Genomic DNA, 52,368 nt, shown 5'->3' with positions numbered 1-52,368 from the left:
GAGAATTGGAGGGAGTTTTTGGTCTTTTTGCGTGACCGGATTGCAAATGCTGTAGTGAACATTAAATTCAGAGGAAAGGTTTTGACACAGGAGCAAACCATTGGAGGAATTCAATACTGTAACCCAAAAATCATCCCTTTGCAAAGAAAAACAAGCAGACTAAAAGATAGAGAGCACAACACGCACAAATGAAAATAAAAAATTGTACCTTTTGCAGCAACTAAATCGAACTTGGACACAAACCGAGCAAATCCCTGAAGAATTAATCCAACTGAAGAAAGAGAGAGAGAGAGAAGTTGATTACCAAACCCTACGTAATTGAAAGGAGGAGGAAGGGGAAGGCATACTTACAAGCGGTGGCAGCAAACAACTTAAGAACGAAACAGATTTGAGAGAGATTGAAAGAAATTTGAGAGATATAAAGATGGTTTGTTTCCATAGTTAAAGAGTGTGATACGTGAAACTCAAAGAGAGCGCAAGTTTTTAGAAGTTTCCCTCTATTTCCCAAATTTCTAAATTTTTTTGTGTTTTTTTAATGTTCACGGTTTGGCAGCGCATAAGTTTCGTAAGAAAATTAAAACAAAACGTTATAAATTAATTCAATTTTAATGGAAAATCATTGTAACAGTTTTTTATAATTGCTCACGGTATTAAAGTGAGAGGAACTCTCTTGCGCTTAAAAAATGTTACTAATGAAAAAAAATGAACGTTACTAATATCCTGTTTTGGTGTAGTGGGGAGTACCCAGAAATCCAGGCCCGTGAGTTATAACATAAACTTGGATTATCAAAATTCAAAGTCAAAATGCACAGCAAGATAGATTAATAGCCGAAGCTAAACATAAGCAATTTTCAGTTGGCATCTCCCGAAGCCTCCAAGGGTAGTCGGTCCTCCTCCACCACCTCGGGAGTTTCATCCACGTCTATGGGAGAGGTTGACACGCCGGGCTGGACGGCGGCCTCAGGGTCCTTAGCAGGGGAGGGGGCCGCGGATTCAGAACGGGTAGAAGCTGGGGGCTGATCAGGAAGTAGACGTCCGATGGCGGTAAGGGCATCTAGCTGTTACTTCAGCTCCAGGGCTATCTTTTTGGAGGCCAAGGCTTTGAAGTGTTCCACTGCGTCCTTCAGCGATTGTTCAAGTTCAGCCTTGGCCGCGGCCCGATCCTCCTCCCTCTGACGCTCCAACTATGAAGTGATCCCAGCCACATAGTCCTGATGAGCTTGTTCTGCACTTTGGAGCTCCTTGTACTTTTTGAAGGCTGTGAGGCAGGCGTCGTCCCTCTCCGCTTCCAGCTAAGCGTACTTGGCCTTCCACCCCTCGGGTCCATGGATCTCCGTCTTCACCGTTTCAAGGGCATCCAGGGTGTTGGTGAGATCGTGGATAACATTGCCCACATCAAGGCTCAGCTGGAAAAAGAAACCAAGTTAGGAAGAATTAAGCGGTAACGAAGGAAAGGGAAAAAGGGGGAAGACGTACCCTCTCCCATCCAGTGTAGATCGCAGCTCGGTGGGAGGCAAAAGAGCCAGAGTCCCCATAAGCTTGGTCCCTGGGGAGATGGGAGCTGAAGAATATGGAGGCGGCCATCGCTGGATTGTCCAGCGCGGAGTCCCAAGTGGTGACATCCAGGTCCCTGGCCTTGAATTGGGGATGCCAGATTTCTATCGACCCCGCGGGCAGGGTACCGATGGGAACAGCCTATTTCCCAGAGCGGCGTAGGTGGGCTACAGGCTGTGGCGAGGTTAATCGTGAGGTGGTAGTGGTGGTAGTAGAGGCGGTGGTCTTGGCCTTCTTGGCAGGAGGGCCCTTGACCGCGGCATTAGAGGGGAGCTCACCATCTGAATCACTCTCCCAAAGCTTGAGTTTGGAGACATGGAAGAATAGGATCTGGGAACAAGATCAGGGATAGTCGTTGGAGAGTCAACGGGGACCTTACGAGCCTGGGAAGCAGCGGCCTTCCGTGCGAGAGCTTGACTATGAGAGATTTTGGTGGTAAACCTGAAGGACCGATGGATTGGGCGCTTCGCTCGCCGTCTTTTTAGGGGAGATGGCTTGGGCTTCCTCTCCTTGGGCAGCGGAAGAAGGTATAAAGGGCCGCGGTACTTTCCAATATCTTTGAGGGAAGAATCCAGAAGGAGCAGACTGCCTTTGTCATGGTCTATGCCGAAGATGTCACACTGGCTGTCTCCTAGGCCGCGGAGTCTGTTGAAGATCTCTGAGGAAACATCGGCAGATACTTGGGAGTGCGAATTCGGGGCCCAACTTGAAACATAGAAGAATGGATGTGTTAAGACAGGGATCAGCCGTAGGTCAAACAAAGCAACTAGTAGCACTCACCGCGATCAATAAAATGGGAGTGTCTCAAGGATAGTTCAAGGGGAATATCCGCTGAGAGGAAATTCCCAGACACATACAGAGGGTAATGGTACCACACTTTGTCAGAGGTGGTGACGCGGATGACGAAAAACTTCTTCCACGGTCGCACGCAGAATGACTGATACCCTACGCTCCCCAGTTTCGTACTCTTCTTTATGAAGTAATGAGTCGTGATGTCGTGTAGGCCGATCCGCGGGTTATTCGTTTTGTTGTAATAATTGGCGGCATATATGATACGCCAGAAGTTGCCAATGACTTGACACGGTGGGATGTTGAAGTGATTGCAGACCTCAACATCTAGTAGGGATAAGGGGAAGCGGAGTCTAGCGGCGATTTGCCCCACAATGGCCACTAAAAACCCGGGCCGCGGTGGGACAAGGTGAGGAAAGTGTGTGACACCGGGTACATATTCCAGGACCACATCCCCCGGGATGCCATACACAGCTTGAACAGCGGCCAAGTTAGGCCTACGATAATGAGAGGGCGGGGGAGGAAGCATAAAGGGTCTCCCCGAGGTGGAGGGGACAGCGGATGAGTGAGTAGGCCCCGAAGAAGGGGATTCCGTCCGGGCCGCGGTGGGTTCAGAGGATTCAAATTGGGCAGGGGAGCCAGCAGATCTAGAGGTCGAAGCCCAGATCTGGTGGATCCGGAGGAGCCACCAGAATGAGATTCAGACATGGTTCGAAGATAAAATGGGCCTTGGGTGGCAAAGAGCAGTCGAGGAAGAGGTAGATGAACTGACAGGAGCGAGATAAACATGTTCAATATATAGCACAATAAACGAAAAACAAAGGAAAATACAAACCTGTCCAAGAAGAAGTAAGAGCCCGACGATGATTTGTTGAAGAACGAGAGCAAGAGAGATGAAAGGGTTCACCGGAGAGAAAGGAAGGGAGGATATGTGAGCTGTGAGTGCTAGAAAGGGAAAGGGGGAGTTGGAAACTAGAGAGGCAAAGTTTGAAGTGAGGAAGACAAAGTGAACGAGAAAAGAGTTTTATTTTAGGCGGGATTCAAAGAGGCAGGGGTAAAAGCGTAAAAAGCAAAGAAAAAGACCACCCAGAAAGAGACACGTGGTTGCACAGAACTCGAAGAGGCAAAGGCGGTGACGTGTGCGGTGGGAGGCACGTGCTTCGTTACACATGTTCAAGAATGCGAAGTTCAAGACAGGCGTGGGAATAGGGGTGTCAGATGAACTGATGGTTCAGAATTGAACGAAAGACCCACGGATGTGACAACACCACCAGGGGTCAGCTGACGAGTCTCGGCCTGCGGACCCAAGCAGATCCAAGGGCCGAGAAGGGGCATCTGTATCAACCTATTCTATGACCACTGAGGTGGTAGGTCTGCTAGCCCAAAGTAGAATAAGAAAGTGGAGGCACAAAGCACCGGATCGAGACCGCAACACCATAGAAGGGACAAGGCAGTACAGTGGCAGGTGAGAAAAGAGGTGTCAGAGTCAAACGGAGGGCAAGTTAACATAGAAGGAACGGGGATTATGAGATAGGGGTCGCGGAACCCTATAATGACAGGTGTAAAAAGGTCAACCAAGGGATAGAAAGGAGATCAAGGGATGGGAATGAAAGAAGGAGGTATAAAAAGGAACAGTAGGTAAGAAAAAAATAGGAGGAAAAAAGAGAGGGAGAGAGGGAAAAAGAAAGGAGTATGAAAAGATTGATGAGTGAGATTGCTAGTGAGATTTGCGGTTAACACAGCTATCGTTCAAGGCTTTGTAAAAATCAGAGAGAGAAGTCTCTCTTTCTTCAGCCATTGTTGCAGGTGTAGTGTGTGGAATTCTAGATAGGCGTGTGCGTTAACGTTTACGATAAATTACGTTAGCCGATTTTTTTCTTGTCGGACCTTAATCTCATGCAAGGTTAAGTCTAATATTAGATAAACACAAAAAACAGTCAAAACACTCCTGATATGCTATAATTAAAAATTCCTCTGACAGAAGAGGCGAGGAGTGGAAGGAGTACCTGAATGTCTCCTTGCTACGCGTTTGAATAGCGTCTTGTATACACGATCTCAGTGTATTCAAGAAGATAGAAACACTGAATAACTTGAACAAACGAAAGTTTGAACTAACCTGTAAAATCGAGCTTATTCAAAAGAGGGCGCGGGCGCGCTTAGAATTAGCCTAATAAGGACGCGAGGCGCACTCTTGCCTAAGACGATGTCTAGATGGTTGAGCGCGGGGCGCACTTGGAATTTGGCCAAAAAGGGCGTCGGGCATGCTGTTGCCTGAGATGATGTCCAGATGGTTGAGCGCAGGGCGCGCTTCAAAGATAGGCTAATGTGGGTGCGGGCGCGCTCAAGGTATTTCTGCGAGAAAAAATAATTTCTGAACCAAATAAACACAGTTAGAACCAAACAAGGATGGGTGGGTTTAATGAGATTTTGGTGGGACTAAAAATACTAAAGGAAACTAATTTAAACAAAACTAAGATGACAGCGGCGCCATTTGATAAAACGTAAAAGTAGATTTTACTCCTACTTAACTAATTAAACTTAAACAGAAGTAAAACACAGCAATTTACTCGGTGATCAAAGTTATCTACTTTCGTTATCAATGCAATATGTGGAGTAGAGAATTCGTTCCACTCCTAGCTTGTTTAAATGTAAGGTTTCCTAGTTTAATCAATTCTACCTAAAATCAAATGAGAGTAATGAAATGAAATTATGCTAATATGGTGATTGAATACTAATTAAAATGTTCTAACTTATACTACGGCAAATTAATACTAAGATGTGAATATAAAGAGAGGAATTAGGGGAATTTGATTCCACCTTGATTTCAACTTAATAAATAGCATAGATTTGTTGTAATCATTCACATAAAGATTGGGTCTTTCTAATCCCTAATTATTCATGGCAATCTCTACCAACTAATAATTAGCATGTGAGCTAATTTAAACTCGTTCTCATGGTAAATTAACTACTTTCTAGAGTGGAATAGATTATTACAACTACTTCTACACTAACACATCATGTTTTCATCAAAGCTTCATCAAACCCCTCTAATGGAGGTTTAGCTTCGATTCATCAAACTATCATTAATATAGAAATAAGAAGAAAACGTAATGAAGAACAATAACTTAGATTTTATTAATCTAATGGAAAAGAGTCTAATGATTCAAAACTGTATTAAAAACTAAATACTAGCTAAATTAATTAAGTCCAATCTATACTATAAATCTAATCTAGGAGGAGTAAACTAAGTACTGAATTATAAACTAAGTCTAAGTATTAAAATCTAAGTCTAATCTATATATAAAGAAAGCTTATTTAGAATTAAACTAATGGGAAGGGAGAGACTGGCCTTAGTCTTCTTTATATAGGAGAGGGCTAGGTCTACAATTTCATACATGGGCTTTGGAGCCATGTTTTGGGCCATAAAATCAAACCCAAAACTTGATTATTTCGGTCTAAAAAGAGTTTCTCTGTTGGAAATTACTGCAACAGACTTTTCGTCCACTTGTGCTCTTCTGATTGGGTCAAAGCCTAGACCATTAGAAAGCTCTTTTCGAGCCGGTCGTTTTGACATATGATAGGCACAATTCTGAAGTATGAGTCCAAAGATACGGCCTGCGAAAGTTTTGCTGACTTTTATGCGTTATTTCTGCTCGCATTGACTTTGACTTTTCAGCTTTGACCGGGCTTTAAAAAAAAATTTCTTCTTGAATTTTGGCCTTTCATAATAGAACTTCTTAGTAACCAACATTTGCTCCTTATCTCGCAAAAAGAACATATTTCTTCATATATTCGACTCCAATACCTGAAATACACAAAAACACGTAAACAGCACTAACTCTTATTTATTAATCACATAATTAGTCTAAATGTAGTATTATTCAGGTCTTAAAACTACAGTTTTGAACTCTTATCACTCTCCTTATGGAAATATGAATCTAGACTATATCTTATGGGAGGTAAATTTCCTTGTTGATCATAATGTCCCATCGTATATGGAAAGATTATATCTAAAAGGTAACTCCCAAGATATGTCATCATGATTCCTTCCTTATCATCAGAGATCGCCATCTTCAGTTTCATTAAATTTCGGGGAACCTGTCTATATCGGTTCCTAACGATTCAGGATAAACTGTTATGTTTGAAGCGATCGATCCGCGTCTGCACATGTTCACTAAACACTCGTGCTAAGCACGAGATCACTTATTCATAGAACTGATCTGATAGTCCTCGTCTCATTCTAGAGATCTATAGTCTTAGGTTATTTCCCATACACGTGTCATCTGTTCAATGACAGAAAATCCCCCTTACACGCTACATGTTCACAGTACATAACCTTAAATACGTGTTTTTTAAGTCAGGATAAGCAAAAAACAATTAAAACTAACAAAATCTAAAAAACACATCATCCATTGATGAGCACGTACAGGTGATCTAAAGCTCATATTTCTTCACCTTCAACCTACTTTCCAATAGCTGCATAGCCTTGTCACCTTTAACAATAACAGTGGCTTATAGTCATTTACCATGGTACAAAACTCTTTTCTAGTTTTGGAACAAACAAATATGTAACGCCCCAAAACTCAAACAATTACAAACCTATGACACGTGATTTTATAGTAAAATTTTGGCAACATCTCTTCTGCATTTTCGATATTTCATAAATATAAACCTGTCATAATCTGAAAATCACAATCATATATTTCTCATTCGTTAACCTAGTTACTTAACCATCTCGACCGATGCCAGAGTAGTCAAATAACTGGCTTACAAAAATGAGATCACTTCAACATTAGCACTTAGTACGCCAAAGTACTTGAATGTCTCGACTAATGCCAGATCATCCAAGCACCTCATACAAAGTCATTACCAAAAACACAAGTAAAATACATACATCCGAGTCCCATAGCTATCGACAGGTTTACACCTTTAACAAATGATATTTACAATGTATACATACCATATTTCCTAAAGTTTTCGTTGATTATAAATTCAGTGTTTGCTTTATTGTTGAGTTGGTAACGACTAATCTTATATCCATACTTAAATTCAGAACGAGTTCATCTTGTACTCTTCTCATTTCTCCTAATACCAAAAGATTGAGCAATATACCTAATTATTGAAAAAATTGAAGATTAACAACTAAATTGTTCCAACATACATCTTAGAGGCTACTTAGACTCCTTAACAAACAAGCTAGCTAGCTACTCCATGGGTAGCTCAAAAAATAAATTAGAAAACAATTCTAATTAATATAAGCCCATAGAGCTCAGATAATACTTTATACAAATAGTCGTGATGATTTATAGGATATATTGGTCGATAAAGTCAATGAAGTCCTGACGAAGTACATCTATTTCCCTGGTCGTGTACTTGTTCCTTGTTAGCCAACTCCATCACCTACGTGAGTCAAGAAAAAAGTTGATGGATCATGAAATTTTTTCGATAACATACTTTTTTTGATATCATATTTTTTGTTTATATTGATGTGATGTATTAAAGAACATGACAATTTTATTCACCTTCTTTTTTATTGGTAGATCAGGATCCTCGGTCAAGTGTAGCATAAAAAGCAACACATAGTAACCACATAAGATAACCCCTTCTGTTGTGGGTACTTCACAAAAAAGTATATAAAACAATCAATTATATATATATGCAACCCATAACAAATATACACATTGCACTTTTAGTGGAAAATGAGGCATTACTTTCATATAAATGTTCATAAATAAAGTCTCAAAGATAACCAAATTAAAATAGTAACAAGTCTCTAAGACATTACATCAAACACAAAGATTGAGCTTAAACTCTCAAACATAGGAGCCCAGTTTAGCCTACGCAACTCAATATTTTCCGATTTTCCTAGTCGCACGAGGCTAATGGTTACAAATTGAAGATGTATCATAACACCAAGAACCACAGATTGGTTAAAAAAAATAAAAACAATTCAGATTGGTTAAAAAAAATAAAAACAATTCGAGCTGAACTTGTTCAAATAACAAAAACAAACAATAAAAAACATGGGCAAGGCTGATGTGCGCACGTAGATAAATCAACAAGAAATAATCCCGAGAGCCAAAAAGTAATTTAATGTGCTCTTGTTTAAACTTATAACTCAAATATGCAAAACAGAATCACGTAATGGATTCCATCAACGTGAGACAAAAATGGATGAGCCCGTAACCCTTGTTATCCGGTTATAATTTTAACCCAAATTTTGAAACCTAGCAGTTTAACAACCTTGATAACACAACTGGAAAATTGATACTGAAACATATTAGCCGTGCTTAATTAGATGTGGGAGAGAATGAGAGAGATCAAAACCTGTTTGCCATATTCCTTTGCTCTGCTTTAAAAGCCATTGAGATAGATGCTTTCATTTGATAGATTCACGAAAAAATAATAGTGAACCCTCCCTGGACGGCCTAAGTCGTGTCTGCTCTTCTCCTAACTAATAATAGTAAAAATGATAATAGTAAAATAATACTAATGATAATAAATAAATTGATAAATACACAAACACAATCACAAACAAGCAGACTCATATTAAGACCCGGGTAGTTCGGATAAGGCATAAATTATGTTAACGCTGTAATGATGACTTACATTTTCTGTAACTCCAGCATTACCGTGATCAACTGCCTTGTCAGCACTGAAAAAATGGGGTACACAACAAAATTAATTTTCTGGCATAGAGAAGAAAGCATAAAAAGAGAGGGGGGAGCATGGGGAGGAGGGAGGAGGGGGCATAGTACAAAATATCGCGATATTTGGGGATATTTATCTAAATTTCAGAGAAAGATATATAAATATCACGATATGTTCAGAGATATATACGACTGCAAATATTGGTAATATTTCGCAAATATTGGTAATATTTCGACCATATTTGCAATATTTGTAATATTTGGGAATATATTGTGATATTTGGAGATATTTGGTGATATTTTGTGTATATAACAATTTTATTTAATATTTACCATTATATTTCAAATAAATATAAATAATGTATCATGATATATCAAAAAATATCCACAATATTCACGATATTTATTGATATTTTAGATATATCTACGATATTTACATTTAAAACAATGTCAAATATCCCCAAAGAGGGAGATATATCCACGATACATATCCAGAAATTAAATATCGATAAATATCCATATCCTGATATTTTGTACTATGGGAAGGGGAGACCGGTTTTTTTCTTTTAGTCCTTGAAGACAAACCATCCACGTGAGAGTCAAGGTGCCTTTAAATTTATTTGGGCCTTGGCCCATAAGTCTTTTTATTTGATGTGTCGGTTTGCTGAAAAACTTGTAAACTTTAAGCGAGAAAAAGCGACACAACAACTCATTTATTCTGTATCGTCCAACTTAAAAGCGACACAACAACAAAATTCTTGTGTCACATCCCTCAAAACCGACACAATAAACCCTTCTCTAAGCAAAACCGACACAAGAGACTTTGTTGTGTCACTTTTGGGTAAAACCGTCACAATTAGTTTTTAAGAACCGACACAACAAGCCTTTTTTTTAGTAGTGCTAGGTCGCTTAGTGGAGTTGATGCTCTATAATGAGTCATCATATAGGTGCTCGTGTGATATGGAGGCGACGAGCCCTCCCCATATTCAAAGAGATTCAGAGATGATAGGGGGTACTATACCTAGCTAGGGTCATGATGACAATGCTTGTTTCACCAGCTAACTAGGGTGTTGTACACACCAACCTAGAGATTTGACGAATAAAAAAATGTTGATGTGTACATAGGATGGAAAAGAACTACAAGTGATCTTTGCGTAAATATGAAAGAAGGAATGTTGTGGATAAACAACTGCGGAAACAACGTTATCCACTCTTAATAGATCAACCCTACACAAGGATTGATCATTCTCTCTAGACAAGACTTCAACACCCTCCAAGTACTATCCCAACGCTTCTCTTTAACAATTAACAAGCATATAAAGTAAAGATAATAATGCAAAAAAGAACCAATCACAAGATACGGATATAACGTGGTTCAGCAATGTGCCTATGTCCACCGGCGAGTTTCAAGCTTTACTAGATGTCTAGAGTAACAGATTACAAGAGCTCTCAATTCACTCACAAAGAATAAACACTCAACTCACTAAGAATTTCTCTCTTACAATCTCTCTCTTTCTTGGTTTTGGTTAGGTTAAGTTTTTTTAGAAAAACTTTTTGTTTTATCTTGTTTTAAAGCGACCGAATTTCTCTTGAAATCGTGGGGTGTGGTGGCGCTTTTAGGCTAGGCATACTTAGAGCGTGTGCGCGCCTGACAACCTATTGCTTTTCTCTGACCCAAAAAATTGGCTAAGTATGAAAAACGCCAAAAAGAGAGAGAGAGGGGAAAAAAAAACTCCTTTTTCTCTACATTCTCCACCTTGGTGAGGTTTTAACATATAAAACTAAGCCGAACACATTCAGTAAGAAGCACTAGTCCCGGAACTCGCCGTCAACTGCCCCGAAGGGCCATGCCCACAAAGGGCTCTTTCAAACATGTAAGATTTGGAGCAAGTCCAAATAGTGTTGGAACTTAACTCCGGTGACAACCTTCGTCAGCATATCAGCAGGATTGTTATGGGTGTCTACTTTCTCAAGTGCTACATCACCATCTCCAACGACATCCCGTACAAAGTGATAACGGACATCAATATGTTTGGTTCGAGCATAATAAACCTAGTTTTTCGCCAAATGAATAGCACTCTGACTATCACAATACAAAGCAACACTATTCTGCTCAATACGCATATCATCTTGAAGACCTCGAAGCCATAGTGCCTCTTTCAATGCCTCTGCCACTGCCATATACTCTGCCTCTGTAGTAGATAGAGCAATTATAGCATGTAGTATAGACCTCCAACTAACCGGTGCACCATGCATTATAAATACATAACCAGTAGTCGATTGTCGTCTATATAGATCACCTGCATAATCTGAATCCACATAACCACTAACATAACAAGTACCTCCACCATAAACTAATCCCACATCCAAGGTACCCTTCAAGTACCTCAATACCTATTTCACTGCCTCCCAATGCTGCTTACTAGGATTTGCCATATACCTGCTTACAACACTGACTGCCTGTAAAATGTCTAGGGGTGTGCACACCATAGCATACATCAAACTGCCCACTACACTAGCATAAGGAACATGAGACATATGATTTTGTTCCTCCACCGAACTAGGAGAGAACTTAGCTTAAAGCCTAAAATGCCTAGCCAAAGGAGTAGAAACCGACTTTGTATTCTCCATACCAAAACGAGAAATTACTTTTTGAAGGTATTTCTTCTTAAATACAACTATCCGTCACTTCTTCCTATCTCTGTCAATCTCCATGCCCAATATCTTCTTGGCTCTACCCAAGTCCTTCGTCTCAAACTCAAAGCTAAGTTGAGATTTCAACTTGTCTATCTCCACCATGCTTTTAGAAGCAATAAGCATGTCATCCACATAAAGCAAGAGATAGATGAAATCATTACCACGAAGCCTACGAAAGTAAACACAACAGTCATACTTACTTCGGGTATACTCTTGTTACATCATGAACGTGTCAAAGCGCTTGTACCATTGCCTTGGCAATTGTTTTAAACCATAGAATGACCGATTCAACTTGCACACATGATCTTCTTTCTTAGCAACAACAAAACCTTCAGGTTGTCTCATATAGATCTATTCCTCTAAGTCTCCATGCAAGAAAGCAGTTTTCGCATCAAGTTACTCTAACTCCAAGTCGAAGTGAGTAACTAAACTCAATAACACACGAATGGAAGTATGTTTGACCACCAGGGAAAATACCTCATTGTAGTCGACTCCTTCCTTCTGTGAGAAACCCTTTTGCTACCACTCTTGCCTTATACCCAGTACTGTCAAACTCAGGAAGGACCTCTTTCTTTCTGAACACCCATTTACTACCGATAGTCCTCTTGCCCTTTAGCAATAAAACAAGGTCCCATGTGTGATTTTTATCAAGAGATTCCATCTCTTCCTACATAGCAACCAACCAATCTCTGTAATGAGCATCTATAATGGCTTCCTTAAAGCTATCTGGCTCATCATCTTCAATATTCAGTGCATATGCCATTAAATCTACCTGACCATAATGTTTCACCGTCTTATCGTGCCCATACTTGTGCACTTCCTTAACTTGTTTCTTTGGCCTAGGGTCAGCCACTACAAGTTGCGGGTGCTCATGCTCTTTTTCCTGTTGCTGCGTGGTTTCATGATCTAGTACCTCATCATGAACCAACCAATCATCTACTACATCAGACAACTCAAGCTCAGTAGATTGAACTTCTATATACTCACCATTCTGCCCAGCTCTTTCCGGCTTACTGAAAGATAACACGGAAGTTTCATCAAAGGTAACATCTCTGCTGACCAGGAACTTGTGGTCTTCTTGACACCATAATCTGTATCCCTTTACCGCATTTGTGAAGCCCAAGAATATTGTCTTCTTAGCTCTAGGATCTAGCTTGCTTTCCCTCACATGGTAGTAAGTAGTCGATCCAAACACTCGCAAAATACTATAATCAGCTGGGTTACCTGACCACACCTCATAAGGCGTCTTGCAATCTATCTATTTGGGCCGGTGACCTATTATACCGGTAACATGCCATGGACACTACATCTGCCCAATACTCTTTGCCTAGACTGACATTAGACAACAAACATCTCGCTCTTTCAAGCAAGGTTCTATTCATCCTCTCTGCCATTCTATTCTGTTGAGGCGTACCCCTGACTGTCTAGTGTTTAGTAATTCCCTGTTGCGCACAAAACTCTTAGAAAGGCCTATAGGTATACTCAATACCATTGTCATACCTTAATGTCTTTACTTTCTTATCTGTGCGATTCTCAACCTTTGCCTTCTACTTCTTAAATATCTCAAACACTTCATCTTTTGTTTTCATCATATACACGCACACATAGCGAGTATGATCATCAATGAATGAGACATAATAGCGGTTACCTCCTTTTGAAACCACTCTGGAGGGTCCCCAAACATCCGTATGCACATAATCAAGGATGTCTGTTGTCGTGTGCTTGCTTGAACTGAACTTGACTCTACACTACTTCCCATAGACACAATGCTCACATAACCCCATACTTGGCTTCTTCAAGTCCTTCAAGAACCCTCGCTTGCACAACTTAGATAAACCTTTTTCACTCATATGCCCTAGATGCATATGCCACATCTTAGTGCACTCATAATCATCACTACATGCACCCACTGCTACATTACCTATCACCGTATTACCCATCAAAGTATACAAGATTCCATGTCTTTGACCCTTCATAACAACTAAAGAGCCACTAACAATCTTTAGGACTCCACCTTTCCTCACAAACTTGTGGCTTTTGGAATCTAAGGTACCAAGAGAAATAAGGTTTTTCTTTGGATGAGGATGTCCTTTACTTGGACTTGCCAAATCCCAAAGTTATTCTTCTCATTAAATTTATCTACTTCAAATCTAGCATTTGACATCTTGGGAGCCATTTTTCAAGTCACACATAATAACCCAAAAAAATATCTCACTCAGGAATTTTATCGAACACCTTGTCTACGCAAATTCCGAGTACTATGGTTCTTCACCAAAACTCAAAATCCTAGGTTGTATACCTCACTCTAATACCAATTGTTATGGATAAACAACTGCAGAAACAACGTTATCCACTCTCAATAGATCAACTCTACACAAGGATTGATCCTTCTATCTAAATAAAACTTCAACACCCTCCAAGTACTATCCTAACGCTTCTCATTAACAATTAACAAGCATATAAAGTAAAGATAATAATGCAAAAGAGCACCAACCACAAGACACGGATATAACGTGGTTCGATAATGTGCCTACGTCCACTGGCGAGTTCCAAGCTTTACTAAATGTCAAGAGTAACAGATTACAAGAGCTCTCAATTCACTCACAAAGAATGAACACTCAACTCACTAAGAATTTCTCTCTTACAATCTCTCTCTTTCTTGGTTTTGGTTAGGTTAAGTTTTTCTTTAGAAAAAAACTTTTGTTTTGTACTATTTCTGAAATTATCGAATTTCTACTAAAATACGGTAGAGCACGGGCGCGCCTTAAGCCAGACATACTTAGAGCGCATGCGTGCCTAACAACATGTTGCTTTTCTCTAACCCAAAAAATTGGCTAAGTATGAAAAACGCCGAAGAGAGAAAAAAAAACTCCTTTTTCTCTACAAGGAACTAGCTAGGTGCAAATATAAAAGATGTCATTTAGGGGAGTAAACCGAAAGTAATTAAACAAATACACTTTGGAGGATTCGAGAACCGGAAGCAATCTTGCCAAAGTCATCCTACTCTCTGCAGACAAACGTCAGCTATTACTTACCAATCTCGTAGTGGTGCTAAACATTTGTCCTTCTTTTGTGAGAAGAAAACTCAACTTGAAAGTTGCAATAGCCTCAACTTGGGTTGACTCTGTTCTAAAATGTTATTAAACATTGTTCTAATCAAGCCCTTATTCCAATTAGTAAGAACTGAAATGATAAGTACACAAGTTTGTGATGGCGCGCGCACCAAACAAATAACAATAAATTGGGCTATTGGCTATAGGTATGTAGGAATCAATAGTTATCAGGCTTCTTGTTAGGGTTTAAACAAGCTTCAGGATTCTTCATACATGCTAATTATTCTGTTTTCTCTCTTTAAAAGGAGTCGTACTATTAGAGTAATAGAAGTCTTGGAAAGCAATTTGGAGTTCTCATTGAATTCCAGAAGTTCCTTCACTTTGTGCTCCGAAATGGTTTCGGATACTTGGATTGTGATGTTCTCTAAAACCACTGCATTTTTCAGTAGAAATTCGAGCAACACAAATTCATAATCACTCCCTTCAAACTTTCACATTTCAACAGACTTGAGATGACAAAATTAGCACAAATATGAAAACTATGCTCCCCAGTATCCTCGGTCCTGTACTGGGTCAATTACCTGTCAACAAATGTCAACATAAACGAAATGGTAGAAACTATTATCTAAAGATATACAAAAAGTTAGGTGTACTAAGAATAAGGTGGAGTGAAGTGAGATTGCAGCAGGACATAGTTTATATATATTGGGAGATGTCGCACCCAAATACCGCGACTCTTAACTTTACTTGGTTTCAAGCTCTATTTTTTATCGGCTGCACCAATTAGGTTGCCTACGTACCCATTTTGGGATCAAGCCACCGTAGTTCACCTCTCTTTCCTCACCCCTCTCTGCCTCTATTATGAGCTCCCCCCCCCCCCTTTTTCTCTCCTCTTCTCTCTTTCTTTTTATATCCCTCTCGTAGGTTCACTTTATGCATAGTATGGTATTGGGCCTATTCTCTTGGCCCAATACATGTTATGGTCCATCTATGAAAACGGCTACCACATTTGCCCCCTCTCGGGTTCGGCGGCGATGACGACGGCAGACCCGAGAAGTCTCTGAACTTCCTTGTCTCCCTCTCTGAACTCTAAATATCCGCAGTATCCAGAGACTGTATGCAGTCTTCTTCTCCTCAGGACGTTTCATATCCATGTACCCTACCACTGAATCGTATGTCTGTAAAGTACTCAGTCCCGACTCTCTTTGTCCGTGGACTCTTGAACTCTGCGCTCTCATTTTTCTTGACCCTGTGACTTTGTTGGCCGCAAATTGTACTATAATCCTCCACTTGTCTCGCTCTTCCTTCATTACTACTTACCCGAGTTCTCCAATCTCAACCGATAAACTATGTGTATTTCAGATCTCCATAGATTTCCGTTATATGTAGGTGCATTACATCTCTTCTGGCCCCTTTCCTTGATTACGCTTTCTTTATCTTTATAGCCTCTTTGTTATGGTTTTTTATGCAAATCTCCAATGGTTCCGCGAGCGTCAGCCGTAAATAAACTCTACTCCGCGATCCCTCTTTCGATAGTCTTGGGCTGAAGGAGTCTTACTTTCGCAGTGTTTTCTTTGCTAAACGTCCTTGATCGCGTGACCCGAAATCCTCATTCTCTTTCTGCTATTAGCTCTCCTTACACAATTTACTACCAGTCCTCAGAGGGTCTCTTTCCCTTGGCACTCACTTTTCCACATCAATCATCATGTCCGCAAAGTATCTCAATCCTTTGGTTATCGTTCATATAACTCATTAGCATATCCACGAAAGGTTTCATCCCCTTCGCTCTCACTCAAACTCAATCCTCATGCCAGCGAAGTGTCTCAACCCAGCTATCCCTTTTCCTCTACAAAATTCACTACCATGTCCGCGGAGTGTCTCATCTCAGCCACCTTCTCTCTTTCATAGATCTCGCTACCATGTACGCGGAGTGTCTCGTCCCCTTCATTTCTCTTTCGTAGAACTCAGCATTGGATCCGCGAAGAGTCTTATCCCCTCCGCTCTCATTCGGAAAACGCAAAGCATATCTAGGGACAACTCCGCTTGCCCCCATGTCCGCGGAGTGTCTTGTCCCCTTCGTTTCTCTTTTGTAGAACTCAACATTGTATCCGCCAAGGGTCTCATCTCCTTTACACTTACTCATGGAACTCGATATCCCATCTGTAAAGGGCCTCATCCCCTCTATTTCTCCTTTGTAGAACTCAATAGAATTGTTCCTTCTGGATATGCTGCTTGTTCCCAATTGCAATTTGGAACTCCGACTCACGGAGGGCTCATCCTCCCCCATCTCTCTTCGGGAGTGGAGTGCGTTGAGGGCAACTTCAATTGCCCCAAGCTTGATTCGGATCTCATGTCCACGGAGGGCACATCCCCGTTGTCTATGCTGCGGGTGGAGGTGATGAGGGGCAACTTCGGTTTTGCCCCCATGTTTGATTCGGATCTCATGTCCGCGGAGGGATCATCCCCCCCGTTGTCTATGCTCTAGAGTGGAGGCTGATGAGGGGCAACTCAGCTTGCCCCCATGTTTGATTCGGATCTCATGTCTGTGGAGGGCTCATCCCCGTTGTCTATGCTCTGGAATGGAGGCTGATGAGGGGCAACTCAGCTTGCTCCTATGTTTGATTCGGATCTCATGTCTGCAGAGGGCTCATCGTTGTCTATGCTCTAGAGTGTAGTCTGATGGGGGGCAACTCAACTTGCCCCCATGTTTGATTCGGACACGAGGGTCCGTGGAGGGCTTCCCCCCGCACTTTTTCGGATAACCCCATGACATATCTGCAAAGGGTCTTCTCGAACCCCTCCACTCTCCTTCGGAATGCACATCCGAGGACAGCTCAGCCTGCCCCTTGTTTGATTCAGACACAAGGGTCCGCGGAGAGTTCATCCCCCCACACACACACACACACACACTCATTCAGATAGCCCCACGACATATCCGCGAAGGGTCTTCTAGAACCCCTCCGCTCTCCTTCGGAATGCACATCCCGGGACAGCTCAACCTGCCCCATGTTTGATTCGGACACGAGGATTCGCAGAGGGCTCATCCCTCCCGCACTCATTCGGGTAGCCCCACGACATATCCGCGAAGGGTCTTCTCGAAGCCCTCCGCTCTCGCCGGGATGCACATTCGGGGGAGCGGCTACCGCCCCATATTTGATTTCGACGCGAGGGTGCGGAGGGCTCATCCCCCCTCGATTCATTCGGATAGCACCACGACATATCCTGAAAGGGTCTTCTCGAACCCTCCGCTCTCGCCGGAATGCTTATTCCGGGGGAAGCCTTAGCTTAGCCGCCCCATGTTTGATTCGGACGAGGGTCCGCGGCTCATCATCCCAAGACTCATTCGGATAGTCCCACAGCATATCCGTGAAGGTTCTTCTCGAACCCCTCCGCTCTCTGGCTTAGAGGTAGCTCATTTTGCCCCAAGCTTGAATCGGACACAGCGGTCCACGAAGGGCTCATCCCCCCCGTTCTCTGGCTTAAAGGCAGCTCGTCTCTATCTCTTCCCACATAAGAGTAGACCCAACATCCTCTAGTAAATATGTGCGGACAAATTCTCAAGGCATTAAGAGATAATAGTATACATGTATGTAACTTAGTGCAAAGATATCACACCCTTAATGTGAACTGTAACTCACCATTACATAGAGACACCAGCAAATTTCGAGATTCCCCGTATAGCTAGTACGAGGCTCGACCCCGGTCTTACTTAATGTTATATCATGCAATAAACCTTTAATGCAAAAAGTAAACTCTTTGATGACAATATTGTGTGCACAAATAAAGTAGTAAATGAGGTGAGATGGATCCATCTCTTAATACCCACTCAATCTCAAATCTGTTCCGCGGATCTTTCTCTTTCTCTGTAACCCTGAGGTGTACAACCACATTTCTCATTCATGGTCTGCGACCTCCCAGAGTGAATAGGTTCGCAGAATACCACGAGGTCTGGGGACAATCCCAATTTGTCCCCGCATACATCTCTACCAAGGACGGGGGCAAGGCTTGCTTACCCCCAGTGTAACTATGGCTGACAGCCGAGTCACTACTCGTCCGTTTATTATGTAGATGACGGTAAAAGAAACGAGTTACCTGCCGTGGTGTATGCCCCTCTATGTTTTTTGTAATCATCTTAACATCCGTATTCAGACGCTCCCAAGCCGTTGATCTCAGCCCCAATCTATTGATCCCATTGTTCCCTTACCTCCAACTTCCTCGCTGTCAATGTTGTTACGTTGAATACTCTACAAAAACTATAATCACCACTAACACCAAGGAGAGGACTATTATGCCCCTTGTTAGACCCGTCACCATTCTGAAAATACTCGGCATGATTGTCAAACCCCTTTTTAACATCCCCGCACGAGGTGGTACACCTAACTTGCTACCACCGTCCACACACTACTAGTCTACCTATGCCTACACTCTATAGGTCCACACACTACTCCACCAACCCACACACTTCACCATGCAATTCAACTGTACTGCAACCAGGTGTGGTTTGGATTCCTTTTTCTTTCATCAACCTCCTTACATCTGCCACCTTCTCCCAGTTACTAACCGAAGCATAAATGTTCAAAAGCAAAACATAATCCCCAGCTTTTTGGGCCTTTAGCTCAATCAAATGCTCACCAACATGTTCTCCTAGTTCAATGTTCTTGTGAATTCTGCAAGCTCCGAGTAAAGTCCGCCATATTGTTGCATCCAACTGTGGTACAGTAACTTTCCCAGCAAGGGATTAGTGAATAAAAGGCAATAATAGTGAAGCTTCCACCATAATGTCAGACCAAGGAAGAGACATAGAAGATGAGAGTGAACTCCGAATCTCATCTAAGGTGGGGTGCTTTTTATGATGGAAGCTACGCCGATACTTATACCACATTGCTGTCATTTTAGCCTTGTTCCATTAGTCCCCATACCCAATCAACCAAATGTGGCATCCCATCTTCAATAGGCCTTCTCCCACACACAGCCTCAAGAACTAAAACACCAAAAAACCAAACACATCTGTCTATGCTGATGCTCATCCATTTTAGACTATTTCAGGCGCCATGTACCCTACGGTACCAATCACACGAGTAGTACTTGCCATCTCTCCATGCCCATGCATTCGAGCCAACCCCAAATCTCCTAACCTTCCATTCATATCCTTATCAAGCAAAATATTATTAGCCTTAATGTCCCTATGCAATACTCTTGCTTCCCATCCTTCATGCAAGTAAAGAATACCAGCAACTACATCCTTTAAGACTCTTAGCCTATCTTCCTAATTCAAGATAAAACTCTCTTCACATTCAAACACCCTCTTATCTAAACTCCCATTCTCCATATAATCATAAACTAGAATCAGGTTACCCTTTTCTCTTTTACACCAGCCTCTCAATCCAACCAAGTTTATATGCTTAAGCCGACCAAGGCTCGAAACCTCAGCTAAGAATTCTCTCACCCCTTATTCACTTTCATGCGCAAATCGCTTCACAACAACCTCAGCTCCTCCGATAACCCCCTTATAGACCTTCCCATTCCCCCCAAAACCAAAAACATTCTCTTATGAAAACCTCTTAGTGGCGACATTTATGTCCTAGTAATCTATTCGATGGGGCCAATACTCTAGTACCCAATGTTCCATATCTTCTCTCAACCTCTTTTGCCTTCGCTTCCTCTTCACCAAGAATAGAGAAATGCAGACAATGAAAACTAAAACAAAGATAATTTCCCCCACAATTCCAACAATAAATCCACTTGAGCCAAAAACAGACTTTCCTCGAGGAACAAATAAAGGTAAGTTCGACATTTTCAACAATTCACCCACATACATTTGAGTTACTGAAGCTCCACCCTAGTATTCTATGACTTTCAACCAGTCTCCCTATTGTTGTGCCAAATCTGTACAACATCCACTTCCTCTATCAACAACTGATTCTCGTTCTCCTTCCTCAGGGTTTGGTACTCCACCAGAAACTTATTCTCCCCAACTTCTTCGGTAATTGTTGCAATAAACCAAGGAGCATCCCCAAATCCTTTTTTATTTATGTTGACTTCTACATGATACCTTCCACAAAACTTATTTCCAGCTTAGACAAGTTTTCAGTATTTCTCTTCAATTTAGATAAAGTACTATTTCCAGCAGCAGCAGATCTTCTCTTGAACAACCCATTCCAAATCAAAACAATTAATCTCAATCCCAACACGCCGAGACCAAAGCCCATTTGCAGATTTGTTTTGGATGTTGTTGTTGTTGTTTCGAATTGGGTTTGTAGAGCAGTGAGATCTGACGGTGGTGGTGTTGGTGTTTGAGTCTCTAACTCATTCAACTTATTCTTCCTCTTTAGACTAACTATCATTGCTTTATATTTAACACCACCAACTTATTTTTCATGTTTCCCCACAGACGACGCCATTTGTCGCACCCAAATACCGCGACTCTTAATTTTACTTGGTTTCAAGCTCTATTTTTGATCGGTTGCACCAATTAGGTTGCCTACGTACCCATTTCGGGATCTAGCCGTCGTAGTTCACCTCTCTTTCCTCCCCCCTCTCTGCCTCCATTATGAACCCCCCCCCCCCCTTTTTCTTTTTATATCCCTCTCTTAGGTTCACTTCATGGGGCATAGTATGGTATTGGGCATATTCTCTGGGCCCAATACATGCTATGGCCCATCTATGAAAAAGGCTACTACAGGAGAAAAAAAACTAGATGGATTAGATTGTGAGTTAATTCTACAGAAATAACTACACAAATTCCTAAATTAACAATGATTCGGTAAAAATAATTTTATGCGAATTTTTCAAACCTTGGTAATAAAATACACTGTAAATGATTTAATGCTTATTAGCTAGTATAAGAGTACCTGGAAATCACGAGCCACTAGTGTCAAATACTTTGCAGCATCAACTCCGCTGAAAATTTTATAAAGGCAACTTAGGAATCGTTCTTTGCCCTTTAGACTGATATCTTTATAAGTTGTTTCAATTTTCGCAGCAACGAGGGAAGAAAGGTCCGCAAAATGATAGTCTTCATACATGTGGCCCATGAAATGGATTGTTTTGATATTTAGTGCACTACAAATCTTTATCTTACAACTTGCCTGGTAGGAACGATTATACACCACTAAGCACTCAAATTCCGGAGCATTGATAGTAAGAGTTCCAAGACCCCCATGGTGGCAACTGTCTAACCTTAGATTCTTAACAGTCGGCAAGTCCAAAACAAACTCATTGCTCGAGCGAATAAATGGTAACGAAAAAAAACATGATGTAAGGTGCAAAGTCTTGAGCCTACATAGAGATGAGCAAGATAATACATGTACATAATTAAGAATGAGTTCATGAATCAGAGCAGAAGGCATCCACTTCTTCATTCGAATTGTTAAGTCGACATTGAGACTGGCAATGTAGGGTCTGTAGTGGCCATTGCGAGAAGAGATTTGGAGTTTCTGTATATTAGAGCCTTCACACAAACACAAAATTTTGTTGACAAAAGCCATGAACTGATAATGCTTTTGTCTGTTTGAAGAGTCATGCCACATGAGTTCATCGAAGTTTAGATATGGAAGAGAAACCCAAAGGTATCTCCATCTTTTGGATAAAAGACTAGCAGGAAGGACTTGTTTCATGTCTAAGAAAGAGAAAATGAGATGGATTAGTACATCAGGTAAATCACTAATTCCATCACTGCTTCTCATCTTCTTCTTGCTGAGTAGGTGTATTAAGAAGAGGTTGGCTGTTAGTAGACTTGTAGGTGCTGGACTGGTAGTAGACTGATGCCGAGAGCGGCGGAGAGGGAGAGAGTAGTTGAGAAAAGGAAGAAAACCAAAAATTGAACCCAACAGACATCACATTGTAACCATCTACAACATTTTCATAGAAAATAAGCTTTTGGGACCCATAACTTTTTGTCCTCTTTGTCATCGTATACGGTATTTGCTAGAACAATTTTTGTTACATTTCCTGTGCAAGTGTCGCCTATTGTTACAAGCAAACGATCAAAATGAAGACGCGTGTTATTTAGCTGTACAATATTCAAGATTGGAACACCTACTAACTGGAATACAATGATTTTAGTACTACTACATTTTAGCTGAAATTACACAGACAAGCAAACAGCATTACGAAAAGGGGGTAACACAAATCAAGGTGGTAACACAAATCAAGAAATTATTTCTGTAACCTTTCGCCATTGTCGAGTCATCACTAGTTCAGTACCACAACAGGTACCCCTACAAACTTTAAGGTTAAAGGGAGACGAACATCATAGTGCATCAATATGAAATCGTAGTGGTGCTGAATCTTTCTGAGATGCCCGCCCGCATTGAGCTTCACCGGCAGTGACTGATCATCAGGTGTATTATAACCGACCCCAGGCCTGCTATTCAGTACATCAAGCAGACGTGCTTCGATCTCAGCTGTGACCACATCACATCACACTCAGCTTTCACCTTTTCATAATTCGCTTCATCTTCTTACGCCATTCTTCTTCGTCGTCTCATCAATTGCAGGACCAATATTAAGAACACAACTAATGATTTTGGAGTCCTTTGTTATGACTGCTAAGAAAACCGGAACCATATTACTCTGAGATAGTGTCTCGCCCCTCGGGGCTTTTCTTCTGCCATCACAAAACTTAGTGCACTAGGCCCTTGCCTTAGTTTTGCATCGGTTGAAACTAATTAGCATTTAAGCCCTAGCCTCCGTTTTGCGTCGGTTGAGTTGGCCTTGGGATTGGTAACTCAACTGATCTAACCAATCCCCATTCCAGGTAGCCAGTATGCATCCTCAACATTCACTACCTTACATTCAAATCATTGTTACCTTAACTGTGGGAAAACCAATCAAACAGACACCACACATGCAACATTTCTCAACCCCTCTTGGTGTCTGAAACTCATGGACAAACATTTCTCAACCAGAAGGCAAAGCACCAACGATTTAAGGCTTCCTATATAGTAAAACTAGACTGCATTGCGCCCAAGAGCTTACAGGCCAAGACTTGAAGCTGCCAAGTCAATGGCACACTGGAAATGAGGAAACAAATACTTTGAAGTTCAAATCATCAAGAAATCCTAAAGCATTATTAGAACTCCCTTTGCATACTAGGGCACCTATGTGAGACACAGTACAACCTGTCCGGCCATGCAAAACAGACTGCAAAACCAATCCCATAAGTGACATTTTGACAATTAACTTCCTTAAACTTGAGACACTTTTAATTTCTCCCAAATGAGTAGTAGTTGTTGATGACGTAACAAAACGCTTCTACACAAAAAATGATAACCTTAGGTAAATAAAAAACTCATTAATACTTATGACAGTCCAAGTACCATACCATGAAGAGTTATAAGTTCCTAATGAAGAACTAATGCACCACATATGTCTCATATCATACACAATTATTAAATTTATTGTACCTACCCACTTGTAGGAGCGTGCAGCCGTGTACAAACCCCAATAACCAAGGTATACTAAGAGAATCAGAACTACAGACTGGCGCAAGTCTCTATAATGACATGTCTAACATCCTCGTACTGATTGAAATCAATAATGCCCAAGAAATATAGGTGTCTGCAATTCTCAAGAGATAAAAGACTGCCATATATACCTCTACTTCTTTGAAAAGTCGGGCTGGTTAGAAACAGACCTTACCCACGCCCACTTATGGTCGTTTGTGTTGACAACATTCTTTGACTGTGCCACCTCATCCAGCGGTATGTACGCATAGTTACCATTAATAGGACCAGATACAAATCCAGTGTATCCTGCCATGACACCATGAATTGCTGAGTGTGCTAGAAGTGTGCAGTACAAATTATCTGTAGCATTCGCAGGGACAGCTCGTACCATATAAGTCGGATCAATGTACTTCAATGTGAATAGTTCTCCTGGATGGTCCCTCGCCCACCACCGCTTCAACTCCGATTTCAGCCAGACCCCAGCATCCAAGAAAACAGGGTTACCAGACTCGTCTCTCTCTTCCTTCTGGGCATCAGTTCTTGGGATTAACTCCTGCCCAGCTCCTTCCGCAACCACCACTACAGCATGCCCGTTCGTCTTCAATCTATGCCCAAGAAATTCGAATAGTCCCCCCTCCCCTTCCAAATAGAAATCATTTTCAGGAATTAAACAGCAATCTACATCACAGCTACTTAAGGTTGAATGAAGAGCAATATGACCTGTACTGCGACCCATTAGCTTCACCAGACCAATACCATTAACTGCACTCTCTGCCTCTACATGAGCGGCACTAATTGCTTGCTGAGCCACTTCTACAGCCGTCTCGAAACCAAAAGATCTGTCGATGATTCCAATGTCATTATCAACAGTTTTGGGGATTCCAGTAACCGATATGTTTAGCTTCCGACGACGGATTTCTTCAAAGATCTTTACGGCTCCACGCATTGATCCATCCCCACCGACGATGTAAACCTATTGATTGTTGATGGAGAGTGAGGAGATAGAAATCAGTTCAATCTACCAAATAAATGCATATTTTGGTACTCTAGAAGTTTGGAAGAACTCAGGACCAAAAAATACTAAACCAAGACCAACATAGTAGTGAGTCCGGTTTACATATGCCCCGATGTACACAAACAAACATTGGATAGAATTCATACTCTTGAAACAAATAGCAAGAACTCCTTTTCTCAAATTTATATATATGTCGGGCTGGCTACGTTGACATACGGAATTGACATACGCAATCCAAAATCAGACTTGCACATTGCTCTAAGGGCTGAATTTTGGTAGATATTACCTCCCTACCATGGATAGTATCTCCACCAAAAATCAGTTCAATTGGATGTGTCTAGTCGTGTCAAAAGAGTGATAAAATTCTTGACCGCTAGATAAATTTCAAACTTAAACTCAACTTTTGGTAGGGTTAGACATGTTCAAAAGAGCTGATTATTTTTGGAGATGATCTCCATGTTGTGGAGATCACATCCCCAGAAAATCAGCTCTTAGATCATTGTGTAGGTAGGTAGGATTGCGTGTGTCAATTCCGTATGTCATTTTTGTATGTCGACGTAATTTATATATATATATATATATATATATATATATATATATAATTTAACATCCAGAACTAAATCATTACCCACAGCAACCACTTTGTTTAGAAAATGAAGACGTAATCTTGTTTGATCCAATTAACAAATGCTATTGCCTCGCTAGGGCAAACTAGGATAGTGTTACCGACTAAACGAGATACACATACGTAGAATATCCTACACTGAAATTTTGCATATAGTTTGGTTTAGTGCACTAGTAACAAAACAACTGTGCCGGGTATAATGCAAAAACGTTGCGTAAAAAAACGTTCTAAGGGTTATATTGAAAAACTTGGACGTCGACGGGGCATAGGTGTGACTATGTCCTGGTATAGATCTCACTCCTGAGTGCTAACACCAAACTAAATCTAAGATTCACGACCTCAACATGTTTAGATCCCTATTTGTCTAAATGTTCTATAAATCACTACCCTTTCACTTTCAATATTAAAGCCTACAATCTTTTAGCTCCAACTCAAATGATGTTTTCTTTCGCTATCTATCGTAATAGGTGACTAGAGCGTAACAACTTGGTGACGTATATGAAATTCAATTATATTCACCATAACGTTTCTGTAAATTAAGATCCAAATCTTGACAGCATGAATGATAAATTGTGTCACGCTGTTATATCTTGTGCAAGCCATCTAGGGATTTTGGCTTATTTGATCTCATGATCAACACATTTCTCTGTTCAGATCAATTTTTGGCTTGTTTGATATGCCTTACACTACATGGGCTACTCTGTCCTGCATGTATTTTGTTCATTATAGAGAAGGAGAAGAGATGAACTACGGGTGGGTATGATCCCTCCAAAGGAGAGTACATAAGCAACCTGATTTTGGGGTGCAGCCGAATCATTCTAGCACAGATTCTCCTCATCAAAGCAAGGATACACAGATCCACCATAAAATGGGGGTGTTTCAAAAATGATCTAACAAATGGCCCTGTCCGATGGGAAATGAACCCATGACCACGTGGTTAAAAAGATCGATGTGCGATAGGGTTGAGGTGGCTGCCACAATCTGGAAAAAGAAATGAAGGGAACAAGGAGTGAGATGGGACACTTGTTTCTATCAACAAGGTGCTTCACTGGTTCACAATGTTGCTCATACTCTATGGAGTTCTTTCGGATCGATAGCTATTTCTTACAAGGACTTGCCGGCACATTGAGGGAACACTTGAGTACCGTGGTCAGGTGTTTGATACAACGTCGGAAACAAAATTACATGTTTCGATCGCAGCATAGTTGGATTCTCGGTTGCATTTGTCTGCGTCGTGGTTCTAACGTTTGTGGGTCCACCAGTCTCATTCGACAAAGAGCAAATTTTTGCTGTTCAGGTTCTTTCCTCCATTTGTAACTTCTCAAAAATTTATAATGCTCAGATATCGTGTGAGGGTTCGGCCTCCTAACCTTGACTGCTTACACCAATTTACTTTTTGTTATTTGATGTTAGTTCATATTAATTCTCAGCTTTGTTCTTCTCAGCTTTGACGAACAATTGTTATCTAGATAAACTAAACTAAATGGAAAAGTGACAGTCTACCTGACTTAAGGTCGAGAGTTGAGGGGCTTCCGCAGCATTTAATCGAATACATTTGTATTATTTACCATATATCCTACATCCTAGTAGCTACCTTTAGTGGTGTCCGTTGTGTGTGCTTATAGCCCATATACACCCACAAATTCCTCCAGAGTCGGTGTTTTAATGCCATCACCTTGACATAGGGGTAGCTTAGTGCGCACACAGTTAATTTTGAGTGAAGCATCTGTCGAATTATATGCTTAACCTTGTTGATAGACAAGTGGGTACACAGTTACATGCTTGTTCTCATTGATTTATTTTTATTGAGATGTCAACCTTGTTGATAGACAGCTAAGGCTTATTTCCATCATATGTATGTGGTTTGGATTGCCTATTGGTCATATTATATCTCTATGCTAATTAAAGGTTCCAAGGTGTACAAATCTACTGTAAGGCCATCTTACTCTGTTGCGAACTTGCGATGTTTACTGGTACTTATAAGGAGAGGTTATTATATAACTATTTATTTTGTGGGCGGGACATTGGGTCCAGTACAGTACGGAGAGCTATGTAATTTAACTGTTTGCGTGGAGACGAAGTATTTCAATAGTTGACTCTTTGTTGATCTTCTTTGCAACACAAAGTTAGTTAACTTGCTTGGGCTACTGCTACTGGTATTTAGGGATAACTAGGCCCTCTTTTTCTTGAAATACACTCTTGAGTATCTGAATGTCTAGATGTCCTTACCTGGGTTTGAATCACTCTTTCTTTTCATTTGGAACACGACTTTTTTTCTCCTGTTCATCATCTCTTTCTTTGAACTGTGAAATGTTTAACAATATTTGGTCTATGTTTGACTACTGCCTTCTTGTGCCACCATACTTGATGATAGTATCAAGTGATTTTGTCCTTTGACTTGGTGAGAGTTTGCTTCTTGAATTAACAAGCAATAAGTTTAGGTTTATTATGAAAACAAATGTTGCTTAACACCTTACTCATATAGGTAAGTCTCTTCTAATCCAGAAGTGCATAACTCTACTTGCATGGTACTTTGTGACACTGGCTCAATCGTACTCTGTTTTGAGGTTATTGCTCTGTTGTGATGCTCGTTAAATCTTATAAATTATACTATACAGATATGGGGTACCGATACGGGGACACAAGTACTCATAAATTCAAGATACAGTAGGACAGTCGGGTACGGCTATTATATTTTATTAATATTGTTTTGTTACATCAAAAAACAATTATGTGTTCATTTTTAATACTAGGCTATCAGTTGTTACAGAGACCATATATTTGGAATGGGCCTGGAAGTCAGTATCAATGAGGGCGTGTCGTATCCTGTACACGTACAATATCTGTGTATCGTACCCGGTGGATACGGGTGCAATGGAAAAAGTGTCGTATCCATGCATCATAATAGGTCAAGACATTACCCAAATACTGAACACTTCAATTTTTCAATACACCACTCGACATCTCAAGCGAGATTTCGGTTTTTGAGCGACTCGAAATTTCGACAATTTTGAATTTTTCTACTATGGTTATAGCCATTTTTATACCGTGATGCATGGTAGTGAACAAGTGACACGGAGCACAGCATGCGGTAGGATATGGTGCATAGGAATATTGGTTAGGATGGTTGAGGAGGCAGAGAAGCATCCACGTGAAGGGAGAAGGGCCAAGAGATAGATGACAAGATCTACGGTCCAGAAACGAGGGTAAGATAATGGTATAAAAAATAAGATTGAGGAGAGAGTAAAAGTTTAGAGAGAAGCGGCAGCCATGGGAATTAGATAAGGAGGAAAAGATGAACTACGGGTGGGATTGATCCCTCCAAAGGAGGATATGAAGGCAACCTGATTTTGAGGTGCAGCCAAATCATTCTAGCATGGCTTCTCCTCATTAAAGCAAGGATACGAACTGATTTCGGTATCCAGATCCACCAATACATAGGTGAGCGTAAAAATGATCTAACTGTAGTCCTCTTTATTTACTCCATTATGTTTTTCTGGCGTTGAACTGGGCACTGCGCTTAGTGGAACTGCAATTAATGATCATCTGTTGCTCTCACATTTTACCCTTACAATACACTATCACTGTTCTTCCCCAAATCTAGACTTTTTCACTTGCTTTCACGCATTTAACAACACTGATTTTCCTCTCTAGTTCACAAATTTCAGTAAAAGCTAGACTCCACATTTTAGGCATCACATTCCACCTCTGTTGCATGGGTACGCCCTAATTTCCTCTGTATCGCGTACCCTGTCCTGCGGACACGGGTACGGACACGGACACGGACACCCGGACACAAGCAAAACAGTACCCTAATTCTCAGATCTCGCCGTGTCCAAATCGTCGTACCCGTGTCCAAACTAGACACTCCGTCCCGTACCCATGCAACACAGCATTCCACTGTCACTGTGCTTCCCCAAATCTAGACTTTTTAGCTTGCTTTCACTCATTTAACCACACTGATTTTCCTCCCTAATTCACAAATGTAAAAGCTAAACTTCACATTTTTAGGCATCAGTACATCAAGTACTGAACAGTTCTTTTGCTACACTACCTAAGCTGAGCGTGTTTATAGCAACGAGGCCATGGGAATCAATGTTCTCTCTTGAAAACGAAGAATGTGACATATTATAGGTACACTTTTTGTTTGGTCTTTTATGCGTTAACGATTAGAGTAACTAAGCAGAGTGGAAACACTGTATTTCAAGCTATATCTAGTGGACGGGGGCATAAGGCAGTCACAACTCACAAATCCAATTAATACACGACATGGTACCAATATTATAAGCCAGCAAGCAAAATGCATATACACTACAGTTGCAATTCAACATTTCAAGAATGGCACCAATTTGCATTTTAACATGAACAGTAAGACATACTCAAACAATAAAGACTGTCTACAATTCTACATTGAACATACTAAAAATATGAACAACAAAAATGACAAAATTATACTAAATGTAAAAAAGTGTCAGTATCAAACCTGATTAAACCCGCGTTGCTCAATACCATCAACAATCTTTTCAAGATCAAAGCCACCTCTAGTAGTTTCAAGAGCAGTCCCACCTCTTTTATGCCATTTATGTACTACTTTAGGATCAAGTCTCATTGGTTCCATAGAATAAAAGCCTCTATACCCAGCTCTAACACCAAATATTTCCCTAACCCCATATAGGTCCCACAACCCAACAACCAACTCCCTAATAACAGTATTCATACCAGGACACAAACCACCACACGTGACAATAGCAGCACGCACGTGTGAAACATCAAAGTAGATTTCCTTACGTGGTCCCGCCCTATGGTAACCTAAATGAGGCTCGTCAGAAATAGAGGAAGTAAGATCGTAGAGTATCTGACGTAGGATTACGTCAGATGGGTTGATGTAGAAACTATCAGAAGGGTGGTAGAATTGGTTGTGGTCTAGTGGGTTGATGTGTGTTTCAAGGTTTGGAAGGTAGTCTTTGAGGTGTGGTAACGTTTGAAGGTGTATGGGAGTGAAACAGAGGTTTTCATTGTTTTCGGGTTTTGAGTTTGTTTTGTTGGAAGACATGGTTATTGAGAAATGAGAAGGATGAGTATGAGGAAAGGAGTGAGTGAGGAGATCAAGGAGGTTAGGGAGGAAGATGGCCGACCAGGTTTATGACTTTTGTTAAACGTGTGTCAGTTCGTTTATATGTGTACGCTTAGTAGCTTTACAGGTGGCCGGGTTTGTTTTGTATAGAATTTTATTCACTGGCCCACTCGGCCACTCATAATCATTTATTCTCACCTAATAAGGAAAGAGATGCTACTCGTCTCACCTTTAGAGAACAATTCCAAATGTGGATCTGGTCGACAAGTCATTGGGCTTCTTTAGTTCTTTTATGATGCTCGGATTTAAGTATTTAACTTAAAAGGCCTTAGGGCTACTAAGGGCGAGAACCCATTTTAGTGATTAGAGATTTAGAGTGTAGTTTTACTGCTAACTTGTGAGACTAATCTCAAGATTAGAACACCACACACATCACAGGATTTAACTATTTTATGTTTGAGAAAAACAGAAAAAGGCGATTGAAATGGAACCTTTTATTTTGTATATGTATATGTCTCCAACTACGTAATTCAATGGGACTTTGTGTAGTATGCTATAGCCCTCAAAAGTTCGCTCTAAGTGACATTGTGTAGCTCTTTTGCACTTAGAAGCTTTCATTTTAACCAACACTCCCCTAAAAAGCACGCTAATTTGCTACGTGAATTTTATAAGGGCTATAAGGGACAGATAAATTGCAGATTCTTGTTTAAATACCGTTTTGTGGGAAACTTTCAAAATGCGAATACAGTTCTGTTGGAATCTCTTGTGTATTTCTAAATACTAGTGTGTGTGTGCAAAGTGGAGGAGATGAACAAATGGTATTATTCGCCACTTTAGTGCATAGTAGATAGTCCCACATTGGTTATCCACCACATCGGGTAGGGTTGGCCTGGGCCCGGGCTTCTTGTTGTGGGTAGTGGTTTGACCAATAGCCTAAACTTGTTTTGCCTTTTTTTCGAAAGCAAAGAAGTTTCCCGGTGTTCTATTAGGAGTTGGTCTCTCTTTCTCCTAACCTCTATAAATAGGATTGTGAGTCCATAGAGAAAATAGACTTGATCGAACTCAACTCGAGAAACGTAAAACTCAAACCAGTCCTTTTCTTCTTTTCTTCTTCCTTCCCCAGAGAGAGAGTTATATTCTTTGTTCTAGAGGGTAGTCCGTTTCTAGTGCAAAGTCAGTCTTTGTTAACCATTGAATCCTGTGAGGAAGACGCCATCGTTGCCTTTTCGCACCATTGGAAGCGGGCTTAAATCTTTCCTTAAGGATGACTAATCCGCGCCTTGGTTATTCCGAGCCATCGCTATCCTTGTTTCTTCATTGCTCTTCGTTCCTTCGTTTCTACTTTAGTTGTCGTGGTTCATACAACTATTCTAACAATCTTAAGGAAAGAGTTTTGTAGTAGAACAAAGGAGAGTGCTTTAATACTGACAATCAAAAGATAAGTCTTTTACTTTGAATTATTTTTGTGTTATTGTGTTATGACTTTAGAAATTTTCTAATAATTTCGCTTTTTGTTAGAAAACCAATTAAAGATTCAATATTTATTGATCTTTTGTGGTTTATCAAACCCTATATGGTTGTAGACCTTTCTCCTACGTTTGTGGGAGTCAAATATGAGATTTCTATCAAGAAAAACGTCAAAGTTCGTCTTTTTGACTGGCCAAGGTCACTCGTTCACGGAAACTGCTATAACTTTCAGCTCGAACTCGGTTTTGCAATCCGCTTTTGGGTTGAAAAGCTGATTCAAAGAGCTTTCCAGTGGTATAAGGCTTGATACCCAATTATTCATGAGCTGGTTCAGAATTACAGTTCTTTTGAACTGTTTTTCTAGGAGGAAAATATGGTAATCCGATTTTTCAATCGGTTAGGTATCGTGATTCTTTCACTCTTTGCAATTCTTTTTGGTTTGATTATATGATGATATTCTTGCCTTGAGTTGCATGCTAGTTTTTCTTAGGGGGAAATCCCTAAGCTTAAACTTCTTTAATAACCTAGTCAACAAATTATAACGTGTTTATCAATCGAGGAATTAATTGGTTTGACTAGAAGTAGTTTGATATTAATTTTCTTTGTACATATGTAGATGTATGTAGATGGTCTAAGAGAGACCTTAAGATAGTTAATATCAACCACACTCAAATCTTGGATAGTAATTATAATATATTCAATGCATAATTGCTTATCTTTATTGTGAGTGAACGTGTTGTTAAAGCGATGGTTATAATTGTATTGTTGTGAAAATACATGTTAGATGAAGTAACTTGTAGCTTATATCCAATATAGCATATGTTAAAGTTGTGTAGCATGCTAGTTTTGGATATTAATCATCGTGGATTTACTTTAAACTTGATAATAGTTTATTGGTAAATTTTTCTAGTTGAAGACATTAATGGATTGAGCCATTAGATGTTGTGGGTAGTACTTGAGGTCTTGTTGATAGGGTATTCTATCTTACTTGAGCTCATATAAAAAGAGGAGGTGGAGTCCTAAGTTGTTTTGCATATTCAGTGGCTAGATTTGCTTAAATATTGTATACTTTTTGTTGTGAGGGGTACAGTTAAAAGTTTACTTTTCCACGAACCTATGATATGATATTTACCATGTTTGGCATGAATGCATTATTTAACATTGACATGAAGTTTAACCATGTCATATATTATTAAGTAATGAGCATCGTTGTTCTGAGAGGAAACAATATGGGAAACAATCAATATCCTCTTAAACCTAATTTAGTCAAGGAGATGTAAAGGTAATGGTTTGTCTTCTTAGACAATATCCTCCAGTGACTATTTTAGACAAGGAGATGTAACGCTTGTAGATTGTCTTATTAGGCATTATCCTCCTATGACTATGGATAAATAGCCAAGGTGATGTACAAGTGCGTGGATTGTCTCCCTATGACAGTTGGAATGTTGAATGATGAAAAGAATGATGATAATGATATTACCTTGGATAAAACCTTTTTCATCTAATTCTTCTATTCTTTAAAATTCATTTGAATCACTTGTGGATTTCCTTTCATATAGATAGCATGAACATAATATGACTATGTTTAATATGATCTAGAATCATAGACTTGAGTAAAGTATAATACCCATACTTTTCAATGAAAAATATTTCTACTAAGTGCTATAACAATATAATGAGACCAACATGAATTTTAATTCCTATATTCACTAGTCATTCAATTCTCAGAAGTGCCCGAAATTCCCCTATACCATCCCGCCGGCGGTGGTTTAAGGTACTTTGTGGTTTCTTCAACCATATTCAAACGCGTCAACATCTTGACAACCTGAATATAGTAGTTACGAGAAATGAGTTTAACAACATAATAAACTATCATTTTCAATGACGGTTTATGGCGTGTTTCAAATAGGAATTTTCTCTGTCTCATACACATTCTCAATGCTAGCACTCATGATATTAAATCATCTAAACAAAAGAGATTAACACATATGTCTTGCTTTGCTCTAAAGAAAGTACACATTTTTTTTTTATCAACAACGGTACTTTGACATCCATATGACACTAATATGTTGTTGAATTGCTCATGCCATTTATAGGCTTGAATCAACTCATACAAAGATTTAACTAAATTGTATACCTTCACTCATCACCGGTACTACTTGGTATTGTAGTTTCAAGACAACTACTCAACTAGAGTCTTTAGAATTACGTAGAAGAAATTCTAGTTATATGAGCAAGGTTTTAAAATAGTATAAATTTTGTCTCTGATTGAAACCCCTTGGCTATTATTATTAACATTGTATTTTGCAATACAACTATCACGTTTTAGTTTTCTCTTGAAGATCCAATTCAACCTATAGATCCCCCAATAAATCAAGAGTCCAGTTTATAGGAGTTGTATCCCTCAAAAAAGACGCTTCTCATAGACAGACAACTTCCTTATAGGTTAATGAATCTTCCTTAAGAAACATATAAACATCATCACCGTTAATGGTGGAAATACTCATTGATAGTCTTCCAAATTTCTTGTGCAGAAATAATGGGATTATCTTATGTAGTTCATTATGAACATTCAACCACTCTATGCCAATTTCTCAGAAAGCACAACCTCAAATAAAATTAGCATATAAGACATTCAATAATAGTGTGGTATCTACAAAATTGTTATCACTCATGACAACTGAAAACAAACATCACTATTATGAGTTTCACCAATGAACATCTACTTGATAATTCTAGGTCTCAAAAAAAATATATATATATTTCTTTTAGATTCATTCACAATAGCCTTGGCAAGACACCCCCCACATTTTGAAACATTTTTGGATAGGCCCAAGACCTTTCCATACTTTGTAGTTCAGTGTCTTTCCAATTATCTTGTGAGATGAAGTATGGTAAAACAGTGTCATGCATATGGGTCACTACCCCCCACAGTTCAATGGTTACTCAACCTAATCAAACTTACATGCAAAACACATTATACCGCTACAAACACTAAAAGAAACAACAACAATAAAATGCAGTTAACACATTTTGTGGCAAATATCCATCTTATGAAAAATAATCTCCTTGTGTTTTCTCATACTAAATATGTCAATATCATTGGTAGCCAATTGTACTTGATGGATAATGTATGTGAGACATGACATTGCCTACATTAATGGCATACCGAAGTGATAACCCATTGTGTCCTTATAAGGAACTTTGATGTATATTGTCGATTATCCAAGTACTATAGCAGAGCCATTGATTATGGATTCGATATTTAGTAGATTTCCATTATTGTTAGAAGGGTAATATGTTATAAACTGGATCCGGTAATGTTTATGTGTTTACCTTTGGTGGAAATTGAGTGTCTTGGATATCATCCAAGCTAATCGCATTTAGAAAAGGCATGTGATGATCTTTGAGTGGGTTAGCAACCTCTTGGCAAATCTTCCCATTGGCTCTAAAATGACCTCCTCGATGTGTATATGCTTTGCAACTGTCTCATTGCAATAGCTAAGACATGTTATCTTATGTGCAATGGGAAAAGAATACATGTAAGTTGAGATATAAATTAATCAAGTTGCTAGAGATTATGTTAGGTTGGACTTAGTTTGGCCACATGTCTAACTGCACCACTTCTTTGGAGGCAAGTGGTTTATCGTCGAGGGGATGGGACTTTTGCCTTAGATAGAGGCGATCGACGGCAACCCCACCTATGTGATTGGAGATCCCATGAATTAGGTTCAAAGGGAAAAACAAGTCACCTCGTAAGCTCTGGTATGCTATTGTCTTTCTTTGAGACGCCCCACCTTTATGACTAGATAGCATTATTGTATACTTTGTATAACTTGAATAGCAATGAGAAAAGGCTGAGTTATTTTACTCTTAATGGAATCCATAGTCCATTATTTTTTATGAGATAGTGTATTCTAACTGCTATGTACACTTGATGGATATCCACCTACGTGAATGTAGAACTGGGTCGGTTCTTATGAGTATTCAGGCAAGTACTCTAGAGCATTCACATAACACGCAAGCTAGTAAGGGCAAAAAAGCTAACAACCATGAAATCGTGGGCATATAATGAAAGAGCAATGTGGGTGCATGTCCTCTATTTTACTACAAGGGAATGTTGGTTCAAAGATTTTTTAATCCACCACTTTCACGTATTATAAGACATGTTACCCTATGGTGGTTCAAGCCCAGTGAAAAACACCGATTATCTTATGCATTGTTTTTTTCGATTTCTCTCGACATTTCGTTAATCCATTTCTTTTGTAATATCCTATTCCAAAATAGTGGGGACTATTAGTATTTTGAAATAGTGGGGATTGTTGGAATCTCTTGTGTATTTCTAAATACTAGTGTGTGTGTGCAAAGTGGAGGAGATGAACAAATGGTATTCTCGCCACTTTAGTGCATAGTAGATAGTCCCACATTGGTTATCCACCACATCGGGTAGGGTTCGGGCCTGGGCTTGGGCTTACTGTTGTGGGTAGTGGTTTGACCAATAGCTTTAAACTTGTTTTGCCTTTTTCTTGAAAGCGACAAGTTTTGGTGTTCTATTAGGAGTTGGTCTCTCTTTCTCCTAACCTCTATAAATGGGATTTGTGAGTCCATAGAGAAAATAGACTTGATCGAAACTCAACTCGAGAAACGAGAAAACTCAAACCGGTCCTTTTCTTCTTCTCTTCTTCGGCCGTAGAGAGAGAGTTATATTCGTTTACAGAGGGTAGTCCGTTTCTAGTGCAAAGTCAGTGCCGATAAGAGCCAAAACTGTAGTTTTAACCCCTTAATAATAATCATCTTTGTTAGACCAATTATGTGAATAATAAGTAAGAGTTATCTTGATTACGTGTTTTTATACATTTCAGGCTTCAAAGTCCATTATGTGCAGAAATGTGCCACTTTAGCGAGAACTTCCGAATGCCATATCTTTGGACTCAGACCTCGGAATTGGGCCTACCTTATGTCAAAACGACCGGCTCGAAAAGAGCTTTCCAATGGTCCAAGCCTTGGCCCAATCAGAGGAGCAGAAGTGGACGAAACATCTATCGAAGCCAACTGCAGCTGAAGAGCCCATTTTGGACTAAAGAAATTGGGTTTTGGGCCCGATTTTCCGGCCCAAAACATGGCTCCAAGCCCATGCACGATTTTTGGATCTGGAAGTATAAAAACAAAAGCTTGACTCTTTGTTAATGGCAGTTAGGTTAGGAAGCTAATGTTAATGGAGTTTAGGGTTAGAAAAAGTTAGATCTAGATTAGTTAATTACTTAGTTTTCATTCCATTAATTAGTTTCATTCTTTGTTTTAGATTAGTTATTTAAATCATTGAATATCATTCATTAGATAAATAAAATAGTTGTTATTCATTCAATCATATCATTGTTATTTTTTATTAGATCAATAAAGTTAATTATCTATATTCACAATCTTAGTTTTAAATTCAGTTTAATTTAATTATGTCTTATTGTTATTATTGTTCTTGTGTTGAGAATGGTAGTATAGAAATTTCACACCAAACACATCACTCTCACCATTGTTCCTTGTGTTGGATCAATTGAATTTGTTTAAGTCTTGAGGGTTTAAGAGTGGAACGAAATCCTTACTCGTTGTATTGCATGATTATGTTTTGAGAGTAAGAAGAATTGATTTAAACGTAAGAACGGTAGGATTACGTATTAGTGTTCTCGTAGCATTGATATTAGGATTCTATTGTTTTACGGGTTATCAAATGGCGCCGCTGCCATCTTAATCTCGTTCAAGACAAGAATTCAATTGCTTGAATCCAAGGGGCAATCCCCCATTCTCTACCCACCCACCCTTTTAATCTTTCATTCTTATTTCTTGAATTTTCGGAACTGTTCACTATTTCAGGCATAGGGGCTGCGGATTCACAGAGAAAAACACTGCGGTGAAGGTATTTCTAAATTTTCGAAAATTATGAAAATATTCATACATAATATTTAATGTGTTGTTGATTTACTAGAATATTTTCAGATTTTTCAGAGTTGGTTTACCTTGTAAAACAAATACGATCTTTACAGTACTGCATTTCAGTTTTCACACCGTATGTTCTTGAAAAACAGACGAATAAGGTTACTTAGGGAGTTATAAAAATTCTATAATTTTTACAGGAGTATCTATCCTAAATCAGAAGTTTTTAGTAAAAATTTGACAAGTTTTTGATTTGTTTTAACCTCCTAAATAGTAGAGTGTTTCCAGTGTGTTTCTGCAGTGTTGCAAACACTTAATATCTGGAACACCAGCCAATAAGGAGAGGTTGTACAACTCCAATTTCTCTAAATTTTTTACAGAAACAATTAGGATCTGTCAGGAGTCTCCAGTAAAAATTTGGCAATTTTTGGATTTGTTTTGAAGGGTTAACCATTCGGTTGTTTGTATTGTGTCCGAAAACCATTACGCAAACTTTGAAGGGCTGTAGAGGGACTTTCACAACTCCGATCGATCTGAAATTTTACAGGCTACTTGATAGACGTCTTAGAAAATTACTGTAAAAATTTCAGATTTTTTGGAGTACGATAAAAGGCCTAAAACTTGAAAACTCTGGAGCGCGACCCGCGCCCAAACCGAAGCGCGACCCGCGCCCAAAACTCTTGGACATTCGACAAAGCAGAGGGCACTCGCGCCCAACTCGCGCCCACTCGCGCCCTCAAGGGAAAATTCAGTGTGAACAGCCCAATTTTCACAGAAAAATGCAAATTTTTATTCCTTAAAGTTATTTAGTGTTTCTAACTTGTTAAATACACTGAAATCGCGATATACAAGACGCTTATTCAAACGGCGTAGTAAAGGAGGCATTCAGTACTCCTTCTTCCACTCCTCGCCTCTTACGCCGGAGGAGTTTTAATTCTAGTATAATCGGGCTTGTTTTTGGTAGAAATAAATATAACACGCCTATCTAGAATTTCACACACTACACCTGCATCAATGGCTAAAGAACAAGAGAGACTCCTCTCTCGATTTTTTATAAAGCCCTAAACGATGGCCCTAAGTGGGTGCATCGTTCTTGCAGACCTAGTAGGGGATTTTGAATCCCCTAATATATTTAACTTGTTACCGGTTTTCATGGTTTAGACCACGAGAAGCCTTACCAAAGATTTATCGTAGGATAGACCAAGTTCTCACTACATTCCATCATCTGGCGTAAGTCGGATCAAGTTAAACTTAGGGTGTTTCCTTTCACCCTAGCCCGACAAAGGCGGCGTCTTGGTTAACTGCCCAAGCGCCAAACTCTGTGGACTCATGGGCTCAACTTGTTCAATTGTTCATGGAACAATTTTACCCACCACTAAAGGCGGATGAAATGCTTCACAAGATTCATTTCTTGACCTTAATCCTCATGAATCCTTTTCGGAGGCACGGAATCGTTTCAGCGATCTTTCTCATTGAATGCCCGCATCATAATCTTGCTAAAGACACGCTTGTTCATTCTTTCTTCAAGGGGCTTTCACATTATCATAAGGAGGTTCTAGATATCATGTGCGGGGTAGTTTTCTTAGTAAAGGAGCCTTGGAGGCTTATACATTCTTAGAAGATCAATCTAAGAGGAACAACAATGGGGAGGTAACGATTCCTCCCGCTCCTCTCCTTCTTCTCTTGAGGTTAAACATGATCGAAGCTTAAAACTCTTATCGATGCCCTCACTAAAAAAAGGTAGATGCCATCTACGTTCAACAACAACCCACTCCCGTCATGAACATTAACTCTACTTTCGTTGTAATGTGCATTTGTAGTCTTGAGCATTCCGACTTCTATTGTCCTCTTGTCTATGCACAAACACCACCACAACCACCACACTTCAGCCAGGTTAACTCAACATCAAGGACAAGGGAACTTAGGTGACCAGAATAGAGGTTTAGTACCCATAACCCGAACTATCAACATCAAGACATGAAGCGCCAACAAGCTTTAATTCCAATACAACCATCTACAGACAAAGTAGTAGTGACCTTGTTGGAGAAACAAAATCAAATTATGCAACAAAACTCCAACTTGATGAAAGATCGGCGGGGATCAAAACTCTAATATGATGAAACAAAGCGATGCAAATGATACGATCTTTTTGTGCCAAAAGGTTATTGACATGTCTTCTAACCAAAATAATAACCAAACCCGTGTTTCCAAGTCAAGCAATGCCTAATCCTAAGTCAACAAACACGCGCCGAAATAAAAAAGTATTGATTGTAATGGTAATATAAACCAAGGAGACCTACAGGCAGTCACTACCCTTCGTTCAGGGCGAGTAGTTGATAACCAAGTGACTATGCCTAAAGATTGCCCACAAACTAAAAATGATACCATACCACATACTATAATAGAAACTGAAGACCCTACATTTGTAGAAGTACCCGGTTAAACCACAACCAAAAAGGGAAAACATTACAAGATCCAATAATAGAAAGTGAAGACCCTACACTGTAGAGGTTCCAATATGGATACCTAAATGGAAAACGGATAGAGATAAAGCAAAGCCTAATAATACTTTTATCCCTTTTGTTAAAATGGCGATAAAGCACCATATCCCCAAAGACTAGTTGTGTTTAAAAATGGCGACAATTTTGATGAGATTAGGAAAGTGTTTAAAATTTGACTATAAACCTACCTTTTCTAGAAGCTATAAAAAGTCTACTGGACACGCTAAGTTTCTAAAAAGAGTTGTGCACCAAGAAGAGGAAAACCAACATACCCCACGAAGCATTCTTGGCTCGAACAATATCCCTCTTTTATCCGAACATAACGGAATTGTTAAGTACAAGGGGACCGTTAGATCTATTGTACAATGCACCTTAGGTGATACCTTCATAACAACTGCTTTATTAGACACGGGCGAGTGTTAACTTACTCCCTTTTTTATTTATATAAACAATTAGGTCTAACAAAACTTCAACCAACCAAAATGACTTTGCGGTTAGCCCGATCGTTCTATTAAGTATCCCAAAGGTGTAGTTGAAAATATTCTCGTTAAAGTTCAGGATTTTTACTATCCGGCCGACTTTGTTATTCTTGACACGAAGTTGCTCATGATTCCATTCCCATCATCTTAGGGCGTCCTTTCTTGGCAACCATGATGCCCAAATCAATTGTCGGGATGGCTCAATGACTCTTTCTTTTGGAAATCTTTTCGTAGAAGTTAACATGTTTAGACAAAAGCAGGGACAACTAGGTTTGCCTATAGAAGGAGAAGTGAAGTCCATTGAGAGTTTTGTACCTCACATTAGTGCGGTGACACTTTAGTCCCCACACTAGTAGATACCCCTCTTATGGAAGAAGACAAGGATCACAATTTCTACTCCCTAGGCGTAGATAACATCAAGGAGGATTTTCTTCGACTCTTTTGCAACCCTTCTTTGCGCCTCATGAAGTTCTCTCCTATTGACATCCATTCATCTCTTGCCGCCATGGCGGAAAGAAATTTTTGCCCTTTATCCCGGTGATTCTTCTTACCCACCTATTGAGGAATGTCTTGCATATCTCAAGGCCTCGATGATATAGACCTAAGAACACTAGTTGAACACCATTCACCCACCTCACATCCTCATGTCACTCATTCACCTTCCATCATGAATGTTCCTCGCCCTCTACCTTTTCAAAGAACCATTGAGTTTGTACTTGACCTTGGTGTTTCTCCTATGCTTCATAACTATCTAAAACCAACTGGTGAAGAAGTAACACCCAAGGACAAGCCACCTGAAACTTTTTTTCATTTTTCCATTTTTCCTTCTCAAAATTATCCACATCCCGCGTATTTTCCACAACCATCAATTTTTCTCACGTTCATTTACTTGGCATCCCCTTCGGAGGAGGACAAAGAAACTGTATGCTTTCGATTAGGTTTTCGATTTTATAAGGCTTTGCTCTCATTCCACTAAGCTACGTCATAGGAAATCTTGGAGCTTGATTACGTTTTGATGGTGCATTCCATGTTAACTATTTATGGAAAGATCCACAATTGTTTAGATTATTGATATATGGGAAACTGCATGTAAATACATATATATCACTTTAAGTCTAGGGAATCGACTTTAAAAGATACGTTTTAAAACAAATTTTTACAAACCTGTTTTCAAAAATTTGTTTGGGGAATGAAGTGTTTGGTTTTTCCATGCTTGATCACTAAACTTCCTATTCTTATCCCCACCTTTCGCTCCCTTTAAGAGTAGCTAGATTTCTCTTTGTTTGTTATTTTGATGTTGTCTTTTATTATTTTTAGTAGATAGGATGTTACGTTGTTAAATTAGTAGTTAACTTTGAATTTGGTAGTTAAATGTTGTTTGAATTTCAATTTTAATATAATGTTGTTCTTTTCAAATTGTGCATGGATTTTATTGTTAATCCCACCTTCCCGAATTGTTTGGGGGTGGTATTATTTATTCTATCATGATTTGTAGAAGATCCTCCATTTTAGAGTTTGTTTTGGAGTGAAGGTTGAGAATATTGTCATAATTGGCATACCTATGATTAGATGTGGTGGTATGATGAAATCTAAGAGAGTTTAGAAGTTACTATTCTAAACCAAGTTTAAAAGATACCAGGGTTGTTAGGAAATCAAAACTATGGTTAGTTTCCGTTTTCGGGTTTGGCAGTTTTCTATTTCCGGAAATTGCCTTAAAACAATTTGGCAACTTGCCGATTCGTTTTGGAAACCCAGAACCTATTTAAACTTCCATCATTCTACACTCACAACCCATACTACACCCCACAATCATCTCTCACCTTTCACTCCAAGCTTTTTTTGCTTGTTTTTCTTGTAACTCTTGTTTTACGCACTTCTGGCGGCTCGCCACGCCTCGTGAAGCGGCGCTGCGCCCTATACAACGCTTGCCATAAATTTTTTGTCGAGGAGGCGCCAAGCAGAGCGACTTCGCCCTACAACACTGTGTAAAAAAAATCTCGCGCGCGCCAGCGCAGCAAAGGTCAGCGACTTCGGCGCTCAAACACCGGAATTCAAAATACAGAGGCGACTTCGGCGCCCTAGTTAGCTTTGCTTATTTCGGCATACGACTTCCGTCGACGGAAAAATTCAGTTTTCAGCGGGTTGTTCGGTTCATTCGCAGCTGTTCTAGAGTGTAGTTCGAGATGACATCTCCTATAATAATACGGAATAGTCTTTCAAAGATTTGTTTCAAAGCACTACTTATGGTGCTTGGTTTTATGAGGTGATCACACACGTAGTATGCAGGGGAACCGCTTATGGTTCTTGCTAGCATTTGTTCTTGGACTTGCCATGCCGCTGAAATACAAGACCCATGGTGCTATTATTGTAGATAATATGTATGTCTACACTTATGAGTTTTGCATGAGTCTTATGGGGCGGGCATTTTCCGTATGAGGAGCAAAGGGGACTATAACGTTGCCGCTTGGTGCTTTGTCCATGAACATAGGAACTGTTATGTTTTGGATTATGCTAAACATTTTAGGGGAATGGCGTTTTCTTACGTGAATGGCGCCACTTGCAGCGTTTTTCCTTGCTTTAGCCACGGGACACGGTTCTATGACCTTCCCGGAACTTTGATGTCTAGTTTAGCACGAGCCCATACCATGGGGGCATAAGTACCTTCTTATGCCTGTTCTAATTTCGCGTATTATGCTATGTTTCTTTCCTGTTTTTTTGTGCCCGTTTCACGGACTAGGTTGAAATTCGACATTGTGAGACCCACCAATTCTATTATTCAATCTTTCCGGGTGCAATGACTTGGCAAGGGTGGAGGATACAACCTCATCGGGTTGCACCTTACACCCCATCCGACCAAGTGGCTTTAAGGTTAGGATCCGTAGATGATAAATGGCGGCAAGCTTGGCAAATTATAATGGCATGGCGGGATGCAAAGGAACCTCACTTCTTTATAGAAGAGGAGGATGGCGAGTAAACTTTTGGAGTGGAGGTAAGTTTTTAGTTTACATTTAGTGTGCGCTTATGTCCCAAGCAATTTAATTACATTAACTTAATAATGGGTGGAACTCTTATAGAGTTCGTCGGTTTTATTTCCTATATTAGTATATTATAACCTTGTTTTTGCGGATGTTCCAGAATTTCCGCATTTCCATGGTATTTTTCTACCCTCTTTATTTAAATGCTTTGAGGACAAAGCATGTTTCTTGTTTGGGGGGGGGCATAGAAACACGTGTAATTAAGGCATCTGTTAGGATATAGATATGTATAATATGCATTTGTTTTCAAGTTAAAAATTTCAAAAATATAAATAAATAAGTTTATGCTATACACTTAGGAATATTGGTATTGTTTTCTTTCTCTATGCTCTTAACAATCTAGAAGTCTCACGTAGCTTTTGCATCGGAATAATTGTTAGAAACTTAGGTTAATATGTAGGTAATAATCTTTGCATCTATCTATAAATATATTACATGAGTATCTATGATTGTTAGTAGTAAGTTTATGAAATCTAGGCTAGAGTACTTATTCTACAAATCCTGTGAGAATATAGCCTAAAGCCTTATATGAAGCGAAATATTTGAGAAATGACACAAGGGAGAAGTAAAATCGGATAGAGAAATCACACGCGTCCACTTGCTTGATCACTATGCCATATCCTAAGCGAGAATTTAGGCCCTCTTTGGATCGATATAGCCAAAAATTCAAACCTATGAATTATTTTTTCCGCTAGTAAGCCCCTCGAGCCTTTCTTTAGCCTTCCATAAACCACAATTCCTTTACCCCTGTTACAAAACAAAACAAAATATAAAAATTCAACTTACCCGATCTAGAATAAGTCGAGAATAGAATGAGTGAAGAAGAAGAAGAAGAAAAACTGTGTAAACAAAAATTAGTTAGTTGCTTGAGGAAAAGAAAAGAAGTTTCCATCCAAAGAAAAGAAAAGAAAAGAAAAATAGAAATAAATAAAAACTCCAAAAATAGAATAAAAGGGAGTCAAAAGCCAAAGAAAAAGAAAAAAGAAAAAATATGGCTAAGGATGGAAACAAAGTATAGAAGCAAAAGAAAATAACAAGGTTTTTCTAAGTTACATAATATGAAGACTCTATTATCTCGGACTTGTCCTTTTGTATATCCATTTCCTTCCTTCTTAAACCATCTCCTAATCCCATGAACACCTAATAAAGACCTCTAGCTCAATTAGGAATAGGTTAGTGTGATAGTAAGTGGCGGTTGTGTTTGATCGACTCGGCTTCCTTGTGTGTCATTGAGATTGTAAGGTAAAAGTGCCCATCGCGACACTGGAGTAGATATGAAAACTTGAGCGGAAAAATCGGGAGTGATTTTTGTCTTGACTTTTATGTGAGGACCTACTTAAGGGCGCTTATTAGAGTTTTGAAACGGACTGCTATTACATTTCATAGTATTATTCATTGTTATATGTTTATTAAGTAGATGATTGATTATTATGCATATATTAGCTTAGGTTTTCGACATGATTATTCGTATTTAATTGCTAGTGAGATGTATAGATAGTTGAGACATGAATGAGGAAACAATAGTTTTATTTCTTAGTCGTTGTAGTATAGATGAAATTTGTGAGTACCTTCACTTGAAAAACTCTCACGAGGCTATAACTTCGTCCACTAGGGAATTCCTAGTGGTTTAAGGCCTTGTTGCATATGGTCAATGCAATCGCGACTTTCAGTAAACGAGAAGTAGTTAGAACTCCATTTTTGGTCACTTATTCTAATTTCTCATCTTTGCTTGAGGACAAGCAAAATCTTTGTTTGGGGGGTGGTTTGATAAGAGCCCAAAACTGTAGTTTTAACCCTTAATAATCATCTTTGTTAGACCAATTATGTGAATAATAAGTAAAGAGTTAATCTTGATTACGTGTTTTTATACATTTCGGGCTTCAAAGTCCATTATGTGCAGAAATGTGCCACTTTTAGCGAGATAAAGGAGCAAAAGTCGTGAGAACTTCGAATGCCATATCTTTGGACTCGGACCTGCGAATTGGGCCTACCTTATGTCAAAACGACTGGCTCGAAAAAGAGCTTTCCAATGGTCCAAGCCTTGGCCCAATCAGAGGAGCAGAAGTGGACGAAACATCTATCGAAGCCAACTGCAGCTGAAGAGCCCATTTTGGACTAAAGAAATTGGGTTTTGGCCCGATTTTTCCGGCCCAAAACATGGCTCCAAGCCCATGCACGATTTTGGATCTGGAAGTATAAAACAAAAGCTTGACTCTTTGTTAATGGCAGTTAGGTTAGGAAGCTAATGTTAATGGAGTTTAGGGTTAGAAAAAGTTAGATCTAGATTAGTTAATTACTTAGTTTTCATTCCATTAATTAGTTTCATTCTTTGTTTTAGATTAGTTATTTAAATCATTGAATATCATTCATTAGATAAATAAAATAGTTGTTATTCATTCAATCATATCATTGTTATTTTTATTAGATCAATAAAGTTAATTATCTATATTCACAATCTTAGTTTTAAATCGGTTTAATTTAATTATGTCTTATTGTTATTATTGTTCTTGTGTTGAGAATGGTAGTATAGAAATTTTACACCAAACACATCACTCTCACCATTGTTCCTTGTGTTGGATCAATTGAATTTGTTTAAGTCTTGAGGGTTTAAGAGTGGAACGAAATCCTTACTCGTTGTATTGCATGATTATGTTTTGAGAGTAAGAAGAATTGATTTAAACGTAAGAACGGTAGGATTACGTATTAGTGTTCTCGTAGCATTGATATTAGGATTCTATTGTTTTACGGGTTATCAGCTGCTGTTAACCATTGAATCCTGTGAGGAAGACGCCACTGTTGCCTTTCTGCACCATTGGAAGGGAAATCTTTCCTTAAGGGGCGACCTAATCCAGCGCCTTGGTTATTCCCGATTCTTTGCTATCCTTGTTTCTTCATTGCTCTTTTTTTCATACATTTCTACTTTAGTTGCTACTGTTCCTTCTCCATAAAGTGGGAAAATAGTACAAAAGAAAGGGGGAAAAAAACAATAATTACACCTCTATCCATACTCATTCGTCTTATTATTTAATCCTTTCTCATCTTCTGAGAGAGGTTTTTAAAAGTTGGTTATAATAACTCCTTGTTCCATTTCTCTTGGAGACTGGTGATGATAGCCTTTGTTTGGCCAGGTGAATTGTGATGTTGTCCCTCCTCTGATCTACCAGAGCATGACAGAGGTGGAGGAGTCAAGACTAATCAAGTGGCACAAAACAGGTTTAGTGTCATTCTTAAGATCTAGTTGATGAATTAGTTGCTTGCTTGGGTTGCAAGCAACAACCACACCCACAACCACAACCGTACCACCCTAAATGATGAGTAGTTTCTTTCGTTAAAAACATTTTTAAGCTAGGCAGTAGTCAGCCCACGGTATAGGAAACTATGGATTTCTAATACCTGTTTTTTTCTTAATTTAAACAAATATCTACTGGTTCGTAGTATATCCATTGAAGGTAATACAGTTAAAGCAAGGATGTCACACCCCAAATTTTCAGACAATAATTAAAACAATTATATTCAATTATCTGGAAATCCGAGGTGAAACAAAACCCATAACCCTGTTATCAAACACGATATATACAAAACTGAAATAAAAAGAAAACTAAAAGGAACAATCTTTAAATCACATTATTAAACTACAAAGAAACTAACCAACTTTATTACATCTGTCTCAAAACAAAACTGTACTCTTCAGAAAATTTTAAACCAGAAGACTCCAAGAGCAACTCCAAATCACGTGTCCTTATCCACTGCACTCCACCATCTATGTTCCGAAGAAAACACCAATGATGCAAAACAAAGCACACATGGGTCAGCAAATTGAATTTGTTGGTATGAGTAAACTAACAACAAAATATATATAATAATCTTTCAAATAAAACATTACAAACCATTTCAACTTGGAAGACAATATAATTCCATTTTCCAAAACGGCATGTAATTTCTTCCCAAGTAAGATTTCACCCCCAATATACAATTTTCAAGAATCTCATATAACAGTACTAATCATTCCCACTTTTCAAAATAACTCACCACATAAATACCACTTACATTCCATTGATTAAATGCACATATGATAACCTAATTAAATATGAGTTTGGTATACCTTACCTTTAAGCCAACACGTCGTCTTAGGGTAGGATATTTACATCCCTGTAGAAAAGATTAATAGATTCTACCATTCTGCAAAACAGAGTTAGACATCACAATAAAATGATTTATCTCAGCCAGTCAAATTTCCATTCATAACCAAATCTCATTTAAGACATATAAGTCTAATTGATATAACCTGGTTCGTCCCGAATATTCGGGAAATACCACTTATCATAATACCTATATCAAGGGTAGTCATTCATATGACATCATTACGTCATAAAGTTTCTGCGTGCATAACCATAGATCTCAGACTATCACAAGTCATTAATATTTTCGTAATAACATATCAAGTTATAGTCATTTCGCAGTCACATAGAAATCACAATCATTTACTAATATTATTCACAGTCACACTTCACATCCATAACATCACACAATTCATATACTTTTACTTAAAAACCACTCGTTTACTTATGAGAACGAGAAAATATCACACCCAAGGAATACATTCATCCCTTGTGAGTATCAACTCATACAAACCACATATATATTTCTCATAAGAAATCATATACATCATAACATATAAATATTCATATGCAATAACTTAGTCATAAATAAAATTAATATTTTTCTTTAATATCACTCGTCTACTTATGATAACGAGGAAAAGTCAAAACCAATGAGTATATTCATCCCTTGTGAGTATCAACTCATACAAACCACGTATATATTTCTCATAAGAAATCATATACATCATATGCAATAACTCCATCATACGTAAAATCAATATTTTACTTTACTTAATAATTATCTCATTAACTTATTTATTAAAAGACACAGCCCAACCTTTAGTTCCTACTCTACGATTTGCACTACACACATTTGCCAAATCACACATATCCGTGTGCCTCACTCACACCGAGTACCACTATAAGACATATGTCCCAAGCGGGATATCACTTCCAGGAAACATACTTTTATCTTGTAAAGTCGTAACTTATGAGTCAAAGCCATCTCTAGGCTTTCATACACATAATCACAAAGCCTCCTTTGGCCATAACAAAATATCAGGTCATTCATGGCACATTCAATGAATACCTTGGGTCATTTCCACCATATTCAAGGAATACACATCATAATACTAACAGGTCATTCATGGCACATTCAATGAATACCTTAGGTCATTCCTGCCACATTCAAGGAATACCTATCATAACATTAACAAGTCATTCATGGCACATTCAATAAATACCTTGGGTCATTCCTGCCACATTCAAGGAATACCCACCTACATTCTCGTACATTCAAGGAATACAGCCTACCCGCAAGGCGAATGTCTTAGTTCCTCTCTAAGGCGGCTTTTCACATGACATCATTAGTCATAAACATTTCGTTTCATCACAGAGGCGTGGAGAGATCTAAAGATGTGGGCAACACATTAAATTTTCACTAGACATTTTTACAACAGATTTTAACACTAAAAAGTTATCATTTATTATAATATTTTTATTATATTATAAAATATACATCGTCTCAAGCAATAGAATCATTAATAAAGATTCTAAACAAAATAACCAATCAATTCACCTCATTATCCATTATATAAATCATAAATATCAAAATGTTCAATCAGGAATAACACATTAGTTAAATGTATCATGAATATATTTTAAGCTACCACAATCACGTACACAATTAAGTACTAACATTGTACACATATAGTTAATTATCATAATAACTAATAACTAATATATAATATATAATATAGTGTAGTGTAGTGGCTGCACTTTTGCTCAAAGCTGCCTACGTATCCAAATCTTTCAAGATTGGAATCAAGACTTCGTAGTTCTTATCAACCACATAGTCAATGGTATAGTTTTTCTTAAATTCATCCAAATAATATGTAACTTAAATATTTAGAAACTAGGATATGTAGATATACTTTTTCATGTAGAACTCGAAGTCCCAATATCAGCCCATCTAGAAGAAAACTTAAGTCCAAAACGGTAAAAATCCTAATTTTTAGCAAACTAGATTTCTGACGGACTATCTTCCGAATGACACAACTCTTTTCACAGGTATCCAAACGCATCGAGGCTTTTTGTGTTGCAAAGCTGACACACAGAACTTACTTCCTCATGTTTTACAAAAGTACTCAATCTTATTTTAAATGTGCCAAAACTAGGCTCGAACACAGTGTGCAGAAACTGATTTTTGACGCACTTGGTTTTCTGCCAGTCAAACTTCCATACACCGTAATTAATTCCACAGGCCTCGGAATGTGATAAGACCAATTGGAATAGAAATAAGACTTCCAAATATTACTTTTTCATGTTTTCATAAAAATCTAGTTCAAACTCTAACTAAATTAAAACTGGACTTGAACACAATGCATAGAAACTGATTTCTGACGCACTATTTTCTGTCAACCAAACTACCAGACATCATATCTACCACCACAGACCTCGGAATGCGACGGGGCCAATTGGGTTGGAAAGCAGACACATAAAACTTATTTTTTCATGTTTGGCGAGAGTTTGAATCTGACTCTAACTATGTGCAAACTCGATTCCAAACCAGGCACAAACCAGATTTCTGCAGTCAGAAAATTCTGACGTGCCAACTTCCGAAGGGTGTAACTCCTTCTACATAAACCGAAATGCAATGGGGCTTTTTGAGTTTGAAATAGGGCGGATAACACTTACTTAACATGCTTTAAAGAAAACCAAAATCAATCTCTAAACAAACTGAAATTCGTCTCCAAATCAGACAAAATTCCTGACTCGAACATGAACAAAACAACACCAATATTGGAACAAAGTGTATGCCCATGTCAGTACTTATAAATATGATTAATAGAAGGAAGGGTTCTTGCTCAAGTAGGATCAGTATACAAAAATTAATAGATAAGTTCCAAACTAATATACAAGTGAGGCGCATGCCCATTAAAGTCTGACTTAGCCTTAGCCTTATATAATTATTAAGTGATCAAAAATTCAAGGATGTGAGTACCTACTATGTACTCGATCAAAAAGCATATATTCATGTCTTCTTATCTTAGAAATATTTGTGACCACAAGTTCCTACATCCTTAAATTAAGGGACCAAACCTTAGACAAAAAGAAATAAATTACTAATATGACATAATCTGTAGGTTTGATCTATATAAAGAGAATCCACCATCAATCTAGTATATTAACACACATGAATTTAAACAACATGAAGCTAACGTCGATATATCCATACTAGTTGCTACCCATGAGACCATACCAAACAATACCCGTAATATATATTCTAACCATACCTTGTCAATCCACATGACAATGATTTCCACAAGAATAAACTCTTAGGTGGCAACATAGTATCACAACTTCACTAGTGCCATACTACCATCTGGTAGGTCAAGTCAAATTTAAGATAACATTGAATAGATTCATGGAACACAGAGAAAAATCACATGCAAAGCAATCAAGCATTAGCCCTTAAAGCTACTACTGTTAATTAAAACTTCAATGTATAAATCTTTGTACGTATATGTTTACCAACAGCCATACTCCTCAAAATATATATATATCAAAACTAAACTGTGGCGCCAGTAGCCCAATAACACAGTGCCATCTATGTCGATCAAATTAATATTCTTTTGTTTAATCTCAAAGTTCCACTAAGAGAGAATTAAATACACAACTAATCTAAATCACAGTAATAAATCAATTATATAAAATTAAAGTTTAGACTACTCACTCGTGATACGATCCTGGTGCCAGCAAATCCCCAGCAATAAACCTTCATTTTCTTCTTTGAGTAAAACTCTCTCTCTTTCTCCACTGTTTAAAACTCTCCCTCTCTTCCCTCTTTAAAACTTTCCGTGTAAACTCCTGTGTAAACACCTTTTTTTTCAAAAATCCCTTAAAAATAGGGAATGGGGTTTATCCTCTTTACCATATCTCTTTCTAATCTTTA

General features: G+C 39.0%; 1 protein-coding gene, 1 long non-coding RNA gene and 1 pseudogene across 3 annotated transcripts; all 3 read right to left on the bottom strand.

Annotated features, from left to right (window-relative positions):
- Nucleotides 1-5,451: 5,451 nt before the first annotated feature.
- Nucleotides 5,452-22,575, bottom strand: LOC147504343 (uncharacterized). Its single transcript, XR_015193036.1, has 6 exons — nucleotides 21,595-22,575; nucleotides 8,953-8,998; nucleotides 8,671-8,797; nucleotides 7,866-7,960; nucleotides 6,771-7,743; nucleotides 5,452-6,148 (listed from the first exon to the last, which is right to left on the bottom strand). It is a non-coding gene; the product is annotated as an uncharacterized LOC147504343 (long non-coding RNA).
- LOC147504344 (putative L-type lectin-domain containing receptor kinase VII.2) lies at nucleotides 18,105-21,241 on the bottom strand (annotated as a pseudogene).
- A 1,443-nt stretch (nucleotides 22,576-24,018) lies between the features above and the next one.
- On the bottom strand, nucleotides 24,019-31,100 carry PFK2 (phosphofructokinase 2). Of its 2 annotated transcripts, XM_086557271.1 has the most exons (3): nucleotides 30,316-30,995; nucleotides 24,581-25,165; nucleotides 24,019-24,498 (listed from the first exon to the last, which is right to left on the bottom strand). In XM_086557271.1, exons 1-3 carry the CDS (start codon nucleotides 30,883-30,885, stop codon nucleotides 24,382-24,384), a joined length of 1,272 nt encoding a protein of 423 aa, XP_086413397.1. In that variant the 5' UTR covers nucleotides 30,886-30,995; the 3' UTR covers nucleotides 24,019-24,381. The 2 variants fall into 2 exon arrangements, with proteins under 2 accessions (XP_086413397.1, XP_086413396.1); XM_086557270.1 differs by having other exon boundaries at nucleotides 24,019-25,165; nucleotides 30,316-31,100.
- Nucleotides 31,101-52,368: the final 21,268 nt, after the last annotated feature.

The sequence above is a fragment of the Coptis chinensis genome, chromosome 4, assembly GCF_015680905.1.
Source record: "Coptis chinensis isolate HL-2020 chromosome 4, ASM1568090v1, whole genome shotgun sequence".
In the NCBI taxonomy this organism is placed as follows: Eukaryota; Viridiplantae; Streptophyta; class Magnoliopsida; order Ranunculales; family Ranunculaceae; genus Coptis; species Coptis chinensis.
The sequence above is the reverse complement of the archived record's forward strand: the minus strand, read 5'-3'. Positions and strand labels throughout refer to the sequence as shown.

What these genes read in the sequence shown, in the direction of transcription:
- PFK2 (XM_086557270.1), bottom strand. Translation starts at nt 30,885, where the DNA reads ATGTCTTCCAACAAAACAAACTCAAAACCCGAAAACAATGAAAACCTC. An exon ending in AGCAACGCGGGTTTAATCAG is followed by an intron (nt 25,166 to 30,315) that starts GTTTGATACTGA and finishes AACAATCAATAG; the next exon opens with GTTTACATCGTCGGTGGGGA.